The sequence below is a fragment of the Periophthalmus magnuspinnatus genome, chromosome 20, assembly GCF_009829125.3.
Source record: "Periophthalmus magnuspinnatus isolate fPerMag1 chromosome 20, fPerMag1.2.pri, whole genome shotgun sequence".
Taxonomy (NCBI): Eukaryota; Metazoa; Chordata; class Actinopteri; order Gobiiformes; family Gobiidae; genus Periophthalmus; species Periophthalmus magnuspinnatus.
In genome coordinates this window covers 10,781,368-10,846,983 of record NC_047145.1, presented here as the reverse complement: position 1 = coordinate 10,846,983, position 65,616 = coordinate 10,781,368, and the positions used below count along the sequence as shown (strand labels likewise).

Below are 65,616 nucleotides of genomic sequence, written 5' to 3'. Positions count from 1 at the left end.
TTATAATGAATGATTTTCTTCTCTATACTTACACATTTATTTAATTTCAGTTACAAAACTAATTTTTTATAATCATACAAAACGTAGTGTAGAGAAATCAGTGCTATGTTTGCTGATGCTCCTCACGTGTTGTTGTTGTTGTGGTGGTTTTCCTGTCGTGAGAGGACCAGATGGTGCACTCAGCCAGCACTGAACTGTGGTGTACAACCTCAGGCTCATAGGAGACACCTCAGTCACCACAGTGCTACAGGTTAAGTACATTTACAACAATGCTACGTCTGCACAGATGGCTGCACGCCAATGGAGTTTTATGGTAACATGGCAACGCAATCACAAGGGCTGTAGTGTTTATTTTTACATTTGAAATGAGTGATGTGATGAACTAAGGGAGTATAGACCCTTCGAGGACTTAGAATAGTAGTGCAAAATGTCTGGTACCAATATAAATGTTCGATCTCATTCATATTATTGAGGTGGCAAAAAAGACCTTAATTAGACCATGAAAACAAATGGTTCTTGTTGCATGATGGCACTCATGCTTCACAGCAAGAAGGTTCTGGGTTCGATATCCAGGGCTTACCCTGGCCGTTACCCTGGCCTTTCTGTGCGGAGTTGGCATGTTTTCCCCATGTCTGGTTGGGCATTCCAGTTACCCCCATCAACCTAAAACATGTCCCATAGGTGCAATCCTTCAGTGAAGCCTAGCAAAAAGATCATGGAGACGGGTCCCCGGGTGGGCAATGCAGTCTCCTGATGAGGTGCCGAAGCAGTGCTGAAGGATGGATCAAACGCAGAGGACAAATATCCCAACAGGGAAAATAAGGTATACCCTTAACCTTATGTTCATCATTTTGCCAAAATATTTACTGTTAACTGTTGTGGCCTGCTATATTTTGGTACAATTTGTCCAGCATTATGTTATATTTAAGAAATGTACAGAGGTGTTAGCATTCATGCTAATTTTGGAGCTAATTGGTATGTCAGTAGAATTATGCAAAACAGCAATGATTTCTAACGAGGCTGTGGTGTTGCCTATCTGCGGTCGGGAGGTTGTCATTCGCCAAATCTGCCCCGGTTTCTTTAGTGATGTTTAGAAGCTACCTTCCCCATTGAAAATGCATTAGAATGCAAATGTTCTGTTTACACTGGAAGGGTCTTTCGGTGTGGTCTTGACATTGTCACATATTGATTAGCCTACAGCTTTCTCACATCTCAGGAATGTTTCACAGTATGGCATTAAATAATCTATCTTGCTTTTATTCAGTTGCAAGTGTTTAATTGTTCAGAGATACAAAAAAAAAAAAAAAACATGCATTCTTGCTCTGAGTGGGTTCTCCTCTCAGTTGTAATTTAGGCTGTCACAGAAACAAGCAGGCCCAAATCCCCCCTTCAGAAAAGTTACAGACTGCACCTTTAAAATCTATTAAAATTAAGTTAATGCACAAAACAGATTTTTTAGTGCTCTTTACGGTCAAATATTGTATTACAGTCAGACAATATTGTAACTTTAGTTCATGCAATAACAAACAAATATATTAAATAAAATAAAGCAAAAATGCTATATAGATTTACATCAGTTTGTCCTCAGTACTACTACAACTACGCAACAAGCAACATTTGGCTTACTAAGTGAACATCATAGCAACTTAGCCACAGCTCCATTTAGCATTTACAACTACAAACGTGTGGCTTCTCTCAACCTATTACTAAATGCACCCAACTCTGTACAAGGTTCTGATATTGCAGGTCATAAAATAGCTACCACAAATAGCTTCTAGCTAGACGGTCGTCTGGCTAGCACTGGTCTGTATTTTGGTCTATGTGTCTGGGTTATTGCAGGTGACAGAAGTACATTGGTTCACACTGGCTGAGAAAGTGCCCAGTCATTACCAAAACCTCCAGCGGATCATTCAGTTAGGCTACCATAGTTCTAACTGTCACTAGTTTGCTGCTTATACACGAATAATGAGAAGTGTGTGCTCACCACAAAAGAGTTTCCCACACTCACCAACCCCAGCCTGAGATGGTAAACACAGACAAGTTTACACATTTTAAAGCAGTTTTTCAGTTGGGAACAAAAAACTATTCAAAATACACTGAACTTATCTCAGGCCTCATAGCAATAAGTCATGTTTCAAAGTTTTCAGGTAAATACAAGATGACTGGGGCAGTTTGTGTTATTTGTCGGTAAAAATCTTTCTGATTGGCCGAGGAGTTAGACAGTTATGCTATGAGACAACCACAATAACTTACAGTGGAAAGTCCCTCTAAGATTCTGAATTATAAGAGGAATGAGCATTTTGTACTTAGAGAAGCGAGAGAGAAAACAAGAAACAAGAAAAGCTATCATTTTAAATGGATGTAATTTGTTTATAGAACATTTTTTGCTATGGATTTGACTCATATTTCAATATTACAAGACATAAGACCGACGTGATACGAGATTGGGTTCACAGGAACGAGACAAGATGAGATTTTCTCACAGAAGATTTACAGAAATTACTGTTGAGTTTACAATTAGGCCTTACGATTTTCAATTTCTTATTTTTTTTTTTTATGCTGTCATTTTAATATTACAAAAAAAAAAATCAAAGATCATTCTCTTCCTGTATGCACAGTCTTGTGGGGATCTTGTGGCATGAGATGTCTCATTCAGAATTTTAGTTTTAGTACAAAGCTTAAAGGGCTTGTACCCATGTATTTGATATTTAGATATATTATAATCAGGAAGTGCGTGCTAACTTGCTAGTTGTCTTACCACAGCAAAACTGCTCTGGTCTCTGCAAGTGCTTAAAAACACATTGCGATGAATAATTAGGATGCTCGGAATATATAAGGTAAGTGAGGAATAACTTTAACTGCAAATAATTTGGTGGAGCTCCTTTAAGGTTTCCCCCAGAAATGCAAATAAAATCCATCCAGACAGAAATGGAACATGAATAAAATCCACAGAAATTTGTCATTTTCTGGGAATCATACCAGAGACCTTCTTGTGATGAGGTGAGTATGCCTGAAGTTAGATTAACACTGATAACATTAGAAAACTGTCTGCCTTGAAACTGGCTCTAAACCCGGATTTAAACCTGCGCTGTCATAATTTGCAGTCAGCCTCAGGATGAGTCACAGAGGATTTCTAAACACTTCTCTTTATTTTTCTATGTCCATGATGCTATGCACACATCCCCTTTTCACTTGTTTATGTGATGCTCTCTACTCTACAAAATTCCATAAACATGACCTAACTGTGTACCCAGATACAAGGTGAACTTGTTCAAATCAAATATATCTGTTTCACTAGCGAAAATAATTTAGCTTTACAAATGTTATTTACAAAAACACTGGACATGATGTAATATTTATTTATTTATGCTATAATTTGGTGTTTTGGTTCTTACAATGATTATCTAATCAGAAAGCAGAATGAGCCTCACATGAGTCTCATTTGCGTTGCCAGGTTCAATGCTGAACATCCAGTTGATTTAAACCTAAAAGGACTCTCTGATCTGAATCGTCACTACGTTAACCCCAGCACCTGTAGCCAAACATTAATCAGTGCTAGTGCAACCTCTGCAGCTGAGGAAATTCTGGAGGTTCTGAGCTTTCACATGAGACATGGCCTGTCCACAAATAGGAAACCAGAAGTTAACATACACTATATAAAAACACCTATACGTTTTGTTTTTTCCCTCACTGTATGACATGAAATCAGACTAAACTTTTCCTGTTTTAGGTCAATTAGGACTACCGAAGTTATTTCTATTTCCTAAACGCCAGAGTTTTTAGACAATTTACATACAGTAAGATTATTATGTTTTTAAACAATTTGGGAAAACCCAGATGTCATGTCTTTGGAAGCTACTGTTTATTGACAACACTTTTGTTAATTAGGGACACACCTGTGGATATATTTGAAGACTTCATCTCAAGATATCAGCCAGGAAGTTGAAGCTTTGGTGCCAATGGCCGTAAAGTGGCAGGCATAGATGAGCATGGTGGCCTATGAACTTGGCTCAGTTACACCAATTCTGTCAGGAGGAACGGGCCAAAATTCCTGCCAACCATTTTTTTGAGAAGCTTGTGTAAGGATATCCAAAACATTTGACTCAAGTCATATAGTTTAAAGGCAATGGTACGAAATACTAATGAAATATATTTATTTTGAAGAAAGTAACAAAATGTCTTTAATAAATCCTTCTCTTATTATTTTGGCATTTAGAAAATAAAGTTTAATCTCATTTCATGTCAGAGAGTGAGAAAAAAGCATATGTAAACTATACAGGTGTAGACATTGGCCACTGAGGTTCAGCTGTGATTATAGTATATTTTTAAAAAACTGTAAGAGTGCAGGCTACATGCAGTTCATTTGACAAACTGTATTAATTTATTCAGCTAACTCTGCTTTGGTTTCATGTTTGTTGTATTGAATGGCGTAAGTGGTGATTACTTAAACAGGAACCTGATGGCGTGTGGGAGAACCGCAGAGCCACAGCAGCCAGGCACAGTGGCTCCTCCCCTTGTTGGTCACCTGCTGGTCATGTACTGCACGCCAGTCAGGCCTTGTGGTGGCGGCTGTCACAAACAACATGCCCAAGATATATATATATATATATATATATATATATATATATATATATATATATATATATATATATATATATATATATATATATATATATATATATATATATATATATATATATATATATATATATATATATATATATATATATATATATATATAATTTTTAAACAATTTTTGTTGTCAACAGAAGGTTGAAATTTTGTCAACTAAATTTGCAATCTTATTGAATATACACATGGACCTCCCCTACAGATGACCAAACTTGTCAATTAAACAGCAAAACTGCAAAACAATATTTATTTATTTTTATTTTATTTTTTTCAACACAGAATGTAACAAAAGTATAAGAAATAATGCTGAATCCCTCACAATGTAAAACACATACACATATTTACAGATATTTACACTTTATACACATGGAATGACAGCATGAGGTATATAAACATCCATTTTAATATCTACTTTGTAATTACTATTAATGCATGTGGGATGGTGACATGTCAGTAGTATGGTACTTCGATTTTGAAAGAAAGTGGGAGAAAACGTCAACAAACAATAAAGCAAAGAAGGGCTTTCATAATAATCAGTCCTATTTGTTTGCCATGGCCACCACATCATGGAATAACTGAACATTTAAAAAATGTCACATAAGTGATTAAATATAACATTTATCTGTTGTTATATTTTATTTGCGTATATGAATGCCAATAGTGGACTGACTCTATTTGCTGATACACTGAAGAGTGATTTAGTTTGAAATAGGCTAAAACCTGCAGCTGCTAACATCAAAGTGGGTTAGCAGCACAGTGGAGGCAATTTGAGTATTGGAATGATGTGGTAATATATGTTTTTGTATTTGTTGGACAAGCATTGCAATTAGATTTGGAATTTATATTTTACTATTAGGATTATTTTCAACATTGAGATTTCAAACGCATCCAGAAGAATTCACAAAAAATGAACTGACAAACTAATACACATCACTTCAGGACATGTTTGTACACATCTAAACTACAGGGTTCATCATTTTTATGCAGGATAAAACAGGATATTTTGCTGTTTCATAATTGCGTCCATTCAAATTGCGATTTTGATTCTATTGCGATTAATATTTCAACCCTATACGGGGGTGACATTTTAATAAGAGTCAAAGTTTTAAAATGCTGGGTTTTTTTTTTTAGCACCATATGACCCTAACCAGACCAGATGTCACCTAACTTTATAAGGACAGAGCCGGAGTCGTTTCAGTGTCGGACATGATGGATGGTTGACGCTTGGAATTGGTTGGTGATTTGATTAGACCCACTTTGCTCAAGCTTCCCGTTCTCATCTTCACTATCTTGAGCAGGTCTTGTCTGAAACGCACCCCAATGAACACATACAAGAACGGATTTAGGCAGGCGTGTGTGTAAGCTAGGCTCTTAGCTATCTGCCCCGCCACATCAAACTTTGTCAGCGTGGGGCAATCCGTGATGGTCATATTGGCCGCTTGTGTTGCTTCCATAATTAGAAAACCATTGTATGGAAGCTGGGAGAGGATAAAAACAAAAACAACTGCAAAAATGACACGTAGGGCCTTGTGTTTTTCAAAATTTTTCGCCTGGAGAAGTGTGCGGATGATTATGGAATAGCAAAAAATCATGAAAAGTAGCGGGAGACTGAAACCGACACAGATTTGCAAAGCTAGCACCAAGATTTTCGTTTTATTGTTAGCATTGTTCCAGTAGACGAGTGTGCACGAAGATCTGCCATTTTGGTTTGTCTTCACTGTGGCGAAGATAAACTCTGGCAAGGCTAGAAGAATGGACAATACCCAGACGGCTAAACATGCTAGCTTGCTATAGAAGAGTCTCTGTTTCTTGAAGTTTTGTGCTTTGGTCACTTGCACGATAGCGATGTAGCGGTCCACACTGATGCACGTGAGGAGGAGCATGCTGCTAAAGAAGTTGATTTTGTAGACAGCCGAGACACACTTGCACACACCCTCTCCGAATCCCCAGTCGATCAACGCGTCTTTAGCCCAAAATGGTAGCGTGCACAGGAAGAGGAGGTCGGCTACTGCTAGGTTGAGAAGGTAGATGTCGGTCATGGTTTTGATGCGGTTGCGAAAGCTGCAGTAGATCAGGACCACCATAAGGTTTCCCACAGCACCCAGGATGAAGATGATCCAGTAGAGAGGAGGCTCGTACTGGCCGCGGAAGTCCCGTACCCAGGAGCGGTCACATATACCAGCGCTGTCATCTGTAGGCCCAGTTAGGTAGTCGTCATCGGTGTAATCAGAAGAGAACGTCTGAAATTACAAAGCATAATAATGGAACTATACTTTTAAAGAAGACAAAATTTCACGCTAGCAAGCAGCTGATTTTCTTTGACTGTTCTTTACTATTGGCTTTGTGACATTTTTTAACCTTACTTCAATGATTTGCAGTCTGATTTTTTTTTAAATATTTGCATATAAGAACAGAGATGGGGTGGAGATAGAGGGTGGGTGAAAATGGCAATTTTCTCAGTATTCAAGCTTCAAATGCAGGACAATACAGGATTACTCAAACATGAATCAATTACAAGTTTGAGTAAGACAAAAGCACTATTATAAGAGCTCATGAAAGTTAATTTTACATAATATTTCTCCTTTAAAGATGTAATGATGATATCTAAATCTCAAGGAACAATATTATCACCCTGCTCAATGGATTACAGTATTCTAAACCAGTTTAATGAAATTAAAGAATTATGCTTATATAAGTTTAGTTATTTTATGGGGAAATTATGTTTCTTTCAATATTGTTTGTCAGGCAAATACAGATTCAAGGCAGATTTCAGTCCCTGTTACCACCATAATAAACAACCAAAGTTAAAAGAAGTATTTGGTTGCAACTAGGTTCAGATATGAAACAGCAGCATGAGCACAGATGGGTTGTAGACGAATAGATTAGATTAGTCTACTTCTCTGAGTGGTTTTCAGTTTACCTTTACTTCTTGAGTAAGTTATTTTACACTTAAGCACTATTTTTACTTCAGTAAAAGTTTTGGTTACTCTTAGCAGTGGTAGAATGTAACAAAGTAAAAGTAGTAAAGTACTGTACATAAGTACAAATTTTATGTATCTGTGCTTATTATTACTTTTTGAGACCCACTGAAAAGGCTGAGGGGTTTATTTTTTAGCATGTTCATAGTTGGAGCAAACAGAAATATACAGATAATAACAGCTAAAAAAAAAATTATTCAGTGGCTTCTGTGGAACAGTATTCAGCACAGTTCTTTATTAAAAGTAAAACATTTGAAGCCTTATTAGACCTCAAAATATATAATATAATAAGTTCAAAATATTTTTATTTTTTTACTTTTAAACAGGTACTTTAATACTTTTACTTAAGTAGATTTTTTTCATGTGATTTTTTTACTTGAGTAATCTTTTTTTTTTTGCTCTAATTGAGTACTTTCTCCACCACTGCTTACCACTGAGTCTGTAACTGACATAGCTCCCACTGTGAGTCTATAATTGAAGTTTTATGCTGACTGTTACAAATTACATTTGTATTTCTTCTTTTTTCAGATATTTAGTTGTCCTCATTTTTGGGTTTCTACAAATTTCATATTTTGTCCATTCATTATGTTCAAACATGCTGCATTAACTTTAAATTATAAAGCACATGACCATGCAGACAGTTACTTCAGTAATTTGGATCATTAGTGTGTACTTCTACTTGAGTAATATTATTTTTAAGTTACAATACTCATACTTGAGTACAATTTTTGACTATTCTAACTTTACCCATCACCTGATCATTTGTGGTCATAGTTGGACATTATATACTATTTTAACTATAATAACTTCACAACTTCTCTCATTGCATCTTTCACACCACGGCAGTGATGTTGTCACCGATAAGCTTTTGGTGCACTTCCTGCTCTTGTACCTCTGTGTTCTTGTGGGAATAGCTAGCCTGATGTCACGCTAGGTCTGACATACACAAGCTAACAGCGGCTAACCAGCACAACAGGTGCAGGTGTTGTGTCTGCGAGGTCTGAAAAACCACGACTGCTGTGCTTCCTGCTGCTCTCCTAACTGTGCACAGGGGGCTTGTGGGTAACCGAGCAGAGGGGGCCGAAGAGGGGGCCCCAGCTCCATGATGCAAGCTAGTATGGAGATGTACAGCTCAGATAAGAGATCATGTGAGGTGGAGAAGAAACAGTGGAAAATCTAGAAACTGTCTGACATTTAGCAGATGTTTGACTTAAAGCGGGTAAGGAAATTTAGGTCAGTTTAAGAACAACACAAAGTGCATCGGATGGAAGAGATGGAAAATGTCTTATGGATGGAACAGTTACAAGAACGTTTGCAAGTAAAGTTTTGCTAACTTTATAATCTGCTGGTAAGTTTTGCAGTGTTCCATATTATATATGTGTGTGTGTGTGTGTATATATATATATATATATATATATATATATATATATATATATATATATATATATATATATATATATATATATATACACACACACACACACACACACACACATATATAATATACATATACAATATAATATACATATATAATATATATACATACATATAGTTGTTTATTAAAAAGTCCTTACTGTACCTTTAATTTAATTATATTATTTCATGTTTATTAGTTATTTTTCATTGCATATTTCTATTCCCTGAAATTATCCTCATACACTGGAATTTAAATTAAAGAAATGAAAGTTCTCTTATCTTAATGTATACTTATTAATAAAGTAGGGCTGCAAACATTGTGTGATTCATCCAAAATGCAATAAAAATACACTTTTTTTGTCTTTTAAATATTGTTTAAAAACATTTAAAAACACTGACAAAAGTTGTAGGAAAAGTCAAGAACACTACTCAAGAATATAAACAGTCACTATTGAAACATGCATTATCAAGAAAAACATTATCATCACTATATTATTTCACAAATGGACAAGGCATATATCAGTATTATTTCACAAACATACTATACAATATTTTATAATCTGTTTATTTATGCATAAAAAATTGTACTCACAGTTCCAAAGAAGTCATAGTCTGGAGGTGAACTTGTTGTCTCATCCATTGTCTGCAAAACAAAAAATTCACAATCAGTCACATCATTCTCCCTGTATTGTAAGAAAATTTTATACAGAATTCCATGTTAAATCCAAAACCAATTTCCCCTAAAATTTCCATACATTTGTTCACTAAGTTCTAATACAGTATTGAGCTCGTTTCTTACCAGTGGAGTAGTAGCGTGTTTTGATTTGTTATTTAGTTTCAGCTGGTTTCAGTTGTAAGCTCCGGCCCCATCTCTTCTCACTTATATGCTCTCTGTCTGCACTGCATCACACAACCACATGGAGGAGGCTGGCAAAACATTCTCTCTGCTCTGACAAACAACAAAACATGCTTGTGAAAAAAACTGTGATGTAAACAGTATGGATATGAATAAAAGCATAACCTTATATGGTCCTGTGTTATTTGGGTATCTAACAACTTACTCTGGTTGGATTTTCTATACCTACTTTTTGCCCAAATGCTCCAATAGATGTGTAAATAAATTATACATTATAGCATTATAAACTATAATGCTATACTGGGGAATTAATACAGAATTGAATGCATGTATGTACATGTTGATAAATACAATAATAATAATAATAATAATAATAATAATAATAATAATTATTATTATTATTATTATTATTATTATTATTATTATTATTTACACACATACAAAAATCTGAATAATATCTTAAAGGTATAGTATGCAACTTTTTGGAGATGGCATGTCACCTGAATTAAATGAATAACATTCTCCATGGATATACTATAAGTTGTTTTTTGTTTTTTTTCAGTGCAATTAAAGTAACTAAAGTCTATTTTTTGGCAAATTAATTTCATTGTTTATTATTCTACAATTAGGCTTAACAAATATGGCTGGTCAAAATCTAAAATAGCTACTTTGGGGATATGATGAATGTCTTAGAACATTTTTGTAAAGTTGCCTACCATTTACAGTGCCTGTTCCAAATTCACAATTCACTAACAAAAGTGTGTGGCCTGACTCAGCCCTAAATGTAACCAAAACCGCTATTCTTTTCACACATGATTACATTTCACCAGGTCCAATCTTGTCTGAACACTCCTTAGCTCTGAAGATGACACTTTGGACATCAGATGCACAGAGGAAAACCCCAGTGTAGTCATGTGCCTCTGAGCGCGGCCCTCTGTCCATGTGATGTGCATGTCTCCGATGAGGAAACTGCACGACAAGGAAGTATGAGCCGCAAATGCAAAACAAATCAAGAGGAAACTATTCAAATGATCTATGGTTGACCACAGCTGTGCCAGGGGTGATAAGTATCTAAGTCATAAACAACTGCAAGAACCTGTTTAGCTGCATAGACCAGTGGCATGGTAATGGTCCTCTGTTGTTATAGCAGCCCAAATTCTGCTTTAAATTCAGAAAGGAATTATTTGCCTAAAACCTTTGTGAAATTCTTTGTGGTTCTTTAAGGGTAAAAACAATCTTAAAATATACTGGCCTGTTTGCACATTAAAGGCCATAAGGGTTCTTGTAGAATGAATGAGTTCATCTGATTGTCTGATTGTCTCCATAGAGATGTTTTTATTTTGCCTAGATAGAAATTTCTAATGTATGGCAATAAACATGCCTATCTTGGGGACAAGCAGGCAGTGCCATCAAGCCAAGTTGCAGGTCAGATCTGTGAAGAAGCAGAGTAAGAGGTGAGCAATAAAAACACCTGTAATAAAATAAATGGTAGATAGATACGAATAATGTCATACTTCGTGACATTCCAAAAGTAATAACATGCATGGAGAAAAGCATGTGGCGTGCCTTCGGTCAGAAAAGCTACGCAGTGCACCTTAAAAGTGTGAGTGAAAAAGGTCTAGTTGTAATAGGTTAATGACCCAAACAGAACGTTCACAGACCAGATAAAAATAGAGAACCACGTCAAATCACACATGAAGTAGACTGATTTCACACTTGAATGAGTGCACATGCAGTAGTAAGAGGAGTGGCAGGAAAACCCCAAATTGTTTTGTTCATTAAATAAATACACATACGTATTTCTGCTTTCATAATTTACCTTTGACTTGATTTTAGAGAACGAAAGAGATACAGGACATAATATACATCTAAAGGCACACTATTGGTTTAGCTGGAATGCTCCACAGTATGACATTAAATCTTGCATTTATTTCTTTACAGATAGAATGTTGCTAAGTAGATTCCTACATTTTTGCTGTGAATGGGGCACTACTGAGGTACATCCCTGGCAAAGCAATAATATCAATGTGGGGACACAAACAAGTATAGCGTATGAAATGAGCAGGTTTAAAGGAACTGCATGTAAGATTTAGATTTTAAATTGAATACGCTTATCTATGACCCCAGATATAAGGTAAACATGTTCAAAATCTAGCTTTTACTGATAACAATTCTAAATATATTTTTAGTCTTGCTCTCTGGTCTGTATCATCACTACCTAAACTGCAGAACCTGCTCAGTGAGTGAAACCTGAAGACATGGCCTGTCCATATACTGAGAATGTGGCTCAGCAGGTTAAGGCACTGGCCACCCAGGTTCAGTTATGATTATAATACCTTTTTTAAAACTGTCAGAGCGCAGGCTACACACAGTTCCTGCAATAAACTCAAATAAAAAGGACTCATGTAGTCAATGAGTTTATTTGATTTTTATTTTTTACCCATCAGAGACAAAATAAATACAAATGAAAAAATCAAATGAAAATGAAAATCTATAATTATACTCTTTGGATAAGCCCATACAGTGAACACATGGTGGCGCTGTGTCTCCCTCATCACACCACAGCAGAAGAAGCCCGAGCAGCTGTTAGCTTGTGCCTACGTCAAACACAACAACAATGGACTTTTGTGACTTTTTACGTGTTTTTTGAAGATCGATGCGCCTGGATTCGGATTAACACTAATGGTTGACGATTGTACAGCGTTATACTTTCATTTTTGTGGTAAGGATCACATTTTAATGAAGATTTGGGGCAAGTTAGTGAATCGCTAGCGCTATTAGCATCTGGAACAGGTCTAAACAAGTTTTCAGGCGTGTTTCTTTGCTGTTAAATGTCTAGAAGTTGATTCCTTTAAAACTAGTTTACTGATTTAATGATACATGCTGAAAATTGCTTGTCGTCTCAACTTCATTGTTTGATATCAACTTTTACGTATGGGAAGGGGGTGGATTGCCCGTGATACGTGACATACGTGTGTAGCAAGGCTGTCGTATGTTAAGCCAAAAGGGACCATGCACGGACTATTTATAGAGCATTCTCGGTGTGTGCATCTTTGACAAGGGGACTAGGAGGTGGGGATCTCCGATAACAGCTAGTGAGGCAAGCTGAATGAAAGTGGTCAAGATATAAAACGAAAATCGAAAGTACATTTAAAGTACATATGACAGGAATTCATATTTCTAATTAATACATAGTTTGGTGGGATAGTACAGGTGGCAACTATTTATCCATCCTAAATGCAAGGGATTATTTCCCCTTGACAGATTAAACATTAAATCAACAAGATACAGGTGTTGGAATTTATCTGTATTTTTTACAGGGTGCCCATGTCCAACCAGGAAGTAAAATTATAACTTCACCTAAATAAAAATTAAAATACTAACTAAAACTTGGTGTAACCAGAAACAGTATTAAATAGTAATAATTGCTAGCAATTTGTATAGATGGACCAGCGACTAGGTTCAGAAGGAGAGTTATTGAGCCAAAAGCAAAGAGCCAAAAATACTGTAGCCACAGGAAAAGCTTAGGTGAAATGTATTGAAAATAACATTAAAAGTAAGATTCAAAATATATCCCAATATCCCTATCTGAGCTCAGATTATGTAAAGTCCTGCTGGCTTGGTAGTCACTTATTAGTCAAGTCAAAAATCCTTTGATGCAGTGTGGTACTGTCCTACCACACTCCAATTGGCTGTAGTAGTGGGAGAACAGCATGCTCTTTCAGAAGGCCAACTTTGGTTGGTTTGTGCAGGTCAGTTCAGACAGGAAGGCTTGCCATCTCCCTCATCAGGGAAAAATCCAGTTCCAAAGTCCACTCTAAAAAAACCTATCCTGTATGGGAAACAGGGCTATTACTATAGAGTTCACATATCTATCTTATTATGGCCATATTATTAATGCAAGTGGTTTAAACTCAAACACTTTAACATTAACAATTTTAATCAATTATAGTCTTCAAATAGGTCTTTTCAGTGTAGCTTATAATCATGAGATGTAAACAATATATCCCATAAAAGCATATTCAACATCAGAAGTTTACATTTTAACAATTAAACATGTATAAACCATAAACTATGGTAAACTCTACTTTTATAGTACAGCACCTTTTAAAATGTACTGAAGAAACATTGTAATAAACCATTACTCATAATAACATTTACATTTCTTTGCAATATAATAAATTAGTATTTGCTGTATAACCAAAAATAAATAAATGCCCATATCTGTGTTTTTTACAGTGCAATATTAGCACCAGGGAAAGTGAGGACAGCGGTGACGTCACATACTCAAGCACCGCGCTTGAATTAAGTACAAAAATAAAATCAAGTCTTTTTATATTCTTGAAATAGCTTAGCTTCAGTAGTGCATTTTATTGTTCTCATGGCTTATTTTCCCATCTAATAGTGCTAAATTGTCCATAAGCACACATTCTAGATGTAGCTGGTGTGTCTGGGCTGACAGACTAACAAACTTCTGCATTGTGTTGTGTGGACAGATAAACTGAGCCACACACGGGGATTTGAAACCAATAGTCATGGTTTTCAGTTATAATTACCCCACAATAATACATCACCTTTTCCATGGGACAATTTGCTTACTATCTAGACTAGGGTTTAAACCGTTATGTTTGATTGCAAGATAGAGCCAAAAACCACCCCCTTCTGTGAGCATGAGGATAGATGTAGGAAAAGATACTTTTACATTCTTACTACTGTTGGCATAATTAGAAACTTTGCATTTTAAAGATTATCCTACTGTGATCCTACTATAAATCAGCTTACTTCTAAAACTACAATTGTATCAGGCCGCTGTATCACAAGGCAATTTTGGAATTAATAAATTAATATACCAGTAACAATCAGCGCATAACCCCAAGACATGACCGTTATGTGTAAGAAAATATAAGATTCTGACTATATGGCCGTACTTTTGTTTTTAATCATTGTAGTTGACAAAAAATAAATAAGTTCATTAAACAGAAACAAAAAATTTAGGGAAATTATACCTCATGCTTGTAGTATTATCATGAACATATAGAAGTAAGGTTGTTATGTTTTTATTTTATTTCTTTTTATCAGTAGTGGTAATAGTGGCATCTATCTATAAATTGTATTCATTAAATTTGTTGAAACCAGATTCTGTGTGCCACAATAAGTATAAACCCATGGGAAACACTGTAAGATACTAAATGTTGTTAATTGTAGAGTTAGTTATAAATAGTGCACGTTGTGTCAGCAGGGTAAGTGCAGAGGGAGGTGATGGACTTCCAGAGCACGCGGCGAAGAGGAGAGGATGGGATCGCCGTGGTCATAAACTTCCTGCTCTCCAATGCTCGGCTGGTTCTGGGCGTTGGAGGGGCGGCCATCTTGGGGATTGCTACACTGGCAGTAAAACGGGTCAGTGTTTTGAAAAATAGTTTGCATTGACTAGTAATGCAATCAACACTCTCAGACTTAACAGTACAGTGTGCAACATATTAGCCAAAAATAGAGTAAAATGAAAACAATTTGAATTTCTTTTTCATTTTGGTTGTGTTTACTGCATTGAACCCACTCAGAATAAGGAAGTCTAAGTTTACATCTCCACAAACCTGACTCTTACTTGGCCTGGAGCAGGGCCTACTCCTGCTTGTTTCCATGGAAATGTTTTTGTTTTTTTTACTATAATGGTCAACAGTAGGGCACAAAGCTTATCTACCTCCATGGAGATGACTCCAAAGTATGGTTTTAACTTTCTATTTTTATGGAGTCAGGCAGACAACCTGCCTCTCCAGAAAGTTGCACACTGTACCTTTTAAAGAATGAATTCAATTGATTTGACTGTACCAAAATTATTATATTAAACTGTTACCTAAAATAGCGCCTTATCTAGAAAAAACACCTGTCAGTATTTGTAAGTACAGTGTTGCAAATCAGATCCTAATCAATACTAAAACCAGTATTAAAAGTAAATACAAATTTGAGCAGGTATGAATACTAAAAAATCACAAATGAACCTTTCCTGAAAAGCTTTAGAACAGGGGTCACCAACCTTTTTTAACCTGAGAGCTTCTATATGGGCACTGAGTCATACAAAGGGCTACCAGTTTGAGACGCTCTTCTGAAGTAACACATTTTCTCAGTTTGCCTTTAGTTATACATTATTAATAACGATAAATGATATTCATCTATGTGAACACACTGATCATGTTGCAAGACACTGATCACATTAATGATTTCTCAAAATAATTATCAACAATGAGCAAGGAGGGAAACAGATATCAGTATTCAGCACTTAAACTTTACTAATCTTAGTAATTGTTAAATTTCCAGATGACACTTATATCACTACATCTCATAGGAAAAGTGTCCCATTTTCACTATCTATTGACAAACCTTTTAACAAAACATAAATAATATACATTGCACCATGTTTCATAAACTTATCAATTATGTAATGTTAAAGAAAAATAAGCCTACATATTTTTAAATAAATCTCGGTTGTCAAAGTTCACCTTAACTTATCTAAACTTCATGTATAATGAACATATGTTTAAGATATTGTCATTTTGAAATCTATATAAACGCAAGGGTGATAAAAAAAAAATAGCAACAAAATAAAATTAAATTTTAGATGCAGCTCATTAGTGAGTTGTGCTATTTTTAGAACCGGTCTGCGGGCGACTCATGTGGGGCTTGGGGGTGACATGGCGCCCGCGGGCACAGGGTTGGTGACCCCTGCTTTAGAATGATCTTAAGCTGTATCAGCGCAAGTATGTCCACACAGACTAGTATACAGCCATGGACCACTATGGAGCCTACCTGGGCGATTGAGGGATTACACAGGTAAAAGGCCACATGGTAATAAAAAAGAAAGTACTATGATTTAATTTTGAAATTCACATTCTGTTGTCTAAAGAAATGTTTTACATTTATCATTGTGATATCAGAATCAGAATTGGGTATCAAGTCTATTCCTTAGTATTGAAATCAAGTTTGAAATTTTAGTATCGTGACAACATAATGGTGCTCTTTGTGTCCAGCTAATTGAGCGTGCGAGCCGGGCTGCTGAGGAGGAGAAGGTGGAGCAGAAGATGGCTGAGAGCTGGGAGGAGATCAGTCGAGTGTCTGCCTCTCCCACTCTGCTTAAAAGGGGCATCAAGGGCGTTGTGCTGCAGCAGGCCTCCACAGCAACTAAACAACAGAAAGGTAAACTTCACTTTTCTAATGAGAACTCCCGAACTTTTTACTGCCAAGGAGAGGAATTTACACTAAAAATAATATTGTTAAAGGTGATTGGGATCAAAATAGTCTAATTACTTACTAGATTTTGGCTCGATACTTAATACTGAATTTAATACAACCATGATTCAAAACACTATCTGCCATTCATTTAATATTTCTATGTGATTTTGTACAAGTTTTCTAAAGACAAAGACCAAAAACTCCACAACACTTATTTATGTATTTTTTTTCAGCATTGATCACTTACAGCCCTACTACTGTATTTTCCGGACTATACGTCGCTCTGGAGTATAAGTCGCACCAGTGAAAAAATGCATAATAATGAAGAAAAGTACATACATAAGACGCACTGGACTTCCTTTTCAGTTGCCTCTTGAATTGTACTCTGTTGGGTAAGACTTCGCATGAACCGGAAAATGGGAAGTAGTTTTCGCGATCTTAAACTAGATTTATGATAAACTAAACATTTACAATATTATTCCAAATGAAAAGCAAGCAAGCAAGTGAACTGTAACATGTATAATCAACTGTTACATAACACATATTTATTTACAGGAAGATAGTGACCTGAATACATGTCTGGTATGTTAGCATAAGATATTAACAGTTAATCAGATAACTAAAACATAAAAAACAAGCTAACAGGTTTACTCTCAATCTCACTCCAAATCACTAAATCCGCTGAGTTCTTCATCCTCGATGTCACTTCTGATTGACTCCGCCTGCTCCAGAAGTAGATGAAGCACTGCTTCTGCTTCCGCTTGGCTGTGATACTGGTACACAAACCTAGAGTGCCCTCGCGTAGTAATCAGTGTGACAATAATGAAGATGTGAAATTATATATTTTAATCATTTTTTCATAAGTCGCACCCCCGGCCAAACTATGGAAAAAAGTGCAATTTATAATCCGGAATATATGTCTATACATTTTATGTTAAAATTACTTTTCACTATTCATTTAACACTGGGTATATTTACATGGCCAGAAATAAATTGAATAACTGCAGTAATAAGAATGTTGCTGTATTTTTGTTAATGCATGGCCAGGTGTGAAAAATCAGAAATAAATCAAGATTCCACACATCAGATTTTGCTGTTTAAATGACAGCTCCACAAATCAGATAAGACTGGATTTTTGGTGACCATGTTAACATAGTCATTGTATGGTTATTCAGATTTGATAATATTAAATTTTCAAATAAATTGAATCTTAATATTTTCTTTTATCACAATGTGTCCCTTCTCCAGCGGACTTGTGCCAGCAGTCTCCAGTCTCCAGCCTGGAGGGACAGGGCGGAGTGGAGCCCAAGTCCAAAAGGCTGCAGCTCTGTGTGCTCACTCTGCAGGTACAACAAAATAACTATGAAATGTATCATTGGGAAATCAGAAATCTCTCATCTTATTCTCAAGAAAATGTATTAGTTAATTCTTGTGTAGTCAGATTGGATTGTAAACACTAGCTTTTGTGTTGGCCTTTTTATCAGATGCAGGAGGAGGAGGGAGATATATCGAAAAATCTATATTGCGTTTGCTGTTTTTTAGATATATGCAACACTTGATTACTGAGTATATCGTCTAAACCTTCAACAAGAGCAAGTTGGAGCTAAATAAATAAATAATTAATCAAACTTGCAATGTAATATATTTCAGCAGTTTTGTGATAAATTTGCAGTCTATTCAAGTTTTGTGCAATACTTGAAAGTCAGTCAGGCATATTGGCCAATTATTGTTGGAATTATGTACCTGATTTTTTTCATGTAATCAAGTAAAATTACTCTTGCCCCAGTACAGATATATTGTAAAAGCAGCTCTTGGGGTCAAAACGAGACCACTGTGTACTGTCTACGTCCAATTATAATGTTTAGGATGCAAGGAAGGAGGAAAAGTGAAGACTAACAAGTTCTGTATTTCACATTTTAAGACAGGTACAGCATCTTAAAAAGATAATCAAATCCAGGCATTAATTGGGGATGATACACTGTATAAACAATTCAGTGGGGAAATAAATCCATGGCTTAAAGTCTTTCTGAAAGTATGGTTTGAAATTGTTGCAAAGAAAAACCTGAAAATGTTCTGTAAGCTGCTAAGATGGGTTGAATGAGTTTATTCCTAATAGAAGCGATGGGCACTTTAAAATTTGGGAAGGTCCATGCATGTGGTGGGAAGTTTTGGAAAACAAAAAATGCAAAAGCTTTCAAATGATCAAAGAACAATTTGGTTTGGCAAACCAAGATTTCTGTAGATTCTTACAGTTAAAACACAATTTAGAACATGACATTAACAAGGAAAGCTATGTAGTTGATGCAGAAGTGATTAACTTGTTTATGCTTGCATACCAGTCCAAATTAAATAAAAAACATTGCAAAGATGTACATACGGTTAGAAAGCTTAAAAAATGAAGACACACAATATATAAAAAGGAAATGGGGAAATTGAAGCACATATACATTTGACAGAGGAGGAATGGAATGAGATTAATCAACATATATGGAAAACAACATCATCTTTGCTGTGGAGAGAGCATGCCTGGAAAAATGTAAGATTTTTTTAGAGCTCCGGCTCAGATAAAGTATCGAGAGACAAGCTGTTGGAGAAAGTGCGGTGAAGAGGTGGCAAATCAGGCGCATATTTTTTGGGCATGTCCCTCGTTAAAGAATTACTGGTCAGATTTAAAGAAATGTATAGATAAAGTACTCAATACTGACCTTCCTTACACTTTTGAACTGTTCTATTTGAGCAAACTTGAGGCTAATTTGAAAAAGAACTTGAATATTAAATTGTTTAGGATCCTGTTGCTAGCGGGGAAAAAAGGTATTATTAGGAAATGGTTAAGGGCAGAGGTACCAAAAATGGAAAACTGTGTTGATGTGATGCATGATATTTATGTTATGGAGAAACTGACTTATACTTTAAGATTAGAAACAGAGACATTTGAAAATATATGGAAAGGGTGGTTGGATTTTGTAAAACCACTAAGTTGTTCCCCTTTGTTCTGGTTCTGCTACTCAAATGTGTGATTATTGTTATTTTTTATTTCATTTTATTTTATTTTTTCTAATTAAGGAAAAAAGGATGCATGTCATTTATACATTGCATGCATATTTTGTACTATAAAATCAATAAAAAAATATATATATATCTATTAAAAAAAGATAATCAAGACATAATTTTATAGGACCGTCTGCAGCAGTTCTACCACAGCCGGGCTGCTCTCAGCCCAAAGGAGGTGCAGAGGGCAGAGGCTCTGGCTCTGGACATCTGCACTGAGATCCAGGGCTTCCTCCGATGCAGACACCCGGACATGCCCCTGGGAGAGATGAACCTGGGGGGGTCGCTCCTGGATGACCTGCAGGTAAATATAGCACCATATATATTACTAAAATGTGACTTTCCTATTGCAGTCAGCCATTTTCTTGTCTCTGTGGATATGTTCTTGCCTTCCCTGGAAAGTTCCATAGTATAGCATTGAACTTGTATATCAAATCAACTACAATTATAGAAACATTAAAAAACAATCTTATACTGAGCATGCTAGCCTCTCCATAGATCTGACCTATAAATTGCTGTAGTGACCTCTATAAAGTTAAATATGTTTAATGCTAAGCCAGAAAAGCAATAACATAACATCCCTTCACCAAACTGTTATAGGTAACAATTATAGGTAAAATAAAAATAAAATAATTTGTCTTGTATACTTGTAGGTGGTGAGTGCAGACCACGCCTGTCTCCTGGTTCCTCTCCAGTTAGAGTCCTCGCTGTGGCGTCTTGTCCCTGGGGAGGAGACTCTTATCACACACCCTCTGCACTGGATGGTTCGGAGGGTCAACCTGGAGTATTTCCCCAGAGGACGGAGCTACTGGGACAGGTAGATCGCCACTAATGTTTTTGGATAATATTTTCTGGTAAACAGTGCTGATAAGGCTTGGTCTCTTTAGGCATCTGGTGGGTGGGTACCTGTCGTCAGAGGCCGTGGTGAGCATGTTCAGTAAGACAGTGATGGAGACGATGAACTGGCCCTCCATCAGCAGCACCATGGACTGTGTGGTCAGACCCATGCTTGGAGGACACGACCTCAGGCTGGAGATTCAGTGAGTGGATTCCTATTCTGCCATAATGTTCAATCTTTAGTAGCAGTTAAATATTTATCAGATAAATTAAATATCAACCTATGGCTAAAGAGCAAGATACTTTGTCCTCTATATATGTATATATGTGTGTGTATGTGTGTACGTATATGTATGAATATATTTAGGTCGGTAGGTGTGTATATATATATATAGATATAGATATAGATATAGATATAGATATAGATATAGATATATAGTGACATTAAACCAGGGGACAAGCAGGTACCACTTCCAGGCCAAGCTATAGGTCAGACCTGTGGAGAGGTGACCAGTCAGAACGCATGTTTTTCAAGATATTGTTGAGCAATAAAATAACTGTAATTGTAAGATATAGGTTTAAGCCATACCATAGAAAATCGAGCAAAGCCATATCATAATAAGGGACCCTACACCAGGAAAGTTACATAGTTCACCTTCACTTTCCATCAACAGGAAGAACAACCATATAACAAATTAAAAAAAAGTTGTATTGTTATGTTTGCTGTGAAATTGTAACTTTTTGTTTCTTTTAACATTAAAGAGGGGGTATAACACTTGTGGTATTAATTGCACATAACATGTCTGTGTAATCCCTCAGTCGTCCAGGTCTGATCCATAGTAAAACCCAAAGTTAAATCTGTCAGTTGGACAAAAAGATGTAGGTGTGAAGACGTCACTGCTCATCCAACACATAACATATTTAGATCACCATGTTTTGAAAATGCTATATTCACAGAAAACAGCGTATTAACATAATAAGTTTCCCTTTGCTCCCTGCATTAATTCAAACCCCTTTCAGGGCTCTATCACAACACAATTGGCATACATTTTGCTAAATAAACTATGGTGCATTGCATCGAGTTTGTAAAGTTGTAGTTTATTCTTTTGTGTCCTGCTTTTGTATATTTATGGAATATTGAGCTGAGCTGAGCTTTGGATACAGTCGTCCTCCTAATTGTAATGAGGGTTCGAATAGTGCCCGGGAAAGATTGCCAGATTGCTCAACATGTATGGATGACATCTAAAACCTCTTCAGGCATGTTTTTGGTAAAACACTGTAGAAAGCTCCAAAAAGTCCATTCATCACAATATATCCCCTAATAAAGAAAACAAAATGTAATGGTAGTGTTGCATACCTAATTGTGATTTGATTTTCAGAATTTCAAGTGCCACAGGAGGCGATGCCAGTATGGATTCTGGCCTCATCATCACCATGCTGCCAGTGTTGAGGGAGGGTGACGTGGCGCTGACTGCCCAGCCTGAGCTCACCTCTCCCTGGGGTAACGCCTGGCACCTGTCCCTTTACCCCTGGGAGACTCAGCGGCTGGCCCAGCTCGACACGGTGGACGATGGCTGTCGCAGACTCTTACTCAAAATCCTAAAGTCTATATGCAGACTAAACCCCGCCCTCCGCCCACTCAAAGCTGCCCCACTGGCCAATCTCATCCTCCACCTCAGCGATAGTGAGAGCGACTGGTCGGAAAGTAGTCTGGAGGTACGGTTTCAGCAGTGCATCACCGAGCTGATTGGTTACCTGGAGCAAGGGGCGTTGCACAGTTATTTCAAACCAGCGGTTAATCTGTTAAGTGGGCTGTCTGAGGATCAGGTGGACCAGATGGGCTTTATGCTCTACTGTGCCGTGTCTGAGTCAGAAATTCTGCTCATGTAATTTGGTTGTAATTATTTATCCTATAGGGCTGCACAATATTATTAAAAATACAATTTAGACGAATGACAAATAATTATTTTTTTTTCTTTTGCAAAGTTAGAAAGTCAGAGCAGAGGTGAATATATGGGACAGTTTTAATTTATAAAACTAACAAAAAAAAAATTCTTATGGTTTTGATATTTTATTAGATGTCTTCAACATAAAAAATGTATTATTTTGTGTTTTTTTCAGCTGGTCAAGGTATGTCTGACTCCCTGACCTCTATCATGGCCAATGGTTGACAAATCTGATTAGGAAAACACATTATATAAACAAGTGGTGCTTATAAAAGGATTTCACTGTATGAAACCAAATATAGGAGGGTTCACAAATTTTAGAAAACTACTCATGCGAGAAGTCAGAGGGATTCTTTTAATAAAAAAGGCTATTTTGTAGAAGTGATTTAGCACAATTTTTTAGCGCAAGTACTCATTGGTACTTTCTGGTACATTGTTTAATTCATACTATTGTGCAGCCCTACTTCAGTGTCCACCCAGCCTGGTAGAAACCATATTTCCAGCTGCTTGCTGCTCCCTTCTTTCAATGAAAGAAACTTGGCATAAGAAGTCTTTACTCTACAGTAAAGACTAAAAGCTGTTTTCTCAGTAAGTCCAGCTTGCCAAACTCTTCATGGACTTTTCATAACTACCTTCAACTTTGCTTGTGAAGTTGTGCTGAATTTCATACGTTTTAGTATCTGGAACCATAGTGCTAAAGATGATCATTACTTATTAAGATAATGTAACTATGCCTTATTTTTAAGCTTTGCACTACTCATACTCAGTCTGTTCATTTCTGTATGTGCAAAAAACAGTATTGTTTTCTATGTAGATTATTGTTTAACCCCTGCCTTATATTTTTGCTTTTAAACTGATTCTGTTTTGGAGAGAACATTTGTTTTGATTTGAACGGGAAATTGCAATAAATATTGAGTTTGATTCAATTTTCCTTTAATTTTACATTTTACAGCATTTAAAACATTACAGCACAACAAATAGTAATTATTCAGATAAAACACAATTATTATTAACATTAGCTGATCACTAGCTAGGTTGTAGTAAAATATTTGGTGACTAAAGAAATGTCCTGCCGATCGATTAGTCGACTGAAAAGGGTGTATGGCAAAAGCTCTCAAAACTTGCGTATCTTTATCTGACCAAAACTGCACTCACATTACAACTACAACTGCACAGGATTTCATACAATAACAACTATTCATGTAGAAAATGTACTAGGAAACTATTTATTTATATAAAGACCTTAAACCTATTTAATCTGCCTTTTTACGTATAAAGACCAAAATAAATATAAAATCTTCAGCTAACTCACTCATTAATTTCTCCTTTCTGCCTACAGCCCTTAAGATCATAACAAGTAATCCAACATATTTGTATTACACTATTTTTTTAAATTAAGTTTTTTTCTATCTTTTCTATGGTAATTCCAATATGATGTACATTCTAGTGACATCATTCATTGTTATGAAAACCTAACAGCTTAATAACATCACTGGATCAGTTCTATCTGAAATCAGCACACACATCACTTCACTTGTACACTCCACCTGTAACTGCACAGTTGGGCATTGTAGTTACTCATAATTTGTATTTAGTTACTGGTTGTTAGTTACTAGTTTTTACTTACCTGTTTGAAACCCTTGTTTTAGTTTAGGTTTAATCACTTTTTTGATTCAAACTAACCTAATTTTTGTAGGTTTAAGTTGTTAGTAAGTAGGTAGTTTGGCTTTGGTTTTACAGTCTAGTTACCCGTTACAGTTAGTTGCAGTTAGTTCTAGCTACTTTAGCACAACACAAGTTAAGTTATAGTCTTTGATGATATCTTTTTCCAAGAGGTAAAAACTATACTGCCTTTACACAAGTTACAGACATATTTTTAGGTAGTTTGGTAACTGTTAGTACAAAAGATGAAATCCGAATCATCATCACCAAAAACAACGACCAAAAGGTCTCCGAGAACACTTTTGAGCATCACCCAATGGGCAATACAAAAATTACCGCGAACTCAGAAAACTCGCTTTAAAGTGCAAGTGAAACTCAAACGCTCTCAGATTCCTAATCTTTCAGATTTATTAGGCTCCCAATCCAAGGATAGCAGAGAGGATTCTTCCCCTGAGCCCAGTACCAGTTTTTACCCCACCCAGGCGAAGAAGGATGCTGGGACAGTGGATGGAGGCAGTAAGAAGTCCAGAAAGGACTTCAGTGACAGTACTGGACCAAGCACCAGCAGGAAGACCAGGAAACATCGCCCCAAGAAGGACGCCCCACTGACAAAGAAGCTTCAAAAGAGCAAAGCAAAGCAAGGTGAGACCAGTCACTAGCTTACAATTAGGCTGGAACAAAAATTAGCAAATTATCGTAATATCTTCAGTGTAACAAATGATAAATCACAATGTGGTTAAAGGTGCATTATGAAACTTTTCTGGTGAAGTACATGTCACCTGCTTGTCTCTATGGAGATTTTGTTGAAAGAAATGTTACAAAATATGGTTTTAGACAAGCACAAGACGCCATCCCCCCTGAAAAGTTACATAGTACAACTTAAAGGTCTGGAATCTGACAGTTTTGAGTTTTACAGGCAATAGTATTGTCACAATACTAAAACTCGATTTTGATACTAAAAAATTCACTCAATACTCATTACTGATTACACTGATTTTATATACAAAATTATAGTTGTTTATCCGAGCACGAGGTCTTATATTTCTCCTGATGACGAAGGGGGGGGGGTGAAAGGTAGAGAGGGATCCCTCACTCACTCCCTTCAAGGGAGTGAGTGAGGGAGCATAGATTGCAGGAGCGAAGGCGTAAGTGGGAGGGGGAGGGGGGGGGGGGGGGGGGGGGGGGGGGGGGGGGGGGGGGGGGGGGGGGGGGGGGGGGGGGGGGGGGGGGGGGGGGGGAAAGAGAGGGATCCCTCACTCACTTCCTTCAAGGGAGTGAGCATAGATTGAAGGAGTGAGTTTGTCAGTTGTGCATTTAAACTGGTAGGAAAGCAGAATTCCCTGCCCTGTGTTGTCAATGTAATGTATGTGATAGAAATTTAATAAACAATAAACCTTTCTTCTGTACTGCAAAACTCACCGAGCTTCGGAAATGGATTACTTTTCATCTAGAATCATAGTTTTTTCCACTACATGTGTTACCAGTGAACACGTTGAATTGACTGGAGATAGTTGTTGTTTTTCAAATGTAGGCATTTGGAAAACATGAACTACAAATCTGACCAAAAGCAGACCAAGATTGATGTGTCTCTTTAAGAGTACTTCATCACCATCCCCTTTGCCCTAACAGATTGTGGTTGCACTATTTAGTGCACATGTATAAAAAAGTACAAAATACATATTAGGGTAACAAAAAAAGTACAAAATACGTACAAGTACAACACAAGGAAACATTACAAAGGGACTACTTATGTAAATTATCTTGGCATATTTACATTTGTTTAATACAGGATTTCATTAATGTGCTCAATTTGCCTATATAAGAAGAAAATTTGATACAGGGCCATAACTTTCCTACCCAATGTGCACTTGAAACATACCCAGGTATACAAATGAGCACTTTGTAACTTTTCTGTTACTTGCTTGTGTCCATGGAGATATTATAGCCTTGGATTCATTCATTATTCAATCTAACATGACGTTCTTAAAATTAACCAATACTGTAAACGCTACGCTGGGGCCTTGTGAAAGTGTGACAGTTACAAAGACACAGTGACGAGTACAGGTGGGAGCCATAATGTGGGAAAGTACTGTCAATCTTTCACAATGCAGAACCACTTCCTGTGCAAAGAAGCTGTGATGCACTCAGGCAGCACAATTTATCACAAGCAAATCTGCCAACACTAATTTAGTCCTCCTCAAAACCTGCTCTGATATGTATTGATGCATTATTGAATTGAGGATAACATCTCCATGGAGACAAGAAATGTTTAGAGAAATGTTTGTAAAATATGACATTAAACTGAACAGCTTGTGGCTTGCCTGGCCAGTCCAGACTGATATCCCTCTGTATTTTCTATAACAGAGGGATATCAGTCTGGTATCACCTTCTTTGTTGTGTCTTGAGCCAGAACCAAACATGATTGTACATAGTTTAGTACTTTGTTCATAGATTCTGCACAAATCCATAATGTTTTTCAGTCCCTTGTGATGTAAGCAGCCATATTTGTTTTGATACAGATGGACCATGTGTGTCTCTGATTGGCTAATCCACTAGTCAATCATGCCCGTCTGAACATTGGGAGATTTACTGGTCACCAGACTATATTCTGGATCCCAGGCAAGGTGGTGTACCCTCTATCACAAAAGTTACACAGTGCACCTTTTAAATTCAACTTTCTATATCTGACTAAAATTAGGCTATTGCGTTTTATAGTTAAGGAGTAGACCAACATCTAGGGAGACTAAATCCTAATACTAATTTAGCATAATATAAAATTAAAACAATACTAGTAACCATCACCATTTCAGCATCATAATTTTATTTTCTATATGTTGCGCAATACAAAGAGGTCCACAGATAGTTTAGTTTAAAGGTACAGATGTTTCACACTCTACAAGAGCAGTACAACATCACGTTTGGATTGTATTCTCATGGTCACTCATTTGCAGCAATACCAACTCCTCCCAGACTAAAATATCATATTCTCTATGTTTGACCAAGACCAGCTATAATTTGTAATACTTTATAATAACTACATCTTAATCTTTATGTGTGTGTATATATATATATATATATATATATATATATATATATATATATATATATATATATATATATATATATATATATATATATATATATATATATATAATATATATATATATATGTCCAATCAGTTAGCAGAATGAGCCTCATTTGGGTTGCCAGCTTCAGTGCTGAAATTCAGTTGGTTTCAACCTAAGAGGACTCTCTCTGATCTGAATTGACACTAACTAGACCTCAGCACCTACAACCATCATCATTAATTAGTGCCAGTGCAGCCTGTGCAGCTCAGTTAGTGAATTCTGAACTTCCATATGAGCCATGGCCATCCATATATTGAGAATGAGAAAAAACTTGTATTATGTGTTCTCTATCTGCAGGTTAAGATACTGGCAACCCTGTTTTAGTTGTGATTGCAGTTAAGATGTAGTTACTGTAAAGTGGTACCCTATAATGTATTATAATGTGCTAATTAAGCTAAAGCTAAAATCTTGTGTTTGAGAAATGGAACTTTCACAGAATGTCAAATCACTCAAAACAAAATCATATTATTGGATTGTCATAATTTTTAAAGGTTTGTAATTATGAGCTAATTTAGCAGAAAGTCTGTAATGTCTTTGTTGAAGCAATAACATTTGTAGGCAGATGGGTAAAACTCCCATTGAGCGAACAAGGCCTCTTTACATGTCCCTGATTGCATAGAGCGTCATCACGCTAAAGGAACTGTTTCTTCTGGACTGGTACAGTACAGGTTGGATATACAGTAGCTGGATTGGCCATTATCCTAAGGAATTTCCACCCCTCATGTTTTGAATAGTAATTAATTTTTATGAAGCTGTCTTAAATAATGCATTTATTGATCTTACACCAAACATCAATGGTCTTTTGTTTTGGTAAGAAAAACATAGTTAACACCATTCTAATTGAGATTTTGCCAAAATGTTCTAGTTTTCATGGCATGACAATTTTGGTTTGGTAAGTCAGTTTGGTTAAGTTTATAATTTTAGTTCCTATTTTGACTTGGCTGATGTGACATTAATAGAGGTAATAATTTCTAGTAAGTGCATTATAAACACGGGCCAAAGCTTGCCTTGCTTACACAGGAGTTACACAAGAGTTCTAGGTTTGGGAAATTTCGAATATCTTATTTAAATCTACCTACAAAAAAGTTTAGCCAAAAGAAAATATGATCTTTAAAAATAAAAAATATAAAGTTTGTCACATGTCAACAGTATGTCTTAAGATACTTGGAAATGTCTTGGTGAGATTGACAGAGGTGAGCAGTAACCACCACACTGAAACTGAAAACTGAAACGGAAAAAACATGCAGAGGAAGCTAATTAGAATGAAGAGTATTTTTAAGAAATATTTTCCCCTCGGTTAAGTTGGAGGGAGTGTCATCCAGTCCTTCATAAATTACAGCACTGTATAAAGACATATACTATCCCAGGAACATTGCATGACTTCTAATTTATTTACAGATCCAGACCCTCAAGATAATTCATGAAACTCCTCTGTGTTCTTAAAACCCATACACCTTCACCAGATTTAGCTTGTCTATGCAAAAAACTCACTTGGGCAGTAAATGCTATTAGCTTGGTGAGTCGGTGGCTGGAGTCCTTGCCTCTTCTGCTGCTTTTTAAGATGCAGAAAAATTCACTTAGTTATTTTAAAATGTAAAATGTCAGATCTTAGTCTATATTTTCTTTTTTCCTACTTTAGTCTGTATGACGTTTTTATGAAGATTATCAAGTTTGACTATAGTAAATCAAGTCATTGTCATAGTAATTTAACAGAACTTACTGTATTCTTATTGGATGTTGAACTTAAGTGTGGAGGTTTGCCAAGAATATTGGGCCCTAGTCAAACTATTGCAATGATATTGTTATCACAATATTTAACATAGTTTTTGAATATAACTATATATAGTATATAAATATAACTATAACATTTAATCTCATAATGGATAAGCCTACGAAAAATAAAGTGAAATGAAAAAAATAGTAATTCATGATATGGAACCTTAAAACAAAATCAAGTTTTAAAAGTTAGTAATGGACATAGTACAAGGTCTTGTAGTGTATAGTAGGAGATGCTAAAACATCCAGTACCATAACAGCCTGTACTGTACCACATCAGAGGACACCAAAAGCAGATATGATGCCACTGTCAAATAATTCAGTTCAAACTTCACCATGTCGCTCTTTATTAGCAGTCAGGTTTTACTATAGATACCAGATATAATGTGTAATAACAGCTGTATCAGAGGAGCTCTTCTCTTTGTCCACTTGTAGCTTCAGAATGAGTAGTATGTCTTTAAACCTCAGTATAAGACATTGGTTCAGTTGTTGACCCAGACCCAGCAGCCTTTGAGTTCATTCATCAGGTTCATATCTGCACGCAAACACACACACACATTTAGTTACATGCCTTTTATCATCTCAACCGCTTCAAAGAAAGTCTGATTCTGATGCAAAGTGACCTCATAAGGAAATAAAAAACAACTTGGTTCACATAGAACTGAAACTAATCGGTCATTACTATAATAGTCAGCAAATTACATATTTTCTCTATTGTTCAGATACCAATTATTTTATGAGTCATACAGCACTCGTGTTATGACTCAGTATCAAACACAAAAAACCCTCACAAACTTAGTGTTTTTGATGAAAAACCTTTTTTGTCTCTATCAACAAGTCCTCAAGTGGTGTCACTTAGGCTTAATTTGGGTAAAATAGTTTAAAAAAAGGTGTTCACAAGGCTTTTGCAATCTAATGACTGAATAGTTCTTAGTTGTATTTCTGGTGTCACATTTTAACTTAGACACAATGACCCTAAAGCCAGAACTCTAAATGCACAGTATCATAAAAAAATACTGCAATAAACAAATGGCAGAATAAAAATAATTTAGATAACCCTCTATAACTCAAATCTGACTGTAGTACAGAAAAATAAGAAAAATTCTCTGTCACCACAATAAATATTGAAGTAAATAAAATAATTATTGTGGCAGGCCTCCTGTATAATTTATAAGGTCAGGACAAGCAGACAAATATCTTCCCTGTGGCCTACCTGAACTTTGACCTTTTATAGTCTCCAGTCCTCCTCACCTTTGTAAACTTTTCCTGAGTTCCTTGATCTGCTCGTTCTTCTTGGTCAGGATCTCCTTCATGTTGCGAAAGGCCGCCGTCTGCTGGAACTTTCTGTCCAACTCCTAAATCAGACACAAACAAATAACCAACATTTTAAATTCCAGGATTGGGGCAACTGGAGGCAAAGGTGAGGAGGAATATAATTCCATTTCAGTGAAGGATTAGCAACAGAATATCACAAAATAAGAAAAATAAAAGTGCATTTGGCCAATATTTTAAAGATATTTACGTTTATATTTTGCATTATTTGTTTATTTTATAGGAGTTTATGATAGACAGTGATAAGTGAAGAATTTTAGGTTTTCCTGGACAAATACTTCAGAATGTTGACCACACAATAGTTTTTATCCATTTCTTACTTATAAACTTACTGATATACAATTTTGGATGTTAGAAAATAGACTACTACTGCTAATTATGCTAATGTTGAGACAGTGGTTATTTAAGGGGGTTAAAGGGGGATGGGGGTCTTGCCCGAAATGTTGTTTTCTGGTAATGACAATTAAAAAAAAACAAAACATCTTGAATCTACTACTTCATTTTTCCCCCAGTTCCCTCCATTCTGTGATTCTGAACATTCTGATGACAAAGTATTTTAAAGGGTCTATATTTATACTAACTTGGGCGGTAAAATTAATTGCAATTTAATCAAAATCAAAAATTGGAATGGACACAGTTGGCAAATTGCAAAGCCTGCAGTTTTTAAACTACCATAATTTCTTCCACAAAAAATAAAATATACATCTTATTCTGCATACAAACTGTTAATGATGTAGTTCTGTACAATCATCCCTGTAGCTATAGCTGCCATCTTGTGGTTAATTGTGCAAGTGTCTGTAAATGATGAATGTTTTGTCCTATGTCTGTAATTACTAATTTTTCTTACCAGCATGTTTTACTGTTGCTTATATTCACACTGCCTCTTAAACTTTGCTTCTGCTCTATCTGGACTTTTAAGATTTGTGGCTCTGTCTGGACTGCCTGCTTTGCTCTTGCTGCATAAACTTAACTACATTTTAATCTATGAAATGTTTCATTGTTTTATCTTATTCTGATCCCTCTTTCCAGGGTGCCTTCTGTAAATCTGGCAAAGGACTACAGATGGAGACTAGCCTATTGGTTAACTCTGGCATATTATGCATTTGTACTGTTGGTCAATATGCACTGTCATTGTTATAAATAAATGAATAAATATACATAAATAAATTAAATAAAACATGATCTGAAATGTGATTTGTGTATAGTTTTGTCAATTCAATAATAGAATCTTATTGTTAAAAAACTATAAATTTCAAATCCAAATTGCAGTTTGATATTTTTCCCTAATACTAACTCCCACTGACTTCAGTCCAGAACAACCCCTGTGTTCTGTGTTGTCATATGTCAGACCTTCTCTGCCAGGCTGAGCTGCTCCTGGACCCTGAGCAGCTCATGTTTGGCCGAGATGAGATTCTCCTGGAGGTCCTTCTGAGAAGCGGCATTGGCACTTAGGGACTTCTCATAGTCCTCCTTCAACGCGGCCACAGTATCCTCCAGACAGCTGATCTCCTGAGAGTGGGCCAGGAGCTTAGGGAAAAAACAAAATGGCTGTCAGACTAACTGATGAATTGCATGTACACTATTGTACATTCTAATGCTAGTTAATTTTTTACAGCTATGACAATACTTGAAACAATATAAGATAATACACAATACACAAGATAATAAACAATAAGAAATAAGAAATACTACTAATAATAATATTGTCTTGAGTATATGTGCTACAATGAAATCTATAACAGATAATAGGGATGGAACAAGATTTTGGGCTACAAGATCTCACATCTTAAGGAAATATGTACTAAATATTTATCTATTAATTCAATATGAATTACATCACTATTTTGTCCAATCTCATTATTGTGGACTTCATGTTGTGTTTCACATCATCTCGTGGAATTATATCCCACCCACACTAGATATGTAACAGTACTGGTAATATAATACAATTCTCACAACATTATGTTCTTTACAATATATTGAATGGTAAGCTTGAATGTTTGATTGAGCTGGAATCTGAAGTGACTACATGGATCATAACTTGCTACATTCCAGTGCAGTCAACATGAAGAAAAATAGTCAGGGGTAACATGGAGGCATATATACAGTGGGGCAAAAAAGAATTTAGTCAGCCAGCCGTTGTGCAAGTTCTCCCACTTAAAAGACAAGAGAAGATCTGACAAGAGAAGCCTAGCCAATTATTAGAAAATGGAAAGATATACAAGACCACTGATAATCTCCCTCGATCTTGGGCTCCATGTAAGATCTCACCCCATGAGGTCAAATGATCACAAGAGCGGTGAGCAAAAATCCCCAGAACCACAGGGTGGGAACTAGTGAATGACCTGCAGAGAGCTGGGACCAAAGTAACAAAGGCTACCATCAGTAACACACACTACGTTGCCAGGGACTCAAATCCTGCAGTGCCAGACAAGTCCCCCTGCTTAAGCCAGTACATGTCCAGGCCTGTCTGAAGTTTGTTGGGAAAGCATTTGGATGATCCAGAAGAAGATTGGAAGAATGTCATATGGTCAGATCAAACCAAAATATAACTTTTTGGTAAAAACTCAGCTTGTTGTGTTTGGAGGAGAACCACATACTGAGTTGCATCAAAGAAACACCATACCTACTGTGAAACATGGGGGTGGAAACATCATACTTTGGGTCTGTTTTTCTGCAAAAGGACCAGGATGACTGATTCCTGTATAGGAAAGAATGAATGGGGCCATGTATTGTGAAATTTTGAGTGAAAACTTCCTTCCATCATTAAGGGCATTGAGATGAAACGTGACTTGGTTTTTCAGTATGACAATGATCCCAAACACACACTCCGGCAATGAAGAGCTGGCTTCGTAAGTAGCATTTCAAGGTCCTGAAATGGCCTAGCCAGTCTCCAGATCTCAACCTCATAGAAAATCTTTGGAGGGAATTGAAAGTCCGTGTTGCCCAGCGCAGCCCCAAAGCAGGAGGAATAGCTAAACTACCAGCAACAGTGTGTGAAAACCTTGTGGAGACTTAAGAAAACATTTGATGTCTGTTATTGCCAACAAACGGTATATAAAAAAAGTATTGAGATGAAGTGTTGCTATTGACCAAATACTTATTTTCCGCCATCATTTGCAAATAAATTCTTTAAAAATGAGACAATGTCTATTTTTCTGCATTTTTTTTTTTTTCTCATTTTGTCTCTCATAGTTGAAGTGTACCTATGATGAAAATTACAGGCCTCTCTCATCTTTTTAATGGAGAACCTTCACAATTTGTGGCTGTCTAAATACTTTTTTGCCCCCACTGTATACTTCTACATTACAATTACTACTGTTACAAAACACTCACACACACAAAGGGTACATACCAAAATAAGCCCAAGATTGCAGATAAACAACAGATAATATTATAACAATTAAAATAAGTCAAATGTGTGTGTGTATGTTGTATATGTATGTGTGTGTATATATATATATATATATATATATATATATATATATATATATATATATATATATATATATATATATATATATATATATATATATATATATATATATATATACTATATATATATATATATATATATATATATATATATATATATATATAAAATCAACAAAGACTAAAGAAACTAAAGAAAATGTAGTAAGAAAAATAAGAAATGTACAGAATATCGATTGTTAATTTAGCAGTCATGACATCGGTGAGATCCATCAGTCGTCCAAGTCTTCTCTCTTACAATTCCTTGTCAGTTGGTAGATGTAACTTTGGCTTTTACTTAGCAGTCATGACATTTATTAGACAGGAGGGAGGGTGAAGTGAGGGAGGAGAGGTAAAATAAATCAAAAAGCAAAACATAGACAACTAAAAATGAGGGAAGGAATTACATTCATTTCTTAACATGTTTTAGATAATAAAAGTTTTGTGTTCAAACATTACGCACACACTATTCCTGCATTATTATCATACCTTCTGTTCCCCTTGCACTTTCTGGAGGTCTTTGAGGGCTCTTTCGGCTTTCGTTTTCTCGTCCAGAGCACTCAGTGCCTACAGACAGAAAACATAGAAACCAGGCATTACCATTTTCAAATACCACAAACCAGCAAAATATGATATATTTGATATGATTATGGCTAGAGATTATTTTTTAGTAAAAATCATTATCAAGCTAATTTTTAAGCTGGACTTTATAAAATGGCTGGTGTACCTGATTTTCAAACTGTGAAAGGAGTAAGTAGGTATTAAATCTATCTAACTTGTTCCTAGCTCTCGCAAACTCTGGTGTAGTAATTTCAAATGCATGATTTTTTTGGCCACTAGCCACAGCTTTAGAAGGCTACCCAAAGGATAGCAACCATCAGCTCTCATCCCCAAGCGGCATATAGTGGCTCACATGACTCTTTCATACAAATTTACAACACATACAATGTTTTTTCAATTAAACAAAGACAGTGTGTAGCAATCTGATTTTTTTCATAAAATTTTGGCTTCTACAAAATGTCGTAATTTATGACAAAAGTGTCAATGCAGCTTTAAATGTGGTATAGTACCTGTGTTCTAAGGTCCGCAATTTGGCTTTCATTTTGTCAGTTTCTTCTTGTAGTCTGGCATCTCCTGAAGAAATATGAAATATAAAAAAAAAAGTAGTTATAAGTATTAACTGTTACAATATAAAATGCACTTTAACCATCTTTATAATTGCTACAACTTAATTAGCCTGAAGAGCAACATATTATGCAAAACTTATATTACATGTAAGTTATTGCATAACTTTATTTTATCTTATGCTATAAACATAGCTAGATGTATTGTTTGCTTCATTCAACATTTGTGTCATTAATCCATTAATCTAACGTCTCGAAAATGTCCTGTTTATATTTTACCAGTTTGTTGTGCCATAATACAATTTTTAAGTTTTTAAACCCACAAACCATCACCCGACAAATTCCACATCAAATTGTGTTCACAACAAATGCATGGCTCTATTAGCATAGCATTCATGGAGGATAAGGACCTCATTTGTTGACTGATTGATTTCATTCCTGTTGCAGGCAGCAAAGAGTATTTAGGTACAATAGAGCAGAGGGATTAAGTAGTTACGCTATACCCAAATTTGCATTTGTGCTTATTATAGTATTAATGAAGTCATTCTTAATAAACTATTTGTTCAAAATGAATGATGTCTTTGTTCATGCTTTATTAAGGTTAATTACACTGTAGTTATTAAAAGGTTTTACCAAATGCTGCTAGTCTCACATAAGCTTACCTTATTAAGAAGTTCAGACACCCCTCCTTCATTGAGCGGTGCTAATTTGGGTTTACTTGACTCTTGGTTGGGCTGAAATGAGAAAAATATAATGAACTACAATTGTGTGTTTTGTCTCATGTTTCAAAGTCCCATGAATCAGCTTTAAAACAACATTTAAAGACAAAGAAGTGTATATCATTACAAATATGATACGGGTGCTTAAATGTACCTGTCATTGCTCTGTATGTGTCACCACTGAACCAAAAAGTAACTGAAACATAAAACTACTTCAAAATAAGGTCTTTACTGCACCTGCCCGGTAGTTGTGGTGTCTATGCGGGTCAAAATATTGTTTCAGCCAATGATGAATGGTATTATCACCGGTCATGATTCACCTTAACTCACCTTATCAGGTGTTTTGAAGTCAGTCTTTTCAAATTCAGCCACTTGTTCCAACAGCTCCCTGGATTCAAGACAAAATGAAAACATGCATTGTGAATATTATACACTCTACCACTTTCAGCTTCCTGTTATATGATGCCATTTTGAGGATGAGTAATCACACAAAAGACATTTTGTTTTGAACAGTTGTTACCTTTCATCATTCTGAATCCACAGGAAGAAATTTCACAGTCTCAAACCTACTACAATTATGGTCACTTTTTCATTTTTTGACTATGAAAATTAATAGCACTAATAGTATTAATAGTACAAATTAATATATAGATTTATACAAAAAATCTAAATGCTCATAAGTTTAATTTGTTTTGCACATTTGAGTAATCTTTATACTCCTGTATTCAAGATGTCATTCCATCGTTTTCAGAGCCACCGGTACATGCCCACTGCCTTACTTACTTACTTCAATTTTATTTTCTTAATCGGTGATATGCGTAAATTTCGGCAGTGTTGTGTATTTTGGCACAAATGAAAACGAATCTGCTGCTTTCCAGTCGTGATCTGCTGAGCATTGTCCAGCAGTGTGGCAGTTTTGTTGGATGTTTACAGCAATGTCAGCTCCCACTGGGCACTGCAACTTTCCAATGTGGACATCATCATGGACTTGTTTATTTTATTAAGTTGTTTACATCAATATATTAAAATGTCCAAAATATAACAATGATTCAAAAGGTGTCGTAAATTATAACTATATAACAGACAAAAGCACAATATGTGTTCTGTATAACATTGCCCTCCCTTACAATAAGCCCATTTTGTTTTGTTATTGTTGATGTCTTTATTTCGAACCAGATATAATGCTCTGTGGCAGTTAGGAATCCTGAACACCCTTGTTATTGTACACTTTTCACAATGTGGTATTTAGAGCAGTTTGGAGAAAGCTTGTATGTGGTTTTAAAACCGCAAGCGGTGACGAGGGGCGTGCGTATGACACCAGTTCAGTCACGCAGCAGGAGTATCATTTTCACCCTTCCTCAAACAGTGCAGCAGAGAAGAGGAGATCATCTTGTCCACCCACCTGTTTAACACCACATGTGAAGAAGCTAACTTAGGTTTGAAAGTTCATATGGTTCACCTAAAAGTAAAAAAAAAAATCGCATTGCGTCATCTGCTGTAGAGCAATACTGAAACAGTAGCGTGCTAAGTGACAAACCACCAGCTATTAAAGCTCTAACTTAAAATATAATAGTAAAAGAGACTAGGGTTGTCGGACATATCGAAAATCAGATACTAATCGATACTACGACTAATATCAAAACTAGATACTCATTTGAGCAGGTATCGATACTAAAAAAGTGGGTTTTGGGCTGTATCATACAAAACAACTATAAGACCACAGACTAGTATACACCTGTGGACCACTATGGAACATAACTAGACAGAGGGATTACACAGATATAAAGCCACATGGTAAAATAAAGAAAGTACTGTTATTTAATGTTGTCTATTGTCTAAAGAAAGAGTGTTTTTTTTTAAATTATCATTGTGGTATCAGAATCAGTATTGAGTATCAAGTCTTTTGTACTGTAATGATCTGATATTTGGTGTTTAGCTTAGAGTTGTTAAGTATTGTTGTTAACGTAACTGATTTTGGATGTGACACTTGGTTGCTATGCCGACAAAATGACGTGATGATTCTTTTCGTCAGTTACTGGTCTGTTGTTTAGCTCTTGTTTTGGTTAAGGTTACAGCCTTCATAACCTTCATCCAACTTAATTCACTTTTATTTACATAGTCTAATAGTCATTCATCTAGTATGTGACAAGCTTTATCAAACCAAACTTTCTAAATGTATAAGTCAAGTTAATATGAGTAAATTGCCAGATAAAAAGTTTGTGTAAATTTAAACTTTAATCTTTTTTGAACTATCGACTTAAAATGACTTGCCTGAGTTCTAAAATTCCCACATATTTTTTTTACTTCTTACACAGTGGTGGAAAGAGTACTGCAACTTTATACTCAACCTTCATAACAACCTGCATATTCCCTCATCTTATTTGAGTTCATCAGTTTAGAAAGGAGATACAGAGGTGAGACAGCAGTGGATCTGGACAATTCAGTCTTTTGCTGTACTCAGTTCTTTGTTTTTAAATATAACTAATTACATGGCTAGAATTATACTGAATTACAAATACAACTGGTTGAAAAATAATGTAATGTAATTCGTTACTTTCCACTCATATTGTTGTATAATCATGATTATCAATTGTCCAATTACACTTGATATACCTAGTTGGAGTGTAAACATGTTTCTCAAAACTGAGAGTTTGAGAAATATATTTAAATCATTAAAAAGTTCTAAAATCCTCACACAATACTCTTGAACTAATTTTAACAGTTTATCCAAAGAACGTTGCATTCATTGATCCCATTTGCAAAGAACCCAAAAAATAAATAAAAATACAAAACACATTAATCACTTCTTGGCTGGTTCAACTGTCAAATTTGCCATGTATTGAAAAAAATATATAATTTTATTTATATTATACCAAAACTTCAAAGTCATAATTTAGTCAGTAAGACATTTCTTGTGGCTTTTCTGAGAGTTCAATAAACGGTGTGAGCAGAGGTGAAAACAGGAGTGGTAAAAGTTGTGGTTTCTAACAGGGAAATCTCTGCTATAGGACTGACCTCTCTGTGACCTTTCTGTGATCTCGCTCACCCACACAGGCGTACTCGTTCTCAACAGCACAACGGAGAGCAGTGTTTAGGTTGTACAGAAGGAATCTTATGACATACTGTTTGACCTGACACAACCCTTTATTTTGTGTTGTCCTGCCATAAAATAACTTTTATTTTTTTTTAAATAATTTTGGACTATTTTTAGCCTGACTTCAGACAAATGCACTGATACCACATTTACTTTACATGTATATATTTAGTGTTGTTTTTGTTTTTGTTTGTTTTTTTACATCTAAGGCCCTGTAATGCTGAAGGTGCTGTTTTTGAAACATCTCAGATTTTTGAATGAGCAAAAGTTGATGTTGAAGCTCCAATGACCCCAGCCATTTTCTCATTAATTTCAAGGGATTCAGTGAAACGTTTATGAAATATACATCCCATAAGACCTCATTTACATGAAATTTACATGTCATGTTTACATTCATATTTACTTGATGGAGTTTGGAGTTATCATTTTTTTCTTTGTTTTAAGGCCAAAACCTCTGCAAAAACCCAGTGTTTATATATAGATGGTGGTCTTTCCACACAAATCCACCTTTATTTTTGGAAAAAGATGCTTTTTGATTAAAATTTCTTCTTAATTTACGATCTTTGATGAAATTATTGAATGTTCAGAGGCATTTGATTCTGTAGGTAAACAGCAGAAGACCAGCTTGTGTTTGGGGCCATATATGGACACTGGAACTAGGCTTTGTCTAAAACAGGATCAGGACTAACACAGGAATCAAATATCACTCTGAATATGTGACTAGAGCTTTACTGGAGCTTTACAACAAAAAACAAAGAAACACAAAAAACAAAAACAAAAACTATTTGTCAAGTACAGTGACAGTGATGGAAATTCAGAGTTGAATGCATTTTTTTTAACTAAAACAAGGCAAAATGTAAAAAAAAAAATAAATAAATAAATAAATTATATATATATATATATAGATATATATATATATATATATAGATATATAGATATAGATATATATATATATATATAGATATATATATATAGATATATATATAGATAGATAGATAGATATATAGATAGATATATAGATAGATATATATAGATATATATATATATATATAGATAGATATATATATAGATAGATATATATATAGATATATAGATATATATATAGATATATATATAGATATATATATATATAGAAATATATATATAGAGAGAGAGATAGAGAGATAGAGAGATAGAGAGATAGAGAGATAGAGAGAGAGAGAGAGAGATAGTTTGATATCAGTACATTAGTCTGGAGTCAGGCCAAAATTTGAAAAAAAAAAAAAAAATTTATGGCTGAGTTATAAGAGAAACAAATTGGGGTCAAATTGACCCCAGAGGAATTCAGCTTAACTCTACTGGGAGGAACACACAATAGTGCTGTTACACGATTATTTAACAAGCCAAACCAAAACAAACTGTACTCCAACATACATAATTCCTACATACATAATAAAGTTGTAGATCCATGAATCTTGAATGAAAGTGTGAATAAACATTTCCTACCATTGTAATCACAGCACAATAGTAGCAATATTTATGAATTCACACAGCTGTTGAGGCAAAGTACTTAATCTGTGATCTGATGTTAAAAGTAGACAAAATTATATACTGTGCCTTAACCTGGATATAGAGGACACATACACAAGTTTTTTTTTTCTCATTCTCAGTATATGGACAGCATATACTGCAGCAACAGAGACTCTGTTTAATGACAGGTGCAGGTGTTGGGGTTTAGGTAGTGAAGATTCAGATCAGAGAGAGTCCTTTTAGATTTAATCTAACTAGATTTCAGTACTGAAACTGGCAACCCAAATGAGAGACTCATGTGAGGCTCATTCTGCTTTCTGATTGGGTAATCATTTTGAGAATGAAAACACCAAATTATAAAATAAATAAATGGGACATCATGTTCAATGTTTTTGTAACTAAGAATAATAACTCTGGATTACAATTATTGACAGTTAAAGGCTATAATTGATTTGAAAAAGTTTACCTTGTGTCTGGATAAAGTTAGGCCATGTTTATGGAATTTAAAATCAAAATCTTACATGCAGTTCCTTTAAATGTAATTGATACTCCATAAATAATAAACTTGTAAGTGAGGGGTGTCCTCAGTCCCTCAGTCAACTAATTTGGCCAGTGGTGTCATAGTCAACTAATCAGTTTATTAGGAATATAAGGATTTATGTTCATAATGGCAGAAAGGAGAGGCCATGGAGTTGGATTGATTTCTTTAGTTGAACATGAAAGTTTTTAGTTGACTACAGCCCCAAATGCTGATTATGGCTATTTCATCACCTGTTTTCGAGCTCAGAGATGTCTGAGGTGAGGCGCAGGTAGAACTTCTCAGCCTGGGTGAAGAGTTGTCGCAGTAGGAGCACGTTGGTATGAGCAGTGTTTATGAGCTCTGTCTCCACCTCTCCTCTGACCACCACCTGCAGCCCGTCCAACATGTCCCTCACCTCGTCCACAGTGAATGTCTCCTCCACCAGCCTGTGGAGAAACACACACAACATAACAGTTATGAGTGTGTATGTATATGTATATATATATATATATATATATATTGGTAACACTTATCTGACATACTCGGGGGCAAATGGATTTTGTTGTTATTGTTTATTAAGAAAACAAGATTAAGTTATTAAATTAGAAGACCAGATTAAGTTAGTAATCAGCCTTATTTGTACATATAAAGTTTATATTAACATTCCATGAAATAAAAAGCAGTTTATTGTTGTGTAGATAATGTGTGATATGGCAATATAGAGAAAATATATAGTAATATTAGATTTGTTATTAAAATTAAGATTCAGTTCAGTGCACACACAGAACTGATTTTGAACTTGTTCAAAATCGACCTAAAAGTTCACTTTACTGGTAGAAGTTCAGCAACTTGTCTCCATGAAGTTGTTATTACTTTGCCTGCAATAATCCACAGTATTGCATTAACGTCTATTACAGGTGTAAGGCTTAAAAAAAAAAACACAAAACAAAAACAATAACAAAACAAACAAAAAAACACTGAAAAAAACCCACCAGGGATTACCTCTCCACAGACCTGACCAGTAACTTTGCCTGCCCTGGTGACGTCACCTGTTTGTCTCCATTCCCGGAAAACAAAGAACATCTCCAAGGAGACAAGCTTGTGGCACACCCAAAAAGTTACACGGTGGACCTTAAAATGTTTCATATTTCTTATACATTCTTACAACCCCACACCAGAACACATGTAAGGTTAGATGGTATCTGGGAGGTTAAGTTATAGCACTAATTTCATTTTAATCACATTTTTTGGAAATGTCACCTGCTGTCCTTGAGTTCTTCAAAGCAGGAGTCGATCGTCTTGAGTCTGAGGACCGTTTTAGAACGTGCAAACCTCATGTAATTTATCATTTCATTTTGATGGTGCTCGTTGAACCCAAAGTCAGCCTACATGGAGAGAAAAAAACGATTTACTAACACACATAGACAAAATCGACAGAACAGCATGTAGCTTATGCACAGAATTAGCCGATCTGCCGAAATTAACGTAAAGAAGATTTCCACAAGCTTATAGGCCTACAATGCACGAGCCCACGTTGGTTTTCATTGTGATCAAGATGAATGAATGCTTTTTGTTCATTTGTTCATTCAAACTGGGGAAACACAGAACACAGATTTTGCAACCTGTATGATTCTGGTGCATAAAAGCAACCGGTTTAGTACTTACCATGATGGCTGTGTGATGCTAACGTGTGCTGTACTGAGTTAGCTAGCTTGGTAACGTGGCTAGGTAACAACAACGATTACCGGAAGAATTAAGCAAGTTTAATGTTTTGGTTTAATGCTCCGTGATGGCAACGTGGATATGCGGAAAAGTTCAGTCCGATTTGATCATAGCAGCGAGATTATCGGGATGGCTAACAGTGCTATGATGCTAGCTTGTGTTTGCGCTGAGAATGCCTTGGCAACGGAGCGGAGCGTCATCACCTTGGTTACGGCTGGCGCGTTCACAGACACTGCGTAAATTATTAAATGAAATAGGTAATAATTGGTGGATTTCAGATTCTAAAATGTGATACATTATTTTCAAAAGTTATATTATTAATTGTTATTATTTATTATAATAACAACAAATATTAAAATATCCAACTGCAAAAAAAACACAATTATTTGCTTAATATGTGTTTAGTTCAGGATTCGTTCTGAATTGTCGTGTGTGAAGTTAAGTGACCAAAATACCTTAATTGATACACCAGAGGGCGCAATAGGACATTTTTTTTTTTTTTTTTTTTAGAAGTTGCGTGGTTAACTTGGATAAATAATTTTGCCATAAGGCCAGTTCGTTGACTGTTCACCACACATAAGCTCTTGTCTGACGAACTACTTGGCTTTATGGCGGCTGTTCAAAAAATACATTTGCAGCCTACTAAACTGGTCTAAAACCGGACTAAAATAGAGCTAACGTTACCATTAAATACCATTCTGGTTATAAAATAGTCATATCTAAACCTGCAAAAGTTTAAGCTTTAATGCATTACAGGAAATACAACCTATTAAATAGCCTAGGGCTATCTAATTTCTTGGCCAATTAATACGAAACAAAAACTCTTCTACAAGCCTGAATCCCAAAGGCTGGGAAAGACTCAGTGAAGCTAAAGAAGACAGATAAGCCTATTTGGGTGCTACGCATAAAATCTCCACTAGAGGGAACTAATACCAAGCATTACTTATAGACACTTGCCACATTCATTGTTCCAATAAAACCACATACAGTATGTGTTCTGAATAGGGGTATGCCACAAACATACAATTTTGAAAACTGAAGCATAGACATTTATAAACATTGTAGCAATAATGTAACTTGCATATCTTACCAGTTTCTTGCAGTTTCTTGTTTTCATCTGATTGAAAAGACCTTTGACCACATTTCTGGACTATTTAGCTTGGAATAAACACACAGAGAGAAGCACTGTGCATTTGTAGAAAGGGGAGATGTCTGTGGTCGACTAGATATAACTAAAATCTGCTGTTGTGACCAGTTAGATTCAAATATTTGTCATGACAATCTGCGTTTTCCCGATTGCTTTCAGAGAGAGCTCTTCCAGATAGATAGATGTGTAGTACTCAATTCAGAGTGCTACGCATATCAATCTGGACCAGGTTATAGCAATGTAGCTTTTCTGGTGGAGAGTCCCCTACCTACTCTTCTTCAAGAACATGTCATTGCTTTGCTTTTAATGTTCCACAGAATGGCATTAAACTTATCTATCTTCATGGAGACTAGCAGGAGACACCACCAGGCAAAGTTACAGGTCAAATCTGTGTAGAGGTGAGTCCCTTCGTAGTAAGAATACATGCTTTTCAAGGCATAAGTTTATTATCATACTGTGAAACATTACAGGCAAATCTATAACATCTCCAGAGACAAGCAGGTAGCAAATCCTCCACCAGAAAAGTTACATAGTGCATTTAGAAAGACATAGAAGACAAAAAAATTATCTTGCACTTTTTTTGATTGGCCTTAGCACTTTTTGGGGCTGAGTCATTCTCTGACAGTTGATCCTGTTTGTTTTGTCATGTCTACAAAGGACCTTTACATATTTTCTCATCTTTGCATCATACACTGAGTGACTGACAGCTTGGGCTAATTTAGCTCTGACTTGTGACTTAGCTCTGACTCAAACACATGTTCCAAGGAGATTCTTCATCAAGAAAAGACTTAACCATTTCCTTGTATGTGCGCATTCTGTCAGTGTAATTGGCTTTGCCTTGACAGCCCTGTGAGCTATCCTATCATATTAAATCACAATAATAATGTGAGATGTACGCATCTTAAAGACACAGTGGTGTATTGTACAGATGAGGTAATAGTGTGCGCTTTACATTATGTCTCTTGAAACACGTTATGTCATCTGTTGTTTCAGCAATAGTGCACAAGACATAGAGCCTATTCAGTCAATTTTATTTATTTTGAGTATGCACATTGGACACAGAAAGGACACAATGGAGGAATGTCAAAGTTCAATATAAATTTGTTATAAACTTGTTGTTTATGAAAATAACCGCACTTACAAAATACAATACATTTTTAGGTAAGGTACACACACATAGACAAAAATACCTTGCTCTGAGCCCCCGAAATCACTTTGTTTAAAATGTCCTCATATAGTTTCGTCACAGGTAGAAATCTTGTGCAATTTTTAGTCCATAAACCATCAATAGACTCTCAATAGCTCTCAGAATTTACATTACAACTGTTGGGGTTATATTAGCATGCCAGTCATGTTGCTCAAATGGCTAGTTTTGTTAGACCAGAAAATGTATATAAATATCTAAATAAATACACCAAATTATTTTGCAGTGTACATTTTTGTCATATCATCTAGTGCTTTACTTGGTTTCCTGTGACCCAGTATGGTATTAAATTAAATACATATTTACTTCCAGATTTTCTGAATAATCTGTCTCATTGTGATTACTGAGCCTGTATCAGAGCTCTGCACGCAAAAACTTGAGGACAGCACCAGTGGATCTTTACACAGGTCACTCACTTGTGGTCATTTATCTGCTCTTAAACAGACAGGGGAAGGACAATAACAGACCACGTAAGAACATTTCCACCGGACTATATTTGATTTGATACTTTATGTTCTCAAGACACAGAGGGAAACATTTTAATTTTCAAGAGCATGAGTCAAAGATATTAAAGAAAGTCATGGGGATGGATATTGAAAAAGTTATAAAGTAGAGCACTTTTGGAAGTCAATTTTAGTGAAAGTGGAAGATATTTTTACCCTTTTCATTAGCAGAGGCAGAAATTGAAACTATAAATATATATAGGGGAAACAGACCAAGAATGTTTGTCCAGGCACATGTAGGTAAGTATTTGCATAATTAGCATATACACAATTGCATCCTAAAACATATGCACAAAATCTTCTGCTAAGGTATCTGACCAAACCTGACTAAAAATTAGGGGGGACTCACTAAAAGTTTGGCGTTTTGTCTGGGGGCAGGGCTTGTTTAATTGGGACACTGCATGTTAATGGACCTAAAAATAACCCTAATCCTAACCCTAAAGAGGGGGTATTTTACTTCTACGGGGTATTAACTGCTAACGCATAACATATTTAGCTCACTATATTACCAAAACAATATATTGAGTTTCATATTTGTTTTTGATGCTCTGAGTCCTTCTTTTGCTGTCTGTATTCAGTCCCCCTTCAGAGCGCTATCACAACACAATTAGCATACATCCTGCAAATAAAACTACTGTACACCACATCAGGTTTGTCAAGTTGTTGTGTACAGTTTATATTATGCTTTTGTATATTTATGGAGAATTGTGTGTGGGAGCATAATTGATGTAGGCTTGATTGACGTAGGCTTGTGGACAAATCTCACTGTTGACAATAAGGAGGGTTCGAAGAGGGCCCAGGAGTGATTGCTAAATTACCAAAACATGCAGGAATGACATCTAAAACCTCCCCAGGCATGTTTTTGATGAGGGGATGTTATAACATGGTAGAAAGTTCCAAAAAGTAAATTTTGCATAATATGCCCTTTTTAACCTGATTGTGAAATAGGAAGTAAAAGAACCTGACCTGAATTCAGTTTTGTCTTGTCAAAAAGGCTGTATTTTAGACTTGGCAACACAGGTGAATAGAAAACACTCTTTAAAAGTAAGTTGTCATGGTTCCAATAGAACACTAAGTTCACCCATGCACGAACCTTTAGACCCCCAATTTGCATGTTTTTTATGTTCTACGGTGGTGTATAACAATAGTGATGCCATTAGCTTGTCATTAGATTGATGTGTTCATAAGCATGTTCAGTAGCTGAGGGAGAGTGTGAGGATAGGCCTATAATGTTATTCAGTTTCTTCAAACAATTTTAAAACTTGGGATTCTGAACTGTTAGTTGGAATTTCATTATTGAAAGATGTTCCAGTTCATATTTACCACTCAGGACACGGACCAGCTGACCCTTGAACACATCTACAACACATCATTAAAGATTTAACCACATAACACAATGTTCTCAGACACTGCTTTAACATAGTCCCCACTCGTTCTTTCAGTTTCTGCTTTAATGATCTTCCCTCGCAATCTGTGGCAAGGTCAAAGTTCAGATAGACAATTTTGCCAGTCGTCAGCAAACATGTCCGACGCAGTGCTGGGTCAGGCAGGAGTCTCTAATGGAAGTGTTGTTGTTGCGTCCTCCTCTGGGATCTAACTTGTGACTTTGCCATTATGGTACAGGCCTAGCATCATGTCCCCTCTCCTCGCTGTCCTCTGTCCACTCTGTCCTTTGCACAGTCACAGTGATTGCCATCTGCAGTGCCGTGCTGGGCTCTGATTGCTTGTTGGTGTGATCCCTGGGCAGTAGCACTCCTTCAGAACTGTGTCACCTCACTACACCACTAAGCACTCTGCCACTTTCAGTAAAGATGCTTTCTGAAGGACTGTGACCATTTAGAGAAAATACAGATTCCTATATGTCCTCTAAATATTTTTGATGTTTTTCCTGGTGATGTAAAAGATATTTGCAATGACCTTTCTCATATGGCACTTAATAGGATGGGAGAAAATCTTTGGGATGCTTTCAATAGTAAAGTGCAAGTTAAAGCAATGTGCCCAAAGAAGTGTTTCATTCAAACACGGAAGACATAGTAATGATGCTTTAATGTTCTTGCAGCAACAGTTAGAAACACAGAGGGAACTATATTGACCATGATCCTAGGAACAGTAATATCATGTCAAGGCTTTTTAAAAGATAAAAATAGCATTTTTTCAATTCTGTTAGCATCTCAACAATATCTGAATTCATATCGTACAGTGGAATTAATCTCACGGTATAATATTGTCATATTATACCGTGAGATTTGCATATCATTACATCCCTACTACCTGGTGGTGATAAGCTCCTATAGCAAGACAAAGCAAGCAAGTTTATTTGTATAGCACATTTTGTACACAAAGTAATTCAAAATGGTTTACAGAATAAGAAAGACATTAAAATCACAATACAACAAATCAAAAATAAATAATTATAAATAATCACCATCAAATCTACATTAAAAGAGGAGAGTGCAGTATAAAAACAAGATTATGGACTTGGTCGTACATGGATTTAACCTGCCAACAGCTGCAATGTTTGAGCCTCTGCCACCCCTGTACTATTCAAGGGTAGAGTTCACAGACGTCAATATAAAGTGCAGGGGTGCAAAAAAAAAAAAAAAAAAAACAACTTAAAAAACTAAAGTAGGCTATATGTATGTGTAGCTATGCTTGTTAGAAAAAATGGGTTAGAGCTTGCTTATCCCAATAAAATAGTTAGTCTGAATGAATAGCCAATTTATCTATACTAAACAATATAATAAGTTGGCCATCTGAATGAATTAACAGCTTGAACTGAACAGATGTCTGAGCATCTTAGCCACCAATGCTGTGGGCTATCCTATATTTGTACATATGATTCCTCAGATGGCTGATGGCATGCAATTTGCACACAGAGATAGTGCAGGCAACTTCGGACTCGTGCCAAATCACTATACATTGTGTGTCTTCCATGGACTATAATGCTTTTTCAACAACACATGCATTCAGAAAGATTTGGCTGTGGCCCAGAGTCTTCCCAAGGCAGCTAATACAAACAGAATCCATTTGTGCAGCAATGGCAGAACACACAGAATCTTCAACTGCGGATTAATGGACTCATTTTTACTAATCTGTGAGCATCTTTCCACACACATCATACAATTCTCCTAAAGCCCCACAGGAACCGAGGTCACAGTATACAGCAAATGCCTCAAGCTAGTCTGTCTGTCTGAATGTTGAGTGCTAATTATTGTTTTACACAGTGAAAATGATCAGACCCGATCTGTCATGCTGAAGAACACCACAAGCCAGAGGTTAAAAGGCCCTAAGTGCATTCTTTAATAATTGAGTGATTTCACTTATAATTTACAGCAGATGTTGTTGTAGTAAGCCATTTTGTCATCATGTCCTTGGGCAAGACACTTTACCGACCCTTCCTCTATTGATGCGTGAGTGATGGTGGTGAATGTGGATGTATACAAAACACAGCTCTTGTGGTGAGTGCAAGTGTCATTTTTCCTTCTCCAATTAGTGATAAATAAATACGTCAAACAAACATAAAGCTGTTTTACTCCCCCTCCACATTTTACACTATAATTTTAGGGAAACTTCATGTGAAAGTATTCTAAGTAATCAGAATACAGTACTCTGATTGGGCCATGTAAAGGAATATATTACATATACATTTTACATTACATATATAATATATGCGTTTTAATGCAAGTATTCAGTTATTCTGCAACTAAATACATTATACAAACATTCTTCACATCACTGAGTGTAGCACTGAACTTCCATCTTGTCTTGCATTAAATCAATAGCAGTTACTGAAAAAAACACACATTCTTACTGAGAACATGGTCGTCTCTTCACATGTCTGACCTGTAACTTGGCTTGGCGGCATCACCAGTTTGTTCTTATGGAAAATAAATAATTTTAATGCTATACTGTCGAACATTCCATGCAAGAAATAATGACTCCATGGAGATAAGCAGGTGACAGGAAAGTTACATAGTACACCTTTAAAATGGCAAACAATTTTTCCACTGCATAATGCTCGAATCAATCTCTGTAATCTGTTGTAATTGTTTCAAATGTAGTGTAAAAAAATAAATAAATAAAAATAAAAATGTGTTTTTATGTGTTTTGAAGCCAGCGCTCCCCTGGGTTTGTGGAGCTTTGTCACCTGGCTGCCACTGAAAGGATCCTGCTTCAATACACATTTTAAATATATGATGCACTCCAACTCTTTGTGTAGCAGCTTTGGGACTTCTTCCTGTGCACTCAAGTACTGCCCTAATGGCCTTTTCTCACTATATTGCTAAGGAACTGTCCTTAAGTGATGCAAAGAAACATGCTTTTACACTGTCAGTAAATATATTCTGTCAATTCACTGTCAGGCAGCTATAGAAAGTCTTTTCAAAGCTTTCCTTATAACATGTCATTTGTGCCATCAATCATTAGTTATTTGGGTTTTAACCACAGACTGTATATATAAATGGACATAGCTAACCTGCTAGCCACCGCGTTCCAAATGAGAAGTAATTATGGGTGCAATTGCGGCTCCACTTGACTTCACATTTGAAAACTGTTGGCCGTCTCCCTGTAACTGCTGCTGTCAGGCTGTGAATGTCCACACTATTCCCTACATGAGGCACTATTTAGTGGTTGTGCCATTTTTAGAGGTGTCCAAATGTCCAGTGAGGGGAAAAGGATTGCACTCAGAATTTCCCACAAAGCATCTTATAAAGTAAAGTCCAGCGATGGTCACTAGACTGGTCAGCATAGATCACCGTGCTTTGTGAGAGTTAGAAACATCATCAGACAGCGACAGGTCTTTAACTGGACACAACATGACTGAATGAAAGCAGTTAGAAGTACTGTTTTAACACACTACTGATTATGAATAAAGCAGTTTTGGCTGCTTACCTTAGCTTGAGCTATTAAAAGATCATAGCATATTATATTTCTACTGTAATAATGGCTGTCACATTTGAAGTTACATTTGTTCATTTCATAGAACTAGAATCTGTTTGTTAGGTAATAGGAGAAATACTTTATTCCTTTACTTTTCAGATATTTCAAGCATAAAATGAAAGCTATTTTGTAAACCTACAATCCACTTTAAAGTCAGCATATTGTTCACACTCGTCTTTTTGGAACTGCCATGTTAAAATGTTCCCTAATCAACAACATGGTGGAAGTGGGTGTAGATATCCATGTATGCTTATAAAATTGAGCTATCTCTCCAATAAAAGGTACTATGATGATCTGAATATGTCATGTGTCTAAGAATGTGACAAACAAAGGCTCTAATAGTAAGTTTTGAAATGGACATGTGTCTTGCCTGTAGTTACAGGTAATAGCTGTACATAGGCTTTATTCAAACCTGATTGCGATCAACACCTGATCATTAGTCTTGTCTGGAGTTGTCAAACGAGGCAAGAAGAAATTGCAGAGGATTTCCAATACGCTTCGCTTCATTCCAAGTCTATTTACAACATAGCGAGCGGTGGTTGTGCTCTCCCTTTTTCCTATTACCTAACATAATGGAAACTCTGAACTACCCATTAAAAGTAATACTATCATAAAACATTTTACTTGCAGTTAAAGGGAAACTACTATTGCTGGACAAGAAAGCAAGGTAGAGTGAATATAAGTCAGGCTACAAAGGAGAAGGGCTGTGGTTGGGTGAAGTAATTCTTTGTCGACCAAAGACATGTCCTGTGCATTGTTCCATTGACCCTAACCCAAAGTAAATCCCAGGAATTCTGCACTTTTCTGTATCCAACCAAAATGTTGAGCCAGCTATAGGTAAAGAACATGGGTTGACCAGGACTAGCAAATTTTGTTTTTTTTGGAGTTTTTAACCATATTTGAATGTTGAACCTGCAGTTTGAAATTTCCCAGAATTGTCATGTCACAGATAGAGACTGTGCAGTTTTAAGTCTGTAAATAATTGCCAGAGTCGTTCAAAGCATTTCTACCATCAAATTATGTTCATTACTACTGCCTCCTTTCATGAACATGTCTGGGCAAGTTCTTCATGACCTAATTTAATTGTTTTTACCTATGATAAATCCCTCTGCTACCAGTAGTTGGCGAGCTGTACCAGATCAAAGTATGGGGAGCACAGAGGCAGTGAAATGTTTTTTAAATAAGCGATACAAATATTGCATAATATTTGTTCTTTAAGATAAAAATAAAATAGAAACTCTATGACTTCAATTAAAATTAAAATTAAAATGAAGTATGTATGTATGTAAACTAAAGTATGTATGTGAAAACAGAGAAGCAGAGAGAGAATTTTTCCATTTAAATAGACGCCTGCTCATATATGATACAGTAAGTGTCCAGGGTGTGATGGGTCCATCATGAGAGGCTTCAGAAGTACCTTGTACATTTACCTAAATGAGCAACATTGGTTTCCAGTTCAAACCTGAGCACTGCCCTTACCACACACTGTGGGTATGCTCTCCCACACACAATATAAAAAAACCCTGTAGATTCCTCTTGTGCCACATGAAGTGGGTCATTAATTACACATGTTCAAAATCAGGGTTATGTTTTGTTGTGCTGTGAACATGGATTTTGACATAAATTACAGCATAAAAATGTCTGGTAAGCACAATTTAAGATTTGAAGCTAATTTACATTGTCATTTACTAAATTTAAATTTGGTAGTCTGGTGTGGGCCACTATGTATGCTGCCTTGTCCTCATTCATGCTCCATGGTGTATGTTTCATTATTTCAATAGCCTTGCTGACCCAACCTTTATATTTGCTATTTTGCCGCATAGATGTTGGTGGCAATTTTAACACATGCAAGCTTGATTAGCATAAAAGTGTACACTTGTTTTAATGCTTTTCAATGTATGCACATAACAATTAATGCAAAGCAGAAACTGCATGATTAATTCAAATGTTGCATAGCAAATACAAAGCAGAATCAGGTAGTCACATATTGTTCTGCCCAAATTCCTGAAGTTAATATTATTACATTATAAAAGTTGAAGATACAGTATCTGATCTGTTAAGAGTTGTTGTAATCCCTCAGTCAAGGGGGGAGCTCCAATCCACTGTAAAACCATTTTTACTGTAGTACTTAGAAATTCCTTGAAATGCAATGTGCGTTATAAAAAAGTTTTTGTTTTTTTATATATATATTTTGTATTATTATTTTATTAAAAGGTGCTCCTAACCTATTAAGGAGACAAATTATGATGCTATAGGTAAGACAAGTTCATTTGTATAGCATAATTCAGACAAAGTCATTCAAAGTGCCTACAGAATAGGAAATGCATTGAAATCACAATACAAACAAATTAAAACATAAATTATCATAATAAAAGAACCTGCTTTGAGCCTGGATTTAAACATTGTCAAAATAGAGGCCTGTCTCACATCTTCAGGAAGACTGACCTGACATCCTAAGAGTGCACAATGGTTCATATGGCACTAACATATCAGAGATTTTGTTTTTGAACAATCGGGAGCATGTGTGTATGTGCATATTTTGAAACTTGATAGAGGGTATGAGAGGCTAAGGGATAAGGGGTAAGAATGCATGTGCTTACATGTATGGGTGTGTGTTAGAATAATATTTGAATGAATCAATCCTAAATAATATCTATTTAATTTGTGGTCAATTAATCTATATACATTTAATTTCCAGTATTTGCACCAACCTGCTCAGGGACTACGGGTGTAAATTAGCCTTTGTGCTATAACCTGGTACCAGCATTTTCCTATGTCTTTTCTCTTGGCTAATGTATTGTTGTGCACTGTCCCTGTACAAATAAATGTATACCATATCATACCAGATGTACTTTGCTGCTGGGCCATGGAGAGACTTGTACACAAGCAGAGCTGCTTTAAAGTTTGTTCTCTGAGCTGCAGGAAGCCAGTGGCGAGACCTGAGCAGAGACCTGAATTACGTCAGCCTCCGCTTTTGTTCACAAATTGGGGTTAAGGTTGCAGTGTTTTTTGATGGTTGTGAATATGGCCTGGAAGGGGTTGTGGTAAAGAACAAATATCTTTGAAGACCACTGAGCTGTGGGATCAAAGGAGCTGTACAGTTTGACCTGAGAATAAAATAGGAGCTACTGCTGAGCAAGACAGCCCTTTTTTCATTAGTAGTTTGCTTATACAAAGTAGATACAGTCATAATGAAAAACATCACTTGCTCCTTTAAAAAGTGTCCTAGAATTCAATATCATAACATAATCCCATTTTACTAAATTGTATATGTGTACATAACTTTGAATATAGTGTTATCTTTAGGCAGACCTAGCATATAGCTTGCTTTCATACCTGACATTTTTCTGACCACCATATATTTTTGAGGGACACTGTCGCAAATTGTGTCTGTCTTGAATGAATGGTGTCCAAATGGCTCATACCAATTATACATAATTCAATGCAAATGGGTAGTGGCTTTTTTTCTGGCAGCAGGTCATTTCAAACAAGATGACAGTCAATCCAAATGTTTTCTAATCATGAGACGTATGCTGGGGCTTAAAGCTGCTGTTACTCTTCGGGTACCTGAGTTGCATGAAATGCCCATTCAGTTGTGTCTTCTATAGAAATGTGAAGTTCTGTTGTCAATTATATTTTAGCGAAGCACATTTGATTTAAAAACATCACCTGATGTTATGAGACAGTTTCATTTGCCTTCATTCTAGTTCACATGTTGAACATGATGATCCACTGGTAAAATGAATTGTTGGAATTTACATCTATGGAAGAAAAAGGCTCCAAGTTACTTCTAGTTATTTCTGCAACACAACAAGGAATTCAAGGCCAGCTAATGCATAAGACCTATAATTAGTAGATGTATAATAATAAAATTTGTTAGCCAACCACTTCGCAACTCTGCTAAACCGGAAGATTTTGGAACAGGAGCTAGTTCCCTGTATTTTTTCCTATAGCCATTAGCATTAGCCCGCAAAAATCACAAATTGTGAATAATCAAGATGGTGTCACTCAGTGACCACATTTAGGTCTTAAGCCCAATTAAAAGTCTTTGAGAACTTGATTTTTAAATTTTAGATAAGAATTAGTGTGTAAAACTGGTGTGGGCTTAAAGCTAACCAACTTTCAGTTAAAATTTCTGATCTAGTGGCGTCTGGTAAACATGTAGTGACTGATCTGATCTGGTAAACATCTAGTGACTAGCTACTGAATAAATCTAGTGACAGTTAAACATGCTTTACATACTACTAATGAGGAGACAAAAGGTTACATGACATAAATATCATAAAATAAACATTGTCTATACTTTAACTGGCTTCACCATTCATTAGTATGTGAAGGAACATTCAATGTGGCATAACTTTGGTTAGCATCCACCAGCCAAATGCCTGATTTGTAGAGATGGGTAAAAATAGAGAATTGCACATCTATGAAGTTCTATGCAAACTTACCTCTATGTCTCTATGGAAAATGTTCCAAAGTATGGTTTTAACCACCGTGGAATCTGTTGCTTATAACAGCTTATTAACATTAATTAACAGCATTAACAGCATGTTGTCACAGACATCAAATCACAAACTGACCTATTGTGACCTGTGCAAATATGAAACTTTACCATACATCGGCATTACAGTTCATCTACTCAAACATAAAAACATCCTACTCCCTTCTTTCTTTCTGTCACCTCTTCACCTCTCCCCATGTAAACAGGGCCGTTGGGCTCCAATGGCGTCCTCTCATGGTTCAGTAGTTGGCTTTGTGCCTGCGCCTCTTGGTGCCTCTTGGACATGAAAATAATAGAAAGAATAGAAGATTGCCAAAGATAACCGTCTGTAGCCAGGCCTGACCAGAACACTAATGACAGCACTTGAAAGGGTCAGACCCACATCAATTACAAGCTAAATAATTGAAAAAGCGCAGACTAATGCGGCAAAACACCAAAAACTGTTTATGGCATGTGTTGTTTTCTTTTTAAAGAATCTCTCAGAAGTGCATGAAGAACGTGACTGTGGTGCACAATGGTCAGTTTGATCCATGAACTATTTTACTTTATAACAACATCAACCAAAAACAGCAGCTGGGGAAAATAGTATCTGTAATTTATGATTCTCCTCGATTTTTTAAAATCAGACACGGCTATTGAGCGGGGTTAATGGGACAAAACCAAAAGAAGGGCTGTGACTCAAACCCTGCTTTGACTACTATTACATACTGTGTCCTTCAGCAAGACACTTCCCTCACCTTTCCCCTTGTGAAATGGCTCACAGCCCTTTCCTGGGATCCAGAATACACTTCTCCAAGTCCGCCATACATTTTCATCTCAAAGCCACTAACCATTCCTTTGAAGACAGTGAGGTACAGATCTTAGCCAGAGAAAAGAAATGGCATTAGATGGGAGTTAAAGCAGCAATTGTTGTTAGGAAAGACAATCCTTCCTTGAATAGGAATGGGGACCTTAGACATCACCTGTCCCCAATATAAAAATCCACCCTCAGACCCAAAGCGAATAAATGAAACACAGAGAACAATAGAGCAAGCCCTCAGACCTATTAAGACTGAATATAGAGCCATTTAGGCTGAAACTGTAAACAATAGCCACTTACAATTTCAGTGTAGTTAGCGACTCCCTGCAAATAGATATAAGGCAGTGTCCACCAGTAATCTGATCAGAACTGAAGAAGCGGCTCGGATGAACGTCTTCACTCTTACAGCTTTTTGTTCAGTTGACAGATTTGACCTTGGCTTTTACTTCTCCAATACTTTACAAAGATATGTGGTGACCAGACTAATATCCCTTTTTATAAAAAATACAGAGGGATATCAGGATTTGCCAGGATTCGCCAAGCAACCTCAGCCCTTCTTCCATGAGTCTATACCAGGGCAGCTGTGGGTACAGAAGTAGTACAGTATAGTGCTTTCCATGAGTCTTATTTAATAAATTAAAATTTTTTGACATCCATCTGAAATAAAAATCACAATGTAATTATTTTTTTTCATTCACCTGGGGCCTCCTCTGTCCATATACCTTCAGCAGAGCGGTCATTTCTAAGCTCAAATTTGCTAAACAGTGTCACTTCACCACTTGCAGCCAAGGTTTTCAGTGGAAAAAAATCACCTCCAACATGATGATTGAAGGACAGTCTCACAATAGCCGCAAGTTGGTCCTGAACGGCAGCAGGAGCAGGGCAGATGTTTGTCACAGTACACTGAGACGAGTGCTGTGTAGAAATACATGGCTGCAACAATGGCCAATACTCTCACACACATCCCTTTCACACGGTAAAGTTAAAGGTCAAGGGTCTGTCACATTCTTACATTCATGGAGATGTTGCTATGCTTGCCCCAGAATTGCATTAAACTTAACTATCACCATAGAGACAAATAGTCAAATGTTTTTAATGTACTAAAACACAGATGATGTCAAAGCCTGTGTTTTGTTTTTTATTTTTTTATTTTTTATGAATCAACAAACTAGACAGATGTACAAACTAGACAGACTCCATAATTGTGTTATTGCTGTTTGCCGTTACTAGGTATATTAGGATAAAAGTCATTATTTTAAATTAAATGCACAATGCAACTTGTGACTTTTGGCTGTCCTGAGAGAACACCTCTTTGCAAAAACTAGTCCACAAAATTAACAGGATGTGGTCAGCTTTTCTGTCTGAGGTCGGCGTTTATCTTATTAGCTAACCTGACGCTAACATCTAGTCATTGTTAGCCTTTTGTACTTATTTTCTTCCTATTGTGACAACAAAGTCCTCTTGTGAGACTGACAAAAGCACAGGAAAGTTGCTGTAATTTGAAGTGACTTGATAAACTGACTGAATTGCTTTAACGTCACGGAGCCAGGGAGAAGAACGATGACTAAATCTGGAAAGAGAAGAAAAAACACCAAAAAACGTGTTGCTTGAAGTGGGTCAAAATCGATTGTGTCAAACTGAGAGGAAAATGTGTCTCCCTAGAGGTGAGGTAGGGGGGGAAGAAAGCACTCGCCACACAACAAAGTCAAAGCACTGTTCTGTAAACCCCCAACACAATCGCGCTGAGAACAAAAAGACAGCTAATGCGCACAATTAGGCTCTGTGAGAACAGACACTCAAAAGGTAGGTGACGCGAATCCAACAACGCTAACGGCTAAACACGCCTCGCACACTTCAAAGCCCCACCAGGATGTCAATCGGCTCCTAGTGACAACAAAACCTGCACACTGCTAAATCAAGCTGCTGGGGTCAACTTTCGGTGTCCATTTTAAACATCCAGTGGCGATGTCAAAAGCACCAAAAACTGTATCTTGTGAAAATAAACTGCACTAAGCTTAAAAAATGGTTTATTCCCAAAGAGAGTGACAAACAACTCTTGCTGAATAAATTGGGAAGTTATTGCTTTGCCAGAAATGTTTCATAGTGTGGCATTAAAGTGACTGTAGCCTACCCGATTTTGGCCACAGTAGCATCCAATTGTAGAGAGCTTTGTCCTCCAAGAATCAGAAAGTGTGCGGTTAGCATGCTAATATTTGTTAGCATTTTCACTCTGGCCTCTGAAAGTTAAAAAGCTTATAAACTCATTGTGGTGAATAATTAAGAGGCTCGGAATGCTTAAGGTATGTGAGGAATAACTTTGGATCGCTGCAAACAGCTTAAAATTGTTTTTTCTTTTTTTCATGTTTGTATACTGTAAAAATCTGGTGCAGCTATAAACTTGAGAAACAAACTAAGGTCAGATGTGTGAACAGGCAACACATCTGACCCCCCCAGCACTTAGAAAAAGTGCTCTGGATATCGAAGTGGAGCCCCCTGTGTGCCGTGGTTGGAGATGTGGGTGAGGAGTAACTGTGGCTTATTGATTGGTGGAGTTACTGTGTGGGTTCTGCTGTCACCCAGGGAGGGGAGCAGTGAAATATACCCAGGCCAGAGCCCCTCTCCTGGGACTCTGCTGACTTCATGTACCCTTGCAGTGGTGGGAGTGGTTCTATTATTCACCCCTATTTTCATTGCCACAATACACACCCACTGCTCTGTACTTACTTTACTACTACTAAAGGGGCAGGTGGGAATCGCCTCCCAATGGGCTCCGCAATTTTCCCAAGTCTGTGGACCTGTTTATTAAATCATTAACATCAATATTACAATTTAGAATGTCGAAAATATAACATGATGATCCCCAGTTGTAATAGATTTGGACAATATAGCAGGCAAAAGCACAATATGACTTCTTTAATCACTATGGCAACTGTCTTATCATTTTAAATTTTACTTTCATGTACTAACCTCAACTCAATAGCTATGACTTTGTTCTTGGGGCAACATCCTGTAACCTATATTCCCAGTGGGAGTACATACAGACCATCATAACCTTGAGACAAACTTGGGACAGTATCACATTGTTTTTGTTATGTATTTTTTACTTCCTAGGTGCATTTCCACTTCAAAGACCACACATAAATTACATAAATGGTTGAAAAGAAGATGCTAATTGGCAGAGAAAGGGTTTAATCTTGGCACAATAATAGCTGTATTGTTATTACGGCTCTGTTTCGTCATTCAATACTTCCTCCTCCCAGAGAGCAGTTTTAATGTCCTTGTTTAAAAATATCAGCAGAATGCAAGCTGGATTTAGTTACATTTTTTTGGGAATAGTGAGATTTGTGAGTGAGCATTTACACCCAAAATGTACAACATATATGTGTTAAAACTGTATAATACACACAGCCTTAAGAAAGTATGAACAAAGGCTTAATTCCCAATGAAGAAATAGTTTATTAAGAATCATTCAGGCTTGACAAATACTTAAATCAATCAATACCACTGTTTGTCCCTGAGGGGAAATTTAAACACACTGAGCAGAAACATACAATGAAAATGGAAAAGCTCAAACAGGAAGGGTCATCAGATCCAGTGTTAAGGCAGTTTGTGGGGAGTTTCAGCCGTCAAGACAAAGGAGTCCCACCTCTGTGTCCTCTGTGTCCTGCAGGCTGGGCATCATAGCAGTTTCCAGGGGGAGACACATGGACTCTGGAGACACAACAGGAAAGCCTCTCCTAAGCCTCTCTTTCACTCTGCTCTGTTGTTTTGGACAGTGATGCACCAGGTGTTTCCTCTAGAACGTCTTTTGCCATATTTGGTGTAGAAAACCCATTGCATTGTTGTAAAAAGTCTACAGCTGGTTAGCGTAGCTATCTTCGTGCAGCATTGCCATGGATACAGGAAAAATAAATTGGTCAAATCACACAATCAAATAGTCCTTAACTTTTGTCCTTTGAACGGCACAAACTGTACTTCTTAGTTGGTCAAAATACCAACACAGTAAGTTAAAAAGGTTAAAAACTGCTTGGTGTGATAGCCAGTCAGGCACAAGAACAGCCAACCATATTGTTGTTTGTTTGAGTTGTGTTTATTGCACTGAAAAACAGAAAACGCGAACTTGGCTATAATATTCCAAAGAATGTCAAAAAATGTATGTACCTCCATGGGGAACGTTTCCATGGTTTTGACTTTCTGGTTTTAACTTTCTATTTCCAAGGAATCGTGCAGACTAGGCACATAGACTAGTATTCATCCACTATGAAACCTTCCTAGACGACTGAGAGATTACACAGATTAAAGACGACACAGTAAAATAAAAGAAAGTATGATAATTTAATGTTGAAAATCACATTCTATTGACTCTATTGTCAAAAGAGTGTTTTTTATTATCATTGCTGTATCAGAATCGGTATTGACCTGATATGTACCTTTAATTAAGGGGCTGGGGTGTTAGGTACAACTGTAATCCATATAATTAACCTCAATAACGCATGAAGAAACTTATTTATGATTAAGACATTGTTTATTAACAATGATTCAGGCCTAAGTACTTAATAACGTGGTTAGCAGTTAGTTACTAAGCCCAAATTATTATGAATAAACTCGTAAGTCTTAGTTCATGGTCTTTGCTCATATTCTTATAAAGTTTTCTTATAAAGCTTTTGTGAAATGTGGTGATTCAATATACAGGGGATTTACTCTTCAACAATCAATACAATGCAACAATGTAATTCTGAACAAATACTTCTAATCCTTATTTCAAAGCAGCCTTGGAACACAACTTTTCCATTTTGTTAGTCTCTGTATCCGCTGTTTCCACAGATGAAATGAATGCTTTTGTCATCTTTTGTGAGACCTTTTTATTCCCTCCCAAGGATACATGGTGTCCTTCCTTATTGTCTTTCCTCAAATTTCTCTCTTACCCAGCATGCTTTACGCCTCTGCTCCTGTGCTGATGTTCTGTAATCACACAGCAGCCCCCTCCAGAGGTCAGAAGGTCATGCTGTCGACTGGAGCCCTACTTGCTCACATGTTTGTGTGTGTGTGCGTGTGTGTGCGCAGTGCGGTAACATGCTAAATGGATACTGATGCTGCTCCCAACAGAGCCAATCACTTAGAGCCAGGGCCGCTACTATAGGCTGTGTAGAGCGCAATGCAAGATGGCGTCTAAATAAAGGTTAGCTTGACAAAATAGAGTTTTTTTGTGGACTAATATGCCATAGCAAAACTGGAATATTGGAAATGAGATAAGTTGATCCAATTGCTTCAGATGTAAAGATGCCATATATATTTTGGTAAATGTTCCATCACCTGCTTTTCTCATAGAGGTGTTATTGTGTTGGAACCCATAATTTTGAATAAAATGGCATTTGTCTCACCTGAGTTTAACAGAATTTTGTGCTTTGCTCATTGATTCTGCAGAAATTGGCTTTTTTTTCATTCTTATGAGTTTTTTTCCTCGTAAACAGCCATATTTGTTCACAGATGGACCATGCGTGTCCCTGATTGGCTAATCCACCTACCTGTCATGCCCATGTGCACTTGGGGAGTGTGTACATTGTGCAACCGGAAGTACCATCACAAATATAGTTTCGTCAAATTTCATGGCAAAAGGGGACGGAATAACGTCAATACATCATTTTTCAATGTGTAAAAACTTGCCACCCAGGCAGCCTTAATTACATTTGCTCAACATTTCTCCTCACATGAGACTGAACTTTCACTCTTGGGTCCCCTAGTGGTTCATAGAGCCCTTTGAATACCCATGATCTTCTTTTGCTTCTCTTTCAAACCTGCACAGCTACAACTGAAACCTAATCCTTGAAGGATAGAGACGACAAACTGCGGCACTTTCATTAAATCTTTATAGAAGTCGTTTATTGTCGGATTAAACCTAAAACATCAGAGCTCCATTCATGTGATCACTTTACTGGAAGGCTAGCTAGCACACGGTACACGCCAAATGAACGCTTTTGAAGGGAAAGTCTTTGGTCACTGCCGGATTTTGATGGCAGAGAGTGGAGGATTTGATAGCGCAAGATGAGAGGGCGTGTATTTCGCTGAAGCATATTGAATTTTTAGTGTGGAAGAAAAAACAAAACATCATTTGCTGTCATAAATTAAACACAGCGTCTTCCAAATGACTGGGTGGATAAGTCTAGCCGGGTTGGGAGAAAAAACATGTCATATGGAAATGGTTGGATCATCAAATGTTTCCGGTTTCACATTAAAGAGAGACATCAAGGCAAAGTATATAAGGTCCTGTCGCACAGGGAGTATGAGCTGATGACTTTGAAAAGACTCCAGGGACCTGAAATTGAAGGTAAACCCAACAGCAACACAATATTACACACAGTTATAGATTTCAGTGACTTTTATCAAAACCGCTTTGGCATTGAAACTAAAGCTCGCCACACACTACAGGATTTTAGAGGTTTAAAGAGGGGGGCATTATGCAAAATCGATTTTTTTTGCTTTCTACCATGCTATAACGTTTTCCCTCAAAGAAAAAAAAAAAAACATGCCTGAGGAGGTTTTAGATTTCATCCATGCATGTTTCAGTAATTTTGGCGAATATAGCATTTTCATAGCATACAATGAAATTTAAAAATAAAAGTTAAGACAGTCATCAAAATATTTTATGTGTTAGCAGTAATAATCCATAGAAATAAAATGCCCTCTCTTTAAACAATTTTTAAACATGAGTACAGCCCAGCCCACAGACATGAGAATTACAAGAGATTTAAATCATACAATCCTTGGAGTGTAAAGACCGAAGAGGAGAGCTCGGACAATGCAAACTAAAAGTTGTAACCTAATAAAGCTAACACACCTAGCGTCAGCTGTCTACAATAAGAGCCGCAGCAAGCCGCTTTCAGACTCTAAAGTTCTTAAAATTATCAGAGCATTGCACTTTTAGTTTAGATGCAAGTCAAAACTCTATTTTTTTGGGAAAAAAAATTCTAAAAAATGTTTTGCACAGACAGAAAGCTTGCGACTACACAGGAAGTAGTCTTTTGTATACTATCGCTAATCTGCAGCAGCTTCACCCACCACATGACACATAAACAACTCATTCTCACTTTTTTGTCATGATGCCTGCAATTCCTGTGTTCTCTCCCCCTCCCCTACCTGTCTGTCCGGAGCTGGGTGGAGTTCCTGACTCCTTTCGCACGCACCTGGAGAGCATCAGCGCAATTACCTGCACCTGCTGACGAGTACATGAGGGCTCGGCAGAAGACACTCGGAACCAGACCGTCCGCGTGTCAATGTGAATGCTCCAGTCTAGTTTTTGTACTTTGTTACCTGTCCGCCTGTTTGCTCATGGGAGTTTTTGCCACTTTCCAGATTCCTGCTGTTGCTCGTTCCCGCTCCTGCCTCTGCGCTCCAGCTCCGGTACAATCGACCCTCTGCTTGCCTCCTGCCATGTCTTGGCCGCCTGCTCTGGCTCCCGCTTCCTGGATCACTCCTGCTCAGTCTTCCCTGGTCCTGTCCCTGGTCTTGTCGTGCTCTGGTCCTGGCAGTCTCCGCTCCGGTCCTGGTTTTCCTGCCCTGCCCTACGCCCATCTGGTCTGCCTCCCGCTACCTACGTCCCGTGTGTGATAAATGAACTATCTGAACTGTCTTTGCACAAATTGTAAATAAACACTGTCAACTTGCCCCGAATCTGCACTCCTTGGTCCGCACCTACACTAGCTGTTATGACAGAACGGTCTGGCCAGCATAGAGCAAGCAGACTCGGGCCCGGACCAGTCACTCCGACAAACGTGCTCCCACCATGAGGTGGTTATAGGACAACACGAACAATCTATTCGAACCTTGTTTGATTTTAACCAGACGTTGTCTCAACAAGTGGTGCAGCTCACCAGTCAAGTGGCCGAGCTTCTCGCCGCCCTGCCTGCTGCCTCTGGGGCGCCACGTCCTCCGGAGTCGAGAGGCACGGATCCGGAGCCATTTTCAGGTCAGCCTCACCTCTGTCGTAACGGCTAGTGCAGGTGCGGACCAAGGAGTGCAGACTCGTGGCAAGTTGACAGTGTTTATTTACAATTTGTGCAAAGACACTTCAGATAGTTCATTTATCACACATGGGACGTAGATGGCGGGAGGCAGACCGGCAGGGCAGGAGCAGGAAATCCAGGACCGGAGCGGGAATCCTACATGCATCACCAATTAAGAAAATAAAATTGGAGAACAAAGTAAGTTCGGAGCAGTGGATGTGTACCATAAGCTTGGCATTTAAAATGCATTAGACAGATTTTTACGTTTTTGTAATTATTATATACTTTCATTTGATGGGTACTATCAGTCATCAGTTTTCTATTAGTTTTTTAACTTATCTATCACTTTGAAAACAAACAGGTGATACCACCAGACCATGCTACAGGTCAGATCTGTAGAAAGGCAACCCCACTCAATGTTTTTCAAGCTGTTTTTGAGCAATAAAAACAACTCTAACAGAAAACCGCAAGATGTGTTTATTGCCATACCATGGCTTCTATACTTTCCAATCTACAACCTGCATTAAAAGTGAGTATAAGTGTTTTCAATATGAAATGGTTGCTTTTCTGATGTTGTTTGAGTCACTGTAAGATATTTCTTCCCCTTCATCCTCTGATTAATTACATTTTTACTCTTTTGTGAACACTATAAATTCCTTGAATATATTGCCTGGGTTCCAGAATACAGACTTCTTCAATACCTTATGAAGATGTGAGTCTGACCACTGTTGAAGGTCTTCAAATTCAGATGGACAGTCGGGGGGGCACATGGTCCATATCAGAACAAATATGGCTCATATGACGGAAGGGATGGCAACTAGGCTGATATCCCTTTGTATAAAAATATCTTTCTGGATTTGCCAGGCAACTGAAAGGTGTCATCCCCACTTATAAAAGGTAAGTTATGTAGCATCATAGTTTTTTCTTTTGTTCTAGTTCTATAATGAATGTATTGCTAATGATTGTCATATGAGTTCAACCAAACTCAAACCAGTTTTGCCTTGAGCTTGTAGCTATATGGATTTTTTTGAGTGCATATCTTATTTTTATCAATATTATATGATTTATCATTTATCAGGATGAAAATTTGTTCTCATGTGAAAATCCAATGCCATGGCTTTCAACTGGAAAAAGGTAGCTTGCTTTCTCCAGGTGGGTGGAGAGTCCCTGCCGCAAGTGGAGAAGTTCGAGCATCTTGAGGGGTCTTGTTCAGGACTGAAGGATGGAGAGTGAGACTGACAGGCGGATTGGTGCATGTGCAGTGATGCGGTCGCTATATTGCAGTGGTCCCCAACCTTTTTATCACTGCGGACCGGCCAAGAGCTTGAAAATTTTACCGGGGGGGGGGGGGGGGGGCTAATGCTACTAACAATTAAGTTAATAGCAGAATAAACCACGCTTACCGATCAGGAACAGTATCCAGTCCATCAAAACATAAGGTCCCTCTACTCCTCAGTCCACCATGAGATCTTCACTCGGTTCCACGAACCGCTCTGGGTCCGAGATGCCTCTAGTTTAACTTGTACAAAC

The 65,616-nt window shown here is 36.7% G+C and overlaps 3 protein-coding genes across 4 annotated transcripts; 1 reads left to right on the top strand and 2 right to left on the bottom strand.

The window, feature by feature from the left end:
• Positions 1 to 4,903: 4,903 nt before the first annotated feature.
• ccr9b (chemokine (C-C motif) receptor 9b) lies at positions 4,904 to 9,894 on the bottom strand. The gene is made up of 3 exons (XM_055229961.1): positions 9,826 to 9,894; positions 9,619 to 9,669; positions 4,904 to 6,872 (listed from the first exon to the last, which is right to left on the bottom strand). Exons 2-3 carry the CDS (start codon positions 9,664 to 9,666, stop codon positions 5,802 to 5,804), a joined length of 1,119 nt encoding a protein of 372 aa, XP_055085936.1. The 5' UTR covers positions 9,667 to 9,669; positions 9,826 to 9,894; the 3' UTR covers positions 4,904 to 5,801.
• Positions 9,895 to 12,438: 2,544 nt separating this feature from the next.
• Positions 12,439 to 23,861, top strand: mief2 (mitochondrial elongation factor 2). 2 transcript variants are annotated; one of them, XM_033985927.2, is made up of 8 exons: positions 12,439 to 12,604; positions 15,122 to 15,279; positions 16,905 to 17,070; positions 18,355 to 18,452; positions 20,282 to 20,458; positions 20,808 to 20,971; positions 21,042 to 21,194; positions 22,371 to 23,861. In XM_033985927.2, exons 2-8 carry the CDS (start codon positions 15,142 to 15,144, stop codon positions 22,879 to 22,881), a joined length of 1,407 nt encoding a protein of 468 aa, XP_033841818.1. In that variant the 5' UTR covers positions 12,439 to 12,604; positions 15,122 to 15,141; the 3' UTR covers positions 22,882 to 23,861. The 2 variants fall into 2 exon arrangements, with proteins under 2 accessions (XP_033841818.1, XP_055086081.1); XM_055230106.1 differs by having other exon boundaries at positions 15,119 to 15,279.
• A 5,861-nt stretch (positions 23,862 to 29,722) lies between these two features.
• lztfl1 (leucine zipper transcription factor-like 1) lies at positions 29,723 to 43,171 on the bottom strand. The gene is made up of 11 exons (XM_055230014.1): positions 42,938 to 43,171; positions 42,533 to 42,657; positions 41,524 to 41,718; positions 36,480 to 36,537; positions 36,089 to 36,164; positions 35,377 to 35,437; position 35,225; positions 34,796 to 34,873; positions 32,186 to 32,362; positions 30,755 to 30,858; positions 29,723 to 30,038 (listed from the first exon to the last, which is right to left on the bottom strand). Exons 1-11 carry the CDS (start codon positions 42,938 to 42,940, stop codon positions 30,020 to 30,022), a joined length of 897 nt encoding a protein of 298 aa, XP_055085989.1. The 5' UTR covers positions 42,941 to 43,171; the 3' UTR covers positions 29,723 to 30,019.
• Between the last annotated feature and the right edge of the window lie 22,445 nt (positions 43,172 to 65,616).

Bases quoted from the DNA above. Each gene is read 5' to 3' on its own strand.
- ccr9b (XM_055229961.1), bottom strand. From the start codon at position 9,666: ATGGATGAGACAACAAGTTCACCTCCAGACTATGACTTCTTTGGAACT. The intron at 6,873-9,618 runs GTGAGTACAATT...TTGTAATTTCAG, and splicing joins ACTATGACTTCTTTGGAACT to ACGTTCTCTTCTGATTACAC.
- mief2 (XM_033985927.2), top strand. From the start codon at position 15,142: ATGGACTTCCAGAGCACGCGGCGAAGAGGAGAGGATGGGATCGCCGTG. The intron at 17,071-18,354 runs GTAAACTTCACT...TCCCTTCTCCAG, and splicing joins AGCAACTAAACAACAGAAAG to CGGACTTGTGCCAGCAGTCT. The intron at 20,459-20,807 runs GTAAATATAGCA...GTATACTTGTAG, and splicing joins CGCTCCTGGATGACCTGCAG to GTGGTGAGTGCAGACCACGC.
- lztfl1 (XM_055230014.1), bottom strand. The intron at 36,165-36,479 runs GTGAGTTAAGGT...TTCTCATTTCAG, and splicing joins ACTTCAAAACACCTGATAAG to CCCAACCAAGAGTCAAGTAA. The intron at 35,438-36,088 runs GCTTATGTGAGA...TTTCTTCAGGAG, and splicing joins TGAACTTCTTAATAAGGTAA to ATGCCAGACTACAAGAAGAA.